Raw genomic sequence first — 72,089 nt, forward strand, 5'->3', positions numbered from 1 at the left:
TGTTATTGAAAAAATTGTTAAAGTTTCACAAAATATGAAACAGACAATGAAACAAATTCCAAATTCGGTCTTCCAGGTGCCCATATTCCGGTGGAGGACAACGTTATTCAAAATTTGACAGCTATAATTACCGTTGTTTTTTCACAATGCGAGAAACATGCATATTCATGAAGATTCTTCATTATTTAATTTCTTCAAATATAATACGGGGCGAGAGCATTTGGTGGCAACAATTTGAAACGTGATGCAACGCGTTTAGTGATTCAACGCAAAATGTCGTTTCGAGACTAATAGCCCTTCTGGGCTAACGCCCCTTTGGGCTAAAAAAAATAAAGAGGAAATATCACAATTTTAAAACATTGCGGTATGTCGTAGAAAATAAAGCAGCTATGAAACTTCTAATTTTGAAACGTTGTCGTAAAACATAAAGCACATAACAAATCACTGGAGACAATTTGATCATTAATTAAAAATTTTTTGTAAGCTCATGTAGTTTCTCATTTCCTTTTTTTTCTAATCTGTTTTATACTATGTTTTTCATGAAAAGCTAGTTATACAACTCAATTAAAGAAGTTAATTAAATAATGACTTTCAATAGCTAAATACGAAAGGTTAAAATTCTATGAACTGCTATACATAATGTTAATTTCCACATATTTTTTTAATTTTTAATGCTTGAGTTTCCTTTTTACCTTTCCAGTAAAAAATTATTAGTTTATTAAAAAATATGAAATATAGAGATAAAAATATTCCACATTTCTTTTTATTCTCACAAAATATTATGAGAACGTGCATTTAAAGCTTTTAAAGTCCAAAAATACATGTCTGTGGTATTATCGTCTTACGATAGATTTATATATGCTTTATTTTTTATCACGATATTTTCTACAACGATGTTTTTTTTACCACGGGGCTATAGAACTGCGATGTTTTCTCCTTGCTTTCTTTTCTCCCACGATGTTTTGTATGGCTATGCTTTTCTCTCGTCTTTTTTTTACTGAGATGTTTTCTCCTGCGCTGTTTGTTTTTGGTGGACATTGTTATGGTGATGATTAACAAAACCCCCTACAGAAAATACAGCTTCATAACTCTAAAATATCTTTTCAAACAAGTTTGCATTATTGTCATGTTATGCGAGTATTATCTTACAGTTCATTCAATATGTCTGCCACAAACATTCGAACAGAGCTGTTGGACGTAACGAGGCTTCCACCATGAACTTTATTATAAAAGTAAATTTTCTTATAACATCCACGGCTTACACTTGAATGTTATGTAGAGAATAGTACGCACAGCATAGCGTATACAACTACTGTCTCCTGCATTGTGTCTTGTTGGTTTTGAACGCTAACACGGCTCTTTTACTATATTCAGCTACAGTTTACTTATTATGGTATATCGTACAAATCCCACCGTATGTCCCGTATCCAGTATATATATATATGTATCGAAAATTTAATTTAAAAAAAAATTAATTTAATACTAGACTTTATCAGATTCTGTGTTTCTCCTTACTTGCTTGGGGAACATTGAGGAACCTGACTCGGAACAGGGAGCTTACTAAAGCTATGTTCAATAAATGTAGGAAGTAGACAAGATACACAGGAAGGGTATACGAAACAGTTTATTTTTCACTCTAAACAATAATTTCCGTACTTCGGAATACAGAGACCAACTACTTGTGGTCTGAACGTAAGAATATAAAAATATTTAACTAAACTCTAACTTAACTTTGGAATAATAAACGTGGAAGATTGGCCGTATATTAACAGGAAGCCGTATGTAGTACAGAGAACTGTTAACACTACAATACGTTTAAAATTATCAAGAGGATTAAACCTCTGGCCTGGAAGGCAACCAGCAACCGAGTAAAACTTCTAAGGCAAGCGGCCTGCTTCCACTAACTCCTTCCTCTCTCTCGCTTGGCAAAAAGCCACAACTCAAGTACTTGGCGTTCGCCAGACAAATTTTGCATAAATAAGTTAAAGCTTTTAATTCTGGCCGGAAGTAGAAAATAAGAAGTGATAGTAAAGATTTAAAATAAAAATAAACGTTAGTAAAACTTAAGATCCTTACAACTTTACTTTGCTTATGTCTCAAAATACTTCATTATTGGTATTTTTCTTTTAGACCTTTAATTTTTAATTGCTAATTTCTCCAGGTACCACTTTATTGGTATTTCTTTTTGGACATTCTTCACTATGTATTTACTTTTATTTTGACTTTTACCCTTGCCTGCATGAATGACGAAACACGAATTGAATGATTGTGTGTGTATTGAGAATACGGCAAAGCACACTAGGACTATCTGCCTAAGGGGAGGGATGCCTTTCGTGGAGGACTTTCTAAGGGAAATTGGCTCGTATACACGTTACACATGGGGAAAACCACGAAAACGCCCATGCAGCCAGCCCGTTCGCGGGATTCGAACCTCGGACCGAACTACCAGTGTTCAGCGACTTTACCGCTCGGCCGCTGGTGGGTTCGAATTGAATGATTGAAGAGTTAGGTTTGGAGGCAACTTTCCCTTGATAAGTCTGTCTCCTGCCTGCTCAACAGTCATTCACTTATGCATTTTTAAAAAAATTTTTAGATTAATTTTAATTTACTAAATTAGTAAATTTATTTTCATGGTTTGGTTTTGCACTTGATTTACTTATGCTATAGGTTCGCGATTAACTCAGTCACTACTATAGCTATCGTCACCAAACTTTCTACAATTCTTTTCAGGCTCCTAGAAAAGGTCGACGTCCACTTTTTATAAAAAAAAAAAAAAAAAAAAAAAAAAAAATCTAAAATCAGATATTAATTAAAAACTTTGAAAACGCTAATTTTCTGCCTCTTTTTTTCCGAGTGGCAACAGTCTCGCGCGTTGGAGATAAAAATGCTTTATTTCGAAAAGTGTTGCTACCGCTCGCTTTCAAATCGTAGAGTTTGTTAATCAAAAATTTGTAAGTTTTACAAATTCTCTATATATAAAGAAGAAAGCCTGTTTGTGTTTTTGTTGGCGTTATTGATTTCTGATCAATTATGTTGAATTTTTTTGCCACATTTAATCGACTAAAGTGGAAGATAGGTGAAATATTGGATGGAACTTGAGCTTTTACGACCATTTGATCAGAAAGACGAAAATGACTAAAAACTGCGTGCCATTGTTGCTGATATAATGGGAGATGATTAGTTTATTTTTCTATGGAATTTACAGAAAGAGATTATACTATATAGTCTCAACACAATTTGAAATTCACAAATTAAATTGAACATATGGTTTGGTGTTACAAAACTAACAGGTGTATTTAATTATTTAATTATGGCAAAGCACATGAGGGCTATCTGCCTAAGGGGAGGGATGCCTTCGTGGAGGACTTTCTAAGGGAAACTGGTTCGTATACACGTTACACATGGGGAAAACCACGAAAACGCCCATGCAGCCAGCCCGTTCGCGGGATTCGAACCTCGGACCGAAATACCAGTGTTCAGCGACTTTATCGCTCGGCCGCTGGTCTGCTTACAAAACTAACAGATAACATAATTAGTATACGGATAAACATAATGAGGTAAGTAACTATATTAAGTATTGGGAACACAAAGTTATAATGAACTTAAATAATAATACTAAAGAGGTTTTGTATCTCATGGGTTTGTATCCAGAACGGCATATTTCCCTGTTGAGATGCCCACCATCATTGCACCTGAAATAGTCTTGTCTTTTGAATGGTTAGGAGGCAATTAGCAGCCTCTGCTGCTTTAACCACCGCTTTTGAAAGAAATGCCCTTAGACGTTGGTATATATAATTGAAAAAATGGGCGTGTAACGCCGCGCCTACTAGGCGAAGCTGAAGCAAATACAAAGGTATGTAGAGTGAAAAAGCATCTGGAAGCTGTTCGAGCTGTGACAAAAGATATAACTAACTGAAAAAGTTTGCTTAATAAAGCATTTGAAAAAATAAACATTAAGTAATTTAAGTTAAGTATGGTTTTGAAATAGGTTCAGAATGAAATGGATCGTAATTATACTGGTGGGAGTGGCTCAAATGAGGAATAAGTCAACAGTAATATATTTCTAGTGAATTTCAAGAGTTCTCGTATGAGAAATGTTAAAGTCATATAAATTAACAGTATTCACAAATAGTTCACACTGTACAAAGTTCTGGAATAAACACACTTTTTAACACTTGTAATTTTAAATGCACCTGAAATACAAACTGCCACCCCTTATATCTGGCTGCAATTCTGGCTCTCTCCCGTAGCCAATAACTTCTTCGAAAAAATGTTACTTAAGTCAGCATTAAGCCACTTAAGCCTTCCCAGTCAGCACTTTAAGAGAAATAGCAAATTATGACCCAACGGTGGAAAGCGTTGTGAAAAGACCGCGGTCGATCCATTACAACGCAAAGTGGTGACAGTATATATTGCACATATTTAATTATCTATTCAAGTATCTCTACGTTTTTAGTGCCACACTTCCTAAGATACGGACTTAGTGCCTGGTGGACAGGAGGGCACTTATTATTATCTAAATTGTGTTTAACGTGTATATTTTCAACCATGAATTATTATATTTAATCAAGATTTATTATACTTTTCGTGCCTCTTGCTAAGATATGGACTTAGTGTCTGGTGGACAGGCTAGGACACTTCAATTATTTTATTTTACTTTAATTTTATTATTCTGTGTTAAAGTAGTGTGTTAATGTGTAAAAAAACTCACCACGCCCACTGCTGTGGTTCGCTCTCTCATTCGGTCGCCATATCACGTGACCAAAATTCTCTAAGTAACCAAATACGCTGTAATTCTAGAAAGTAGAAGATCTAATGAAAAATTCTTCAACAAAGCTGTGCAATGTGACTTTGTTAATTACTCTTAAGTCTTTAATTATGAAATTCTCTTCGAAGATAGAAGCGTCAGGCCACTTGCAGCTCACACCTTCATGGGAGGAGACGACAACTTTTTCACTTAGCTCCTCAATTGGTAGCTGTTTATACTTCCAATGCATCTGATTTTGATTGAAGTTCTTCTGTAGCTTGAATATCATTCTTGGAGATTGATAAAACTAACGCTGAGATTTTTCGCATTGTGATGATATAGTAGTGTTGTAAATAGGTTGCTTAGGTTGTTGTTGAGTTGCTGTAGTGTATTGCGTTGAATAGTTGTATTTAAATTGTGTTGTATAGTTGTTTTGTATTTTGTTGTATTTAGAACTATTGATTGAGGTTGTTTAATTGTATTTGAATTTGTCATTGGAGCTATTGCTGTAGTGTATCTTCTCATATTGTTGTCATTGATTTGCATTGTCTTGGGTCCTCCTTGAAAGCTATGATCGCTCGTCACGTTTTGCGAACTTGTCCGATTGGATTGTCTTGCTCCTTTTGGTACTTCCGCTTTTCTCCGTTTTCTCATCTGAGATTTTCTCCAAGTCCGGATTTCTTTATGTCAAGTGCCCTTGGGCTTTAATTCTGGAACCGGCAAAATTGCTCTTCGCAATAGCTCGGTCAATTATAGAGTCTAAGTCTAGAAAGTATCTCTGAATTTCTTACAAAAATCTTGTCATGAACTGCTAATAGTGACCTTATAGACTTTTCCATCTACCAAGAGTTAATTTAAAGTAGTGATGACTCCCCGGCTTCACTTTGCCACGCAGACAGATTGCACAAATGGGAGCTATAATTGTTGCGCATTCGGGCGAGGTGTTTTTCCACCTCAAAATAATTAACTTCCGCGAATGGCCATAACAGGCAAATTAGATTGGACTGGTTAAAATTCTTAGAAATTGTACACCAGTAGTGACAACGATGTAAAGCCGTATGTGGGGAAAAAATCTATGCAGTGGCTAAAACACTAAACACTTTATTGCAGTATGTACATAATATTACTAGAAGCAAAATAATTTTAAAAAATAAGGAGTAGTTTACCGTCCATCAAGCAGTTGAGAAGATCTGAAAGAAAGAAAGAAACTGTTCCCTTTAAAATTAGCCCTTCCTCAAAAACAATTTCCTTAGTCTTGAGTAGATTTTGAATATCTATTTCTAGGGAGATTAGAAATATGGCCCATTTCTTTCTTCATGATCAAAATTTTTCTCCAAAGATTTTTTTTTTTTTTTTCTTCTGAAGGACAGGAATTGCTTTTGCTTGTACTAAGGCATCGAAGAAAACCTGTTTAATTTAAGGTGCGTGTTTGTTATTATTACCACTTTGAGGATTTAGTACCAGCAAAATCGAAAACTGCCACTTGAGAGATATATCTGTTGCCAACGTCTTACGTAAGCGATCCAGGAAAATAAGTACACATCTACATCTTCAGTAATTAAGTCTTTTGTTTATTAAATAAGTGCATAATTCTTTACGAGACATTCATTTACGACGAAACAATGTCAAAGAATTTTTATTTCTATTATTTGGATTTGTCATTTGAACAGCTTTATTTAAGTATACACTATTTAACAATAAATATTCGGACACCTATGCAAATACGGATATTTGCGGTCCTGATATACGTCATGCCCTCCGCCGTTAAATAGCGCGTAGGAACATTAGCATTAGCCGCATGCAAAATACCACAAAATGCAGAGTTATCTGATTTTAAAAATGTAATTGTTGGGTATCACAGAAATGGCCGATCCATAATGAGCATATACATTGCTTATCTATTTTCATTCATTACAACTTTCTTCGCCGACTGATGGCGGCTAAGTGAAATATCCCATCCTACCATCTCGATTCTTCTTATCATCCATTTGTTGTTCTAGACATTCTTTTATGTGATGCAGAGTAAAAGAGTGCTGTCATTCTCTTTCCATTCGACACAAGTCAAGCGACCTGAATTACTCAAAATCGATAATGCCCTATGTGATTCAGAAGTGGAAAGTGACCGGTGATTGTCGAAATGTGCTCCGAGTCGGCAGACCCAACGAAACTGGTAGATGGAGACCGACGAGTGCTCTCTAGAAAATTCGGAACAATCCCATCCAGCCGAGGGCCCACATGCTCCAAGAGTTTCAACAGACATCCGGTAATGTTTCGGAATTTCGATTAATGTTATCCATAAGTAAGCATATCTGCTTGGTTTTCATGGTCTTGCTGCCGCCCATAACCTTTGATCACAACGGCCAACCGCACTGCTCGGTTAATGTGGTCAAAACACGTCGACAATGGACCATAGGTAAGTGGAAACAGATTCTCTGAAGCAACGAATCAAAGTTCACTCTCTACTGTTTGGATGGCAGAGTCTGGATCTAGTGTCTACCTGGAGAACACTTGCTGCCAAATTGCGCTGTGTCCGCAGTAAAGTTCGGCGTAGGTGGAATTGTGGTACGGAGTCCAAATTCATGGTAAGTTCTTTAGTGCAAATTCATGGTAAACTAAACACTGACGCCTACTGCACTATTATGGGTGTGCTTCCTAATTTGTGGCAGTTTTACGGGGCAGACCCATGATAGTTTCAGGATGATAATGTCAGCTGTCATGTGGCGAGATCCACTATGGAATGGTATCACAACAATGGGGTTAACTGCCCCAGACGCGAACCCTATCGAGAACCTTTGGGACGAGTTGGATCGCCGATTTAAGAAGTGCAATAACCATCCAACATGGGTGAAGAAACTTACATTTCATCTTCAAGTCGAGTGGAAGTTAATAATAATAGCAGTCACGCAAGTCCATTAAACTCTACAGTATGTTAGACTGCAATCGGAAGTATTCAAATTGCAGTTCATTTGTATTAGCTCCATTTTTGCTTCCTTGTACGAAGTAAAGGAAGTACTGTAAATTGTAAAAAAATTCGGCTATGATGTTTCAACGGTAATATTCAAGTTACCCGTTCCCGAACTCATTTTGACCATTTTTTTCCATGGGATCTGTATGTACGGACAGAATAAAGGACTCTTTTTCCAGAACGAATTGTAAAATTAATTTAAAATGTATTTTTTTCTGATGTCTGTATGTATGTAATGAATCTGTCTCAAATAACTCAAAATCGCTTAGCCACAGAGCTTTGAAATTTCGTGTTTTTTTTTTTTTTTTTTTTTTTTTTTTTTAATTTATTTATTTAATTTTTGACAAATAACAAAATGTAACTTGTAATGCGTTGTCCCGGTTCTTATATTTCGGAAATTTTATGCTCCTTATAAAAAAATAAAAATACAAGAAACTTGACTCTTGCAAGGCAAAAATTAACAGGGATATTTAATTTTCAAAGTCTGCGATTTTTGATGTCATTTTCAACTTACCTTGAGGGATCAGTTATTCAAATTATATATAATTCGAGGAAATAAGTTTAAATGAAGTGCAGCAAAAAATGTGTATAATTTAACAGGCCGTAAAAGGAAATCATATGGTGTCCACGTTAGATTTTTCTCACATCGTTTTCACATGAGAAGTAAATCTTATCAAGAACTAACTTTCGCACAAAATGTATACTGAGCAGATGAATGAATGTTGTCACGTTGCCATCCCATTTAGAGAAATTTTCCTGCTTCATTTTAAGTTAAAAAAGGAAATGAACAATCAACTGCTGCCTGAAAAAGTTAGCTATCTGCTTTGAATTTATATAAGATTCTTCTCTTATTAATGTATTATTTTTTTCTGAGGAAGGATGTGAAATAGTGTGTCAGGGGCAACAGTAAATTATTTAAATGTGCCGCACATTATTTCAATTAAATAATAAAAAATATCAAGCTTTTAATTGGCTAAATTAATACAACGCTTTTTCTAGAAGTGATAAAACAAAATTTTGCCAGTTTCCTTTTTTTTTTTTTTTTTTTTTTGTAACATAATGTCGAATTCTTAAATGTGTTATCATTAATCAATTAACAATTAGCCACTTCTTAACAAAAATATCACAATTAATCAGTTTTAAGGTAAACTACTTAATCTTATTGAGATATTTAACATTGTTTCTCAGAATTCACGTTAAATAATATCGTAAGCAATTGTGCACTTGCCGTTTGCTGTAATTGAAAAGTTTCTTGTTTTCGACATTCATAATGAAAAGATGCTTCCAAATCCATGCAATAAAACTAAATTATGTTAGCGAAATACTATTATAATAAAAAGCTTTTTATATATTAAAATACTAATGCTTTTACCATTTTACTCGAAATATGTGATCTAGTAAATGGAATTTGTTCATTTAAACGACAATAGATGGCGCCGTAAGTGCTATTTTGTTCCAAATGATGGAGCGATTTCAAACCGGAGAATTGTCATGGCGTTATTTAATAAAGAGGACTTGAAGTTCTTATCAGAAACGTGTTCAGCATAAAAAGGTTAATTACTTTAAAATTCTTGCTTATTCCTGCTAACAGTTAAAAGTAGAATTATTAGGAAAGTCCTTTTTTTTTGTTAGAAGTAGAATTATTAGGAAAGTCCTTTTTTTTGTTAGAAGTTTTAATGCGACTTCTAAGTTTTGACAATTTCTAACTCAATACTGAAAGGTTTTGCGCAATTGAATCAGTATTGTCTTATTCGTTTTGTATTCTGTTAGATAAACAGAACCTATAGAACATTTACAAACTATTTTTAGGATAAATTAATAAAAAATTTCTGTTGCTCAACATGTGATTGAATTAAATGGAAATAAAGTAAAAGAAATTACTATCTTAGGATAAATTAAGGAATAGAATGGCTCGAAAAAATTACATTTTCATAAGATAAAAATTTTATACTTTATATAAGGCAGTTTTCTTTCCCACTCGCTTTTTACCCCCTCTTTCTTTTTATCAATTTTAATTTCACTCATTAGAATTAGCCCAATTTGTCCTATTTAATGGCTTTAGTTCCGTTCATTTCAAACTGGCAATTAAGTTATAATTTATTTATTAAATAACTTAGTCCTTGTTTTTGAATTTTTGCTTTATTATTATTAGCTTAAACTCTTAGTATTACGTACTACTATGAAAATAAATTACTCCGATTTCCTCTCATTACTCCGAAAACATGATCGCATCCTTTATTTACTTAAATGCTTATTCTATACAGTTATTTCCAATTCTGTAAGAATAGTTTTAGTAATATAGGTGGAAAGATTATAAAAGATGTTCTAAAATTTTTATATTTCCATTATAGAGCGAAAATTCCAGTTATTTAAATACTCATTAAGTTTTAATAAAACATCTGATGTGGCCACCATATGTCTTCCTTGTAAGACCTATTAAATTATTGTATTTTTTGCTGCAACAATAAACTGATATTAAATATTGTTTGATATTTATAACAATAAATTGCTATTAAATATTGTTTGATATTTAGAACAATAAATTGCTATTAAATATTGTTTGATATTTAGAACAATAAATTGCTATTAAGTATTGTTTGATATTTAGAACAATAAATTGCTATTAAATATTGTTTGATATTTAGAACAATAAATTGCTATTAAATATTGTTTGATATTTAGAACAATAAATTGCTATTAAGTATTGTTTGATATTTAGAACAATAAATTGCTATTAAATATTGTTTGATATTTAGAACAATAAATTGCTATTAAGTATTGTTTGATATTTAGAACAATAAATTGCTATTAAATATTGTTTGATATTTAGAACAATAAATTGCTATTAAATATTGTTTGATATTTAGAACAATAAATTGCTATTAAATATTGTTGTTTGATATTTAGAACAATAAATTGCTATTAAATATTGTTTGATATTTAGAACAATAAATTGCTATTAAATATTGTTTGATATTTAGAACAATAAATTGCTATTAAGTATTGTTTGATATTTAGAACAATAAATTGCTATTAAATATTGTTTGATATTTAGAACAATAAATTGCTATTAAATATTGTTTGATATTTAGAACAATAAATTGCTATTAAGCATTGTTTGATATTTAGAACAATAAATTGCTATTAAATATTGTTAGATGTTTATAGTTAAACTAATTACATATCTAAACTTTTATTATGTATGTTGTTAGATTTCGCTATTTGCCGAAAATTAATATTTTTTAATTTCGACGTTGCCAAAACATTAATATTTTCGTCATTTAAAACACATCTGAAGTGGAAGTATATGGCTCCGATCAACAATTGCGAAAACAAAGTTTGGGTAATTAATTATTCTTAAAAATTATTTTACTAATACAATCAAATTAATTGGTTGCGTTTACTATTTTTCACTAACGGATTACTACTTAGCCCTCTAAGTAAGTTTTTATTTATGTTCTCGGTTTATTTTTATTTCAGTTTAAAATTCAGTGAAAAAATCTAATTTTATTCTTTTACTTGATTCGGCATTGAATTTGCCTTGTGCATTGAGGAGCACTTTAAAATTTTTGGATGAACTGTGATTAGTTAAAAAACTTTAGTGTAGTTAGTTCATCAGCTAATTTTGAATACAGAAACGCAAGGGTTTTCACTGAATGCGGATTGTCTGATTATCCTCCTCTTGATAACATTGTATAATAGTTAATTGAGTTCCTCTTCTTTATTTATTTTTCCGGTTTTGGTATATATTTTCAGGTTTTTATAATTTTTAGGTTTTAATTTCACATTTATTTAATTCTTATTTTATATATTTTGAAATTTATGGGTATTGAATTTCACTTTTTGGGCTCTTTGTGTAAAAATAGGTTCTAAATTTCTTACTTTTTGGTCTTTACAGATCAATCAAATTTTCCGCGGCATAATGCGGGAAAATTCTTGAAATGATTTTATATTTTATTTTATAAACATTTTTTTGTGTTTCTCTCTCTGTATATATTTGGTGCTGTCGATTGCAATAAAAAAAGAGGTGCACAACTAGATGTCATAGCAATCCCATATACAAAATTTCAACGTTCTACGGCTACCGTTTTTGAGCTATGCGAGATATATGCATACACACAGACGTCACGAAAAATTCCCTTTAAAATCCATTTTACAGTTCGTTTTGTTAAAAGAAGTCCTTTATTCTGTTCGTACGTACAACAGTCAAGCAAAAATTTAAAAAAAAAAAAAAAAAAAAATCGTCCAGAAGTATTCGGGAACGGCCAAAATGGATATTTCCTTTAAAATATGATGACCCTAGATTTTTCGAAATTACAATACTTCTTCACTTTGTACAAGGAAGTAAAAAGTATCGCGTCATTATGTCGAAAATTCGAAAAGATAATTTAAAGCAAATCTGCTTGTCTAGGCCACTCTTTATCAATTATAGAACAAAATACGATTTCTTTTAATCGAAATAATAGCAGCAACTACAAAACGTAAGTGTTATGGCGGTTAACGTTTTCGTGCTTGTAATAAGTGCTATTAGCTTTTTAATTTATCACAGTGAAACCTTTAGCTACGAATACCACCACGAATTCTACTGGTAGGTACAGAACGTTTTGATTTTGACTTATTAAAGTATAATCACACTTTACTTAACAGACTTTTTGCTCTACGGGCATCATATAAAAAATAAAATTCTGTGTTTACTAAACACTTTTGCCAGCACTGCCGCGATTGTTCTCTGTTATAAAGCTCTCTAACTTATATTAAAAACACTATGTAAACGATAATCTATGTTTATGATCGGCATTTAAGTATATTTGTGTTTTCGGAAAAAAAAAAAAAAAAAAAAAAAAAAAAAAACTATGTGTTTATTCCATAGTAGTTCAAATGAGTGCAAAACCTTTTTTTTGCCCTCCTTTTACCATTGTCCCCTCTCCTTTCCAAAACTCGAAAAATACATATACATTTATTTAAATTTAGATTAACTTTAAAGGTAAATTAAATAAGAAAAAGTACAAAAACTTGTTGTTTACGTTCCGAAGTTGGAATGGCGCCGAAATCGAAAGAGTAGTTTCAATTCGAAATAACTTTAATAAATTCCGCTACTCTCAGTTTAAACCAAACTACAAACACATTATGTGAAATATCCATACGTGTTTCCATCTCATGAGGAGTTGCCAAAAGGCACATGACTTTAAAAATTCTGAAGGGGATTGCCAACGCAGGGCAGCGAAAAGGTGTAAATTAATTCGAAATGCATGGAAACACTGACTTATAAATACCGAAACTTGAATATAATAAAAATAAATATATAAAAATTGTTTTGAAAGCTTTCAGATTTTACATACAGCATATTACAGAATATCTTTCTTAAAACAGTTTAAGTAAGCAAGACGCGGAATTTAATTTTCATAAGTGAATCTTATTATTATGGTTAGGATAATTTCACTCTAAAAATTCGGCGTCAACTCGAATTTGTTAAAAATGTGCTTAAACCGTTCCTTAACGTAAACTTCTGTTTCCCAATAAATTTCGTTAAATTAATTCTTAAATTTTTATTTTATTTTTTCCCAAAAAGTTTAAAAATTAACACAAATACACACATAAAAAAAAAAAAAAAAGTAAGAAAGACCAAATTAGTGTATCAGTGTGGCAATTTGCTTGTTTCTTCGACACTAGATGGCACTGCAAGCGTATAATTTGTTCTTAAATGGGGTGTTTTGAATTGAGGATTGTTTACTACATCACTGACGAATTTCGAAAATTTTAAAGTATGCTTTTTCGCTTTATTATGAATTTATTGCTGCATAATAGTTAATTTGAATTCATATTCAAAATATCCATAATTAACATCAAAGTAATTCTTGATACAGCATTTTAATGCAGTGTTGTGTTATAAATGTTCAAGATTTCATTTCCAAAAAAGCTATAATAATGTAATTTATTTAAATGATTAATTGTTTTACATCAAAGCTTACGTAAAAGCACAATTAAAGCAACCTCATTAAAACGTGAAACAAATTAATAAATCAGATTACTCTGAAATTAATTTAACCAGCTGTGTCAAAAGCATAAAGCAAGATTACTTAAGTATTCTCAAAATCATCCGTAAAAAAATATAATAAAAACGATCTTAAGTTTTTCAGATTTTATATTACGCACAGAGGGGCCTTTTTTTTAATGTTTTGTGTGTTATCTTTATTAATTATATATCATGCTCTTCGCACTTAAACCATAAGATTCAGTTCAATAGCAATATCACAAAATAATTTAAAAAGAGCATACCTTTAGAATTTCGATACACAGTCTCGCGCCCAGGAGATAATTTTTTTTTTGGGGGGGGTGTACAGTGGTGCCGCTGCTCGCTTTGAAATCGTTGAGTTTCTTAATCAGAAACATATAAATACTTTATAAACTATGACATGATAATAAAACAAATTCCAAATTTGGGCTACCAGATGTCAGTATTCGGGTGGAGACGTACGTTATTGAAAACTGGATGACTCTAGGTACCGTTGTTTTATTACAATGGGAGAAAGATACATACATTTATGCAGATTCTTCATTATTTAATTTCTTCAAATATAATACAGGGCGATAATATTTGGTGGCAAGAATTTGAAGAGGGAATTAAAAGTTTTCAACGCAAAATGCCAAAACGAAATCAATAGCCCTTCTGGGCTAATAAAAACTGATAATCAAATTCGAAATTAAATCCTAAATAGCAATAATTTCTAAAAAGAAATATTGTCTGTTATGACAAGTAACTTGCTGTTTTTATGCTAATAGCCGAAAATCGTCAGTCTGCGAATAGTTGTGCTATCTGCAGTTTATTTTAAGCAAAAGTAATAAATATTAGTTTTATTTTTACGAAAGTTTGTAAAAAAATTTTCTTTTTCATTTTACAAAGAACTTCGCGAGTACTACTAAACTTCTCTTTTCTAAACAGTAACAAATAACAAATTTATGGATTATGAGAAATAATAGTAATTTTAGTTGTCTAATTTAATTAGGCTAATTACATTCCATTAAATAATTACTGCACAAATAGCGAAAAACTAAATATGCAGGACACGTTGAGGATGTAAAACGAACGCCCCTATAAAAACTCACTCCATATCTTAAATGCCATAACAATCACGCAACATGTAAAAACAAATATTTCGACTCCTATTATTTAATAAAATCTACGGTAACGGTTTGCCAAGCAATTCATCAGAAAAATATCAGATAACAGCGCCTGAGTTATAGGAGATGTCACGTGTGGGAATTACGCAATACACACGTGATGGGAAGCTTCAACGCTGGAAAACGAACACGTGACTGAAGCGGATACTCTTCTCGCCAAGTTCGAGAAAATAATTGATTCTAATGCCAAGCTGTAAGGGTTGCAGCTACTTTCCGAAACGAAGTCTGCGTACCGTAGAAGCAGGAGATTCTTTGGTAGAAGTTACCTTCGTGTTCATCTGACTTTCGTAGTTTGCCGAATATCAGATTCATTATTAAAGTTATATGTTAATATTTAATTTAATGGCATTTGATTATTAAAAGAATGTTTTAACTGTAAAATAGTATACACAATTGTTAATGCTTTATTAGAAATGTTGATATCGACGAAAGAAAAGAGTTTGAGACTATAGAATTATTTTTTAGTTTTTAGAATTTAAGCTGCGAAATAAATAAAAGGAGTTGCGCATAATAAATTCCGTTGCATAAATGAAATTTTCTTTGCACTCTTTTTATTTCCAATGTTGTCATTTTTTAGGCTTAATTTTTATATTATCATATATATATATACATATAAGCATGCGTCATATTGCAGAACTGATACAAAGACTATAGGATTATACCAGTTGCTAAAAATCAGACTAGTTATCGTATTTGTAAAAATCGTTTTTAGTGTTTTATAAAAAAGCACTTGCTTCCAAAATTCTAATACTATCGTAAATAAATATTAAAATTACAGCCACACAAAACTAAATTGCTCCCGCAACTATAAAAAAAGATACCAAAATAAAATTAAAAAAAATATATTATTTTAAAATATATTTTGCTGCTGCTATAAAAAAATTATTATACATATCATTATCAGACCCTTTTTTATTTTATATTATACGGTACTCTTCAATTTTGTTTTAAATTCGTTTGTACTTATTTAAAATTCGTTAAATAAATAAACTACAATGAAAATCAAAATCTTGATAGATTACGCTTACATATTCTAATTATGCTGTTCCACAGCCAGTTTATTTGATTCTTTTAAATATATTAGATACAGAAATTTTCTGTACCGTTTTCAAGATTAAGCTCATTGTCTCTTCTCTCTCGACGAAAGCAAGCTGTGCAATGACGAAGCAAAATCTCAGAGCAAGAGTGTTACGTCATCGGAGGTAAATCCCTCATTGTCCAATCAAAAGCTTAGGAAATGACGTCTTGACCTATATTTAGCTTCAGAGATACGTAGAAAACCGAATCACTTTCACTCAAAGAGTGCACAACTCCTGCTATTTTAAATAAGAGTTAGCATTTAATTAAATTTTTTAAACAATTATTAATATAAAGAAAATTATATGAAAAAAAAGTTATCACTAATATTTCGAGATAAAACTAATGCGCTTGAAAATTTCGGAGCCAACGAGCGCGTAGTTTAGTAGAACCTGTTGATTCTTCTCGTAGCGGAAGCAGATGGCGTTGTGCACATGCGCCAGAGAAGGAGAAAGTGAGGTGGATTGATAGCTGACGTTTATTGTGGAGCCGCTTTCTTCTCGCCTCATACGTAAGCTAGTCCTTGAAGTATAAGGTACTATTTCGTCGCTGTTAGTGCGTGCACGGGAGTTGGATCTCGGTGGTACCACTATTTCTCCTCGAGCGGCCGGTTTGCTGCCGCTTCGTGTGCGCGTTTCTTATCGCAGTGTGCAATCAGTGAAAATTAAACAGCGCTGTATCAGAGAAGCGTAGTTTCTACTGGAGTGAAAATTTTGTGATTTACCTGCACAAGAGTGTGTACGTTCCCGTACTAAAGGGACGTGCAATTTAAGTGCTACACGACGGCTACTCCACAAAGCTGGTTTGACTTAGATAGGCGTAATTTGTCACCATGCTACGCGCAGAGCATGAGTTCTCCGCATATGTATGATCCGGCCTTTCCTACGGTGGACGATTTGAAAGCCAAATTAAATCTTGGTGTTAAAAACAACTCGCTGACCACGAAGGGGCTTCTGGATTTGGGAGAAGGTTCCGTGGCGGACTTATCGGACCTCAATTCGCCGGAGCTCTCGTTTGATCTCCAGAACATAATAGGGCCTGACAGCGGCCATCCGGGCGCTACTCTTGACGAGTCGTCCAACTTCTTCTCCGACATTTTGGGAGAACATCACCAACAACAACAGCAGCAGCAAGGACAAAAGAGAATCCATTTTAACGGTTCTAATCAAAATATTTTACAGCAGCACGGTCAGCTGACCGGTGGTGGTCATCCTTTTGCGCGGTATCCCATGCCCCAGCAAGCTACGCTTGGTACAGATCAATACGGTGCCGAAGCAGGCCTCTCCATAAAACGTGAGCCGATAGATCATATCGACTTAAGTAGCTGTAGTCAAAGATCGTACACTAACGGCTCCAGCATTTATTCCTATCCTCCCATTACGGATCGCCAGGGTGCAGGGGCGGCCCTCAATGCCCAAGTACTGGGCACGTACCTCCCCAACCTTGGACGGCCCAGCGGTCACCTGTCTACTGCTACCACTCCATCACCTGTGCACAATGGATCTTTGAAGTCCCTGTCATCCTCATCCTCATCCTCATCTTCTTCTAAGCACAAAAACAAGAAGAACGTGGATAAGTCATCGGACGAATATCGTCGACGAAGAGAAAGAAACAATATTGCTGTGCGGAAGTCGCGGGAAAAAGCGAAGTTACGTTCAAGAGAAACTGAGCGCAAAGTTTCGGAATTGGTAAGAGAAAACGATTTTTTGCGCAAGCGCGTCGAACTGCTGACCAAAGAATTAAATGTTCTGAAATCTCTTCTAGCCAATGTGGGAGGGGTGTCTCCCAACAGCGTGGACAACGAACTGGCAAAAACTTTGCATATGGATACTTCTTTCCATGGTATGCAGGACTTGTAACTCGGCAGTAAACGTCGGATTGCCGCCACGCACTTTATCCTCGGCCCTGCAAATCGGCGAAATTTCCGGATACCGATGTAGGCCTAGCTGGAGCGTCGTCTGCTGTTTTGTTGTCATCCTTTTTTCCGCCAGCGGGAGCAGTAACAGTAACTTTTTCTTTCTCCAAGCGTACCACGATAATCGTTCTGTTCAAGGATATTTGATTCTAGTGTATTTGTTTGATATATGCGTTTTGCAATGGTTTCTGCCTGTTGCCAGTGTACTGTACAGCGTAACGGACAAAGTGGTTCGCTATTTATTTTTTTTCAAATCTGACGTGCGGTTAAAATTCAATTTGAAAAAACGCTCAAGAAATAATTTAAGACATTTGTGTGTTCCAGTTCCATACATTTACTCTATCCCATCCTTTTAGATTGCCCGATATGAAAGAATATTTCATGGCAGTGGTTAATGTAATATTTTGTTTCAATGATATCGTGATGTGGTGCCTCCCGTGTTTCTTCATGTTATGGGCAATGGATTTTATAGTAAATATGTGATAAAATGTTTCAGAAGCCCTGAATTGTAATATAAGTAGATTAGAACTCTATGTTGTTTTTGTGAAAAGTTTAACTTTTTGATGAGAGAATTTGCTGGTGCAATTTTTAAAACGAAAAAAAAGTTTTTAAATCCAGAAGTAAATATATTTCTTAAAATATATTGTCATGTTTATCTAAATCAAAATGCCTAAACATGGTGCTTGTTTTTACACGATTTTTAAATTGAGAGAATTAAAAAAAGCTGCATTGTTAAGCGAAAACAAAACATTCATAGAACTTGGGTAGACTCGTTTTTTTGAAGTAAATAGTTAAACTTATGTGAATTGTCTTTGCCATTTGTATGTATCATTGTCCTGTAATTTATATTAAAGCTGTGCAATGGGAAAATATCATAACATCTGTGAATGCATGTGTTTAGAGCTGTATTTTCTGTAGTTATTGAACACCATTATCTATGTTTTTAATCATTTTTTTCTACATCTGTTTGGGTACAAGTGCTTTAATATAGTGCATGTATTCGTATTTTTATTTATGGAATTTTTATGCATCATGTAATTTATACCTAACCTGCATTTAATAAGTCAGCTCTCTAAACTTTACAATATTTAAATCCTTTTTTTTAATATGCTGAAAATTGTTTTTGAATATTTTGCCTTCAGAAAGTATATTTAAATAATGACTTTATAAAAAAAAGTAAGTAGTAACTGCGAGCTAATGCATTAAATTTTTCAAAGTATTTTCACTCTTTGTATTAGAGGAGTTTTTTTAAGAGTATTTGAAGTGGGAAATAATAAATTATTATTTGAATTTACATTATTGAATATTTTAAGGATTTAGGGATACAATTTAAAAATTATTCAATATTTGTTAAAAGAAAAATTAGTGGTAGTGTGTGATGTTAAAAAAAGTATTATTTTTAAAAAATTACTCTTGTTTGTGCCAATATTTCAAGTGTAATATATATAAAATATATTTAATTTTATGCCTAAGTTACCTGATTACTAAAAGAAAAACATTCTCAATAAATGATTTGCCAAGTTTAATAATTATGCATAATATTCATTTCAGTACAGAATTTAAATCATAATGATTAAATTTGTCTGTGCTTTTAGAAGTGATGTAGTCATAAGTGTGGCATTAAGGAAATATGGTTGATAGTTCCATATTACAGAGGTGTTCATCTGTAAACAACTCATGAACATTCCCCCTTTTCCCTTATATGTAATATATAAGTAATTAGATGTGTATGTATATATGATATATATTTTGATGGATATCGTATTCAGCTCAAAGTTTTTGATAAAAGTCTAGTTTATTTTTTGAAATGTTAATTACAGTTATAAGAAGCTATATATGTTAAGAGATTTTATTAATTTTTTATTTGGCATGTGGGGGCATGCAATTGCATTAGTTAATTTATGAAATTGTAATTTGTTAAGCAGTTATTTGTTATTTAATAAGTTAGTAATTTACAAGAATTTTTTATGTAAAATTAACAGCAGTTTTATTTCTCATCTAACACTGTAATTAATTTTTTTTTTAAATCTGTTTGTATATATGTATATGACTATTACTGATTGTTGTTATTTAAGTTGCATAATTCATTAAGCGAAAGCATGCCCCGTATGTCAACCGTCTTAATTGAACAAGCCACTTTTGAGAGAATTTAAACACTCCTGATTGAGAGAATATTCTAATGTTTGATATTTATAACTTAAATATATATATACACCATTCATTTACAAGCATGAAATCTATAAAAAAAGTATTTTGTCTTCAAATTTGTGAATTAAATATAGGTCAAGGCCGTGTTGCCTTTCGATCATCATTGTTGTTTATTGTTAACATTCGTGAAGTGCAAATATAAGAAAAACTATAAAAAGAAAAAAAAAAGTATGTCATGTTATGGATAAAAATCAGTGTTTTAACATTTTCCTGTGTGCATGTGTTTTGTTTGAAATAAAAAGTTAATTTCATTTTAAAGAAAATTGTCTTTTTTCTCCCCCTTTCAAAGAAAAATTTTATCAAGATGTCAAAAAAAGTTTTACATGAACTAAAATATTTGCTTTCTTTGTAGTTAACCAAATCTTATATATATTGTATTTACAGAATTAGAATTTTAATCATGATTTGTGCATTATTATTCTACCTTTGTAGTAATCTTAGCTAATCGAAGAACTTTGTTATTGAATTTGAGGTAAGGTACATATTTTTTTTATTTTATTTTTTTCTGTTATTTTGAATTTTATTTAGAGCAAAGATGCACACGTTTCCAGAAAATATTTTAAAATTGTGGTTATCTGATAATTATTGAAAAGTGTCATTTATTTTTCAAATTATATATTTTGAGGCAGACAGAACTTTTTTAAGTTGTGATATATAGAACTCCAGATAAGTAGTATATTTTGAGATGCAAAGAATGTGTTAGACTTTTGAACTCCAATTATATAGGAAACAGATTTGACAATCAAATAATTTTTGATAATTCATTGCAGGTATTACTGTAATAAATTTACTAAATTCAATAACTCAATTCAAATAATTACTTACTGTAATAAATTTAGAAAAAAGGTTGAAGAAATAGAAAAAGTAGAATATATATTTGAGGACTTTTTATCGTGGAAGTTTCTTACAATCGTCATGCATGTTGATGTGAATATTTATTTTTAAACTGTATTTAATATGACATACATTCATTTTTATTACTTGGATATTTTAGGAACTTACTGAGATTTAAAATGCTGACTACTTTTCTTACTTATATATATTCAATAACTACATCTCAAGGTACACAAACTTTGATTATTATTTCGAGTATCAAAACAGATTCCTCAACTTGTTACGCATTTAACTTTTCTGAGAAAGTAATTTTTGCAAAAAATAATTAAATACAAATTTTATATTGAAGTTTTTATCAGCTAAAAGACATCTTCTGATGAAAAAGTATTTATGTTTTTTTTTTTTTTTTTTTTTTTATGATACAAAGCAGTAATTTCTAGTGGTTTGTTAATAATAAAACTAAAGTACTTAAATTCTGAAGTAATATAAAATTAGTTTGAAATATACTTGCTGTCTTGAAGGACATGATCGGTTATAGCAGAGCACATGATGGCTATCAGCCTAAGGGAGAAATGGCTTTGTGGAATATATTCTAAGGAAACTAAGTCATGATCATGTAATTGGAAATTACAAAAACACTTGGATATATTGATTATATTTTAAGTCTCATATAAACACTGTATGATTCCTGTTAAACTTATTTTCTTTTATCTGGAAATTGATAATATTAAATTAATTAATAATCAGTATGAAAAAATCCATAATACAAATTCAAAGTCAAGAGAATTTCAATAAATGTAGAATGTAACTAGTGATAAGAATATTACAGATTCAGAATATATGCATTAAGATATTAAAATACCATATAAATACAAGAATCAAAACGTCTCTAATTATGACTGAAATTTATTTCTAAGAAAAACACAAAGATAATAATGTTCAGATAATAATTCTGTTTTCTGAGCAATACTTTAAAAGTAGTGCAACTCTTTATATAATGTAAAACAGATTTAACAGCATTTAAACTATGTGTATGCTATGCTCTTTACATATTCTGTTTATACTGAATACCCTAGAAAGATATAAAAATGAAAATTTTTTCCTGTGAATGTAATGTAAACCTCTGTCACTCAATCATAAATACCTATTTAAAAAAAAAAAAAAAAAGAGATATATTTAGATAGATAGGGAATTTTTCTTGGCCCAGAAGACTTAATTAATTTCATTTTATCATTTTGCCTTGTTCACTATAAATGGCGTTTCACTTTTCAAATTGTTGCCACCAAATATTTGAGCCCTGCATTATATTTAAACAAATTAAATAATGAAGATTCTGCATGAATTTATGTTTCTCTCACTTTGAAAAAAACAATGGTACCTACAGACATTAAATTTTGAGAAAAGTAGACCAAAACTAGAAAATGGGCATCTGGAAGGCTAAGTTTGGAATTTGTTTTATTATTGATTTCATATTTTGCAAAAATTCTAAACAAATACAAAAATGTATTCTAAACAAATGCACACCTTATAGGAGAATTCTTGGCTTGCTCATGATCGTGTGGTCCAATAAGGCAGTCAAAGATCTAAAACTGAATAGTAACTAAAAAGAAAAAAAAATCTGAAAGCTTTCAGATTTTACATTACGTCCAAAAGGGCGTTTTTCTTAACGTTTTGTGTGTTACCTTTATTTATTAAATATTATGTTATTTGCGCTTAAACCATAAAATTTAGTTCAACAGCAATATCGCAAAATAATTTTGAAATGAGCATGTCTATAGAATTTCCGATACACAGTCTTGCGCGATGGAGATAAAAAAAAAATTTTTTCGTACAGTTTTGCCATTCTTCGCTTGTAAATCGTTGTGTTTTTTAATCAAAAATTCGTTAAAAGTTTTACGAAATATGAAACAGATAATAAAACAAATTCCAAATTTGGTCTTCCAGATGCCCTTTCAATGATTTGGTCTTCCAGTTGGGTGGAAACGTACGTCATTCAAAATTGGATGGCTCTAAGTACCGCTGTTGGATCACAATGCAAGAAACATACATGCATGTATACGAATTCTTAATTATTTAATTTCTTTAAATATAATACAGGGCTCTAATATTTGGTGGTAACCATTTGAAAAGTGAACCGACATTTATAGTGAATCAACGCAAAATTCCAAAATGAAACTAATAGTCCTTCTGGGCAAATTGCCCCTTTGGAAGTAAAAAATTCTAAAACGAAATTAATAGGGCAAATTGCTCCTTTGGACTAATAAGTACAAAAATCCAGGCAGTTCAGAAGGGGAAATCATGTATAGACAGGTAAATGAAGGAATAAAATTTTCTAGTGCATGTGGGAATAGAATGGAATAGACTGCATATACGTTATAAAGCCAGTCAATTACGTCTTCGCCAACCAGCGGCCGAGCGGTAAAGTCGCTGAACACTGGTAGTTTGGTCCGAGGTTCGAATCCCGCGAACGGGCTGGCTGCATGGGCGTTTTCGTGGTTTTTCCCATGTGTAACGTGTATACGAGCCAGTTTCCCTTAGAAAGTCTTCCACGAAGGCATCCCTCCCCTTAGGCAGATAGCCCTCGAGGCTTTGTCATAATCACACACACACAATTACGTCTTCCCCACCTGAACTTGTTTCATTGTATAGCCTTATGTGGATTCGTTAAGTTCTTCAGTACATTCGTACTGAATAATGTGTGCTGTTATAGCCAGCTGTGAGTTATGACGTGTCAACAGGATGCATGAGCAAATAGTCATAGGTGAAAGTTCTTTCTTGTATGTAACTCCTTAGGAGCTCCTAAAAGCCATTATATACCAAGGAGGTTAGAATAGACTTCTTTGTTATACACCTCAACAAATCTTGAAGTTTCGTCCGTAGCCGCCATGGTTATGGTTAACGGAAGCTGATAGCTAGTGGATGTAAGTTCGACTACTACTTTCGAGAAAGCCCTTCAAGAATTTTCAAATCTTGCATTGGAATGGCTTAGTGATCCAAAAGTCAGACTGCTTCAGTTAAAAAAATCACAAAATTTGCAGTAATGTCACATTTTAAATACACATACAGTAAAATATTAAATATGCATGAAATTTAACACGGATTAATAGTATTTATATCTCCCCATTCCATGTCAATTTAGTTGGCAACGTTGAGAGAAATAACAACGACAGGATATTTCATTCTAGACAGTTGTTCATTTACTAGGTACGCTGAGGAGTGTATATGCGTATTTGTAGTTTGTTTATTTTTTTTCATTCGTGTTATTTATTAACATCTTTTACAAATAAATATTGCTCCATTTTATTCAAATTTAAAAATTGAGTCGAAAACTTAAAATACTGAATAGAACAACTGTGTAGTTTTCCTATATTTTGATATACGTTATGAATCCAGCTAATTGTTGTCTTTATTAATACGTTGTTAAATTTGATATTGTAATTTACTCAATAAGTTTTAAAAGGGCTCGGTGAATCTTCGGATTATGGTAACTTGGCGAAATTTGGCGACCAACCCTGCTACAGCAACCTGCTAGGTTTTTTTTTTTTATTATTTTTTGGACGCCATTTTGTTTTCACAAACTAAAGGTGCTTTTTTTTTTTTTTTTTTTTTCTTTCTCAACAATCTGCTAGCCGAATTACGCTTATGCTAGAACTTTTATGGAACAAAAGTGCTTAATCATGACGAAGATTAGGTGCGAAATTGGGAGAAAGTGCAGAATCGCCCACTGCTTCGCGCGTTTTTAAGAATTGCACATACGCGGTATCCATGTACACGTCGACCTATTTTCACTTAAAAAAATCATCCCAGAATTGCACAAAAATAGCATTGCGCACACGCTTGACTTTATCCATGTACACATCGACCTGTTTTCACTTAAAAAGGCAAAGAAAATTGACAAAAATACAATTCTTCTTACTCTTGTAAAATGCGCCAAACAAATAAGTGGTCGATTCTGCACTTTAACAGCGAAATTGTTTCTAAGTGCTTATTAGCTAAAATCACGATCGGAATTTTCCGGAAAATGTCACATGACATATCTCATGATCTCTCATTTCTCTGAGACAAAATAATCTGTGATTCGAACTGTGTACTTCTCAGATTATTGCTAAAGTCCTACCTAGTAACCTTTATCGCCTTACCAAAATGTCGCGAAACTACCTGTTACCATATTCCAAAGATTAGCCAAGGGCTCTTTCTGATGTCACTGTTACACTTACATCGGTAATTATTTCGGCTAACATAAATATTCATCGTCGCAGCTTATTTTCGAGATAGTTTAACATATCTAGAAGTTTAATAAATAAATAAAAGGAAGTCGTATTGGAAAATAAAAGCTACTATGCTAGAATCAGAAATTTGCTCCGAAAATTCATCGAGGTTTTAGACTGCAGTCTTAAGTTTTCCTTATTTGTAATGCGAATACAAGAAGATAGCTTTGTTTCCATTAGAAAGTACTTTACGAAAACATCCCTCCCATAGACACATACCCCTCATGCTTTGCCATATTCAAATAACTTAACCTAATCTAAGTTTTTTACTTACTTATTTGCGCTCCAATTACTTTAGTTGAGCCAATAAAACATCGATAGAAATGTTAAATAATTGAAATATTTGAAATCATATTAATGTTTTAAGCACAAAAACTAATCAATCAACTTTTTCCTTTGCGACTAAATGGCCCACCAGCGGCCGAGCGGTAAAGTCGCTGAACACTGGTAGTTCGGTCCGAGGTTCGAATCCCGCGAACGGGCGGGCTGCATGGGTGTTTTTGTGGTTTTCCCCATGTGTAACGTGTATACGAACCAGTTTCCCTTAGAAAGTCCTCCACGAAGGCATCCCTCCCCTTAGGCAGATAGCCCTAGTGTGCTTTGCCATAATTAAATACACCACCTTTGCGACTAATACCGGATTCTCATTAGGGGGCTGACATTTTGATGTTTATGCTGTTGACTGGGTTTTATTTTCCCAATAGAAAAAAGTTGAACTTGTATTTTTTTTTTTTTTTTTTTTTCAAATAAATGCTATTAGTGGAGAATTTTTCATTCAATTTGTCTGCAAATTACAATAAATCTTATTACGTTAATTCAGAAAGTGAAAATGGTAACAAATCTAAAGTATGTGAGAATGTTTGGCCAAGAGTGATAAAGAAGGTAGGGGTACAGGTAAAAGAGTAAAGAGGTACAGGTAGAATCTAGGCCAACACATTTGTAGTACCATAGGTAATCAGGTATTGCTGTAACCCAACTAACTGTTAAATTTCCGCACCGATTTGGAATTCCGGGGATAACAACCCCGTGGGGTGGTCCAAGGGTTTCTCATCCCTCTTCCTCTGCTACCAACCTCTCGAGAGGATTTCGGCTCGCTTTTTATTTTGAGTGTCTCCCTTCCTGCATAGACATGATATGCTTACAAACACCCATGCCTTCACCGGGATTCGAACCGGTGTCAGATTCACAAACCACTATACTGTCTGGATGGCAACAGAATTTTCTGCTGAAGGGAGGGATGTGTTTGAAAAGAACTTTCTAAGGGAAACTAAATTGTATTCATTTTATATATGGCGATAAACACAAAAACACCTAAGTAAATGGCTAATTTGCCGGAGTCATTTTAATAAGCTGATATGTATAACTTCAGGCTTACCAGCGGCCAAGCAGACTTGTCATATTTGCATGTCATAGGTTAGGTTAGGTTAGGTTATTTAATTATGACAAAGGCTCGAGGGCTATTTGTCTAAGGGGAGGGATGCCTTCGTGGAGGACTTTCTAAGGGAAACTGGCTCGTATACACGTTACACATGGGGAAAACGACGAAAACACCCATGCAGCCAGCCCATTCGCGGGATTCGAACCTCGGACCGAACTACCAGTGTTCAGCGACTTTACCGCTCGGCCGCTGGTGGGCTTGCATGTCATAGGAAAACCTGTGGTATCGCAAACCAACTTTCTGTGCACTCCTTGGAAATTACTCTGGACTGTCTTTCAACAAAAAGGCCCACCAGCGGCCGAGCGGTAAAGTCGCTGAACACTGGTTGTTCGGTCCGAGATTCGAAACCCGCGAACGGGCTGGCTGCATGGGCGTTTTCGTGTTTTTCCCCATGTGTAACGTGTATACGAGCCAGTTTCCCTTAGAAAGTCTTCCACGAAGGCATCCCTCCCCTTAGGCAGACAGCCCTCGAGGCTTTGCCATAATCACACACACACACCCTAGTTAGCTACTGTTGCCGAAGTTTGCGTGAAACCGAGGCTCCGCAGTTCTCTGATGTTTTTTTAAACGAAAACAAATCGCAGTGTGTTTCGGGAGAAGATACAGAAAAAAAAAAAATAGAGAGAGATTTGAATAAAAATATAAGTGCTTTATTTTTTAATGTATCATGTAATCCTTATTTATTAATTAAAATTAGTATTTAATTTTTTTTTTTTTTTTTTTTTTTTTTTTTTCCTCATATGTTGATAATGTTTACCGACTTACTATACCGATAGCTTGAGAATCTTTCTAAAAAAAAGGCGCAAAAACCGCCAACTTGCTCCCGATAAGTAAATTCTACATTTTCGCCGTAAAAAGTCGCCAAATTGCACCAAAGAAGTTGCGTGAATACGTAGGTCCCCGTTTACTTGCATGTGTAACGCGAATACCATGCCTCCTCAGAGGGAACACACGAGTAGTACCGGCACCCGGTGCGAATTCTCCAACTTTTAAATGGCCCACCAACGGCTGAGTGGTAAAAGTCGCTGAACACTGGTAGTTTGGCCCGAAGTTCGAATCCCGCGAACGGGCTGACTGCATGGGTGTTTTAGTGATTTTCTCCATATGAAACGTGTATACGAGCCAGTTTCCCTTACAAAGGTCCTGCACAAAAACATCCCTCCCCTTAAGCAAACACCCTCGAGGCTTGGCTATAATGACATAAACCAAACTAGCTTTTATATTCTGCCGCGCGATGCGACTGCACCCGCTCTGGTCTCTGCAACCGAATCCAGTTTTAAAAGCATTAGAATCAGAAGTTACATCGGAGAATCCAAAATCGAAGAAAAATAGGGGACAAAAGAAAAAATAAAAGAAATTGGTAAAACTCAGTAATATTAAGTGGAAAATCTGTGAATTACATCATCCACGTATTCTCAGAATTGGAAAGAAAGGAAGTATATAATATCGGAAATATATCTGAACTACAATATTCAGTATTTAAGGGGGGGGGAGAGAAAAATTTTTCATTAAAGATCAAATTATTTTCGTTGGTGGAAGTAACGTTATTAATCAAATTAAGACGTTGGTGGAAATAACAATTAAAAAATGGAGATACAAAGCATATCTCTGAACCAAAAGAACTATTTAATTTCTTGTTTTTCTTTTCTTTTCTCTTTTTAGTCCAAAGGGATTTGAATCCCGAAGGACTATTAGTTTCGTTTTGGCATTTTGCGTCGGACTCATAAATGTCGGTTCACTTTTCAAACTGTTGCCACAAAATGTTAGAGTCCTGCATTATATTTGAAGAAATTAAATAATGAAAAATCTGCATAAATGTATGTATATTTCTCGTATTGTGATAAAACAACGGTACATAGAGTCATCGAATTTTGAATAACGTAATCCTCCAACGAATATGAGCATGTGGAAGACCAAATTTGAAATTTGAAATTTGTTTTATGATCGATTTCCTATTTTTTAAAACTTTGACGAATTTTTGATTAACAAACTCAAGGATTTCAAACCGAGCAATGGCAACGTTGTGCAGAAAAAACATTTTTATCTCCAGCGCGTGAGTCTCTGTATCGGAAATTCTAAAGATATGCTCGTTTTAAAACTATTTTGCGATATTGCTGTTGCACTGGATCTTATGGTTTAAGTGCGAGGAACATGATATTTAATAAAGAAAGGTAACACACAAAATGTTAAAAAACGCCCCTTTGGACGTAATTTAAAATCTGAAACATTTCAGACTTTTTTTTTTTTTTTTTTTTTTTTTTTAAATAGTTCAAGGCATTATAAAAGTACTTTGTGAGCAAATCGAGGTTAATAAGTGATCTATCATATCAGCTATTGTTTTCTTTTTAAGCAGCACGTTGCCATACAAGCATGATTAATAGTGGGTAGAAATCATCACCAACCAAAGTCTGGTCGAAATTATCCGTGAAAAGAGAACTCTAACGCTGGCAAAAAACGCAGAAATTAGCGTCATTTACATCCAGTAGAGGATCTTTTCACGTGTTTTCGTCTCTTTTCTCATCTTGTCGCGATAATGATTTCACTTGTATTTAGGAACTGCAGGTGCACAAATTTCTTCTTTCACGATGTTTGGAATTAGCGTTCGAAACATCGGGTGGCTGTCTCTTTGAATGGATGGTATGCCTTTTTTTTTTTTTTTTTTTTTTTTTTTCACTGACTTCATTAATGAGCTTCATTAGGTATGTAGTTCCGTCTGTATTCGACCTTTCATGCAATCTTGTTTGGTCGTCTTAATTCTTGCTCCTCGTGTTGTTAAGCTATGGATATCTGAACCATAGTAGTATAGATTACTCTAGAAAGAGAGATTATAACATAGTACAGTAGTTATCAAACTCATATTGAAATACTATCCAAATGCACAATCTGAAAGCACTTCTTTTCCTTAACAAAATGAAAATTTTGTCAACGAAGCAAATTTTTTGATTAAATTTTAACTATTCCTAACTGAATATTCACCAAAATATGCGTAAACAACAATAATAATGGCGCAAAGGAAAAAAAACTTAAATTTATATTTATTTTGTGTCGACAATTTAAATGTTGACTGCTGCTAGAATGTTCTTTTGATTTTATACTGAGATTTAAAGGTATTGGCAACCAAACATTAAATTTTCGTGCTGATATTTATTTTAATATGTTGAATTAACCATTAAATAACTTACTTAATTAAAAGAAAAGAAAGAAAATCTGAAAGGTTTCAGATTTTAATGGTCGCCCGAAAAGGGTTTGTTAAGGATTTTTCCGCTCTCGTCTAGCTCACAGTCGACCAGCTGCTTTTACACTCATTTCTACAATTCTCCTTTGTTTTGTCATTGCCTTTTTAGCTTTATTATTAAGCATAATTTTCTTTGAATTTACGTCATATGCAATTCTAAAGCAAAATTACAAAAATTTTAAAATGAGTATAGCAGGATACAGTTAGAATTCCCGATGCAGCGTTAAGTGTAAGCATACATTTTTTTTTTTTTTTTTTTTTTTTTTCTCCTTCAGCCTTTGCTCAGTTCATCATATCAACGTTCAGTTTTCTGACTGTAATATGGCTTCACAAATTTCCATTTTTTGGTCTTTTTATTATTAACGTTTTGTGTATTTACTTTCTTTATTAAATATCACGTTCTTAGCGCTTACGTCACATAAAATTCGATTCAAAAATAGCAAAAATCACAAAATATTTAAAAACAGCATATCTTTAGAATTCCCGATAGACCGTCTCGAGTGCTGGAGATAAAAAAAAAAAAAAAAAAAAATGTTTCGCTCCTTACAGTGTTGCCACTGCTTGCTTTGAAATCGTTGAGTTTGTTAATCGAAAATTCATTAAAGATTTACAAAATATGAAATGGATAATAAAACAAATTCGAAATTAAAAATTCGAGCTACCAGGTGCCCGTGTTCGGGTGGAGAACTACGTTATTCAAAATTCGATGGCTCTAGATACCGTTGATTTTTCACAATGCCAGAAACATGCATGCATTCATGCACATTCTTCATTATTTAATTTCTTTAATATAATAAAGAACGATAATATTTGCTGGCAACAATGTAAAAATTGATACACTGTTTCGAGACTAAATATCCCATTCGGGACGTCCCTTTTGGGTTACAAATTATGAAACCTTTTCAAGTGGAACAAAATTTGACAATAAGTAATGATAACCTATTTCAGTTCTTTTTTATTAAACTTTGTTTTTGTGTGTTGTGTGTGTGTACTTAAAAAAAAAAAAAAAAAAAAAAAAAGCATATAAATATTTACAAATGCTTTTATTTCTTAGTAAAACTTTCTGCTACAACACTTGATGCCATTTCGAGTTTGATAAATTCTGTAAGCTTGAAGGAAAATAATAGGAATTAAGCGAACTGTTTTTTAAAAAGCGTTTACAGTTAATCGAGCAACATTACACTTTTTTATTGATTAAAATTTATTTTTATTGTGTAAGATTACTTTTCTTACAGCGCTGGGCTCATGGTTTGTAAGCTTTAATCCTAAATCCTCTTGTTCTTGAGATCAGAATCTTTCGTTGTATAAATTATTGGAATGGTTAAATCCATTTTCAACCATACGAAAGTTAAAGTGAAAAGTATTACTTTTGCTTAAATTTTAATATATGTAATAATTTAATTTACCTTAATTTAATTTAACACTGCCTTTACTTCGTAACACATTTTTAAACAACATTTCATTCTGAACGGAATTAAATGCTATACTTTTCACAAGACAGTTTTCTCAGAATGTTTTAATTTGAATGAAATATTTTCACAAGTTTTTGTTAATTACATTAGAAAAAAAATTAAGGTAATTCGATTTTATTCGGTTAAGGTACAAAAATTAAGATCAAAGTTTATTGTATTATTAATATTAAAATTATGCATTATTTCTTTTCTATTTATAGAGCTTCTTCATAAATTACTTTCTTAAATATGACATGATTTTTTGGCTTCTGAGGCATCTTTTAAATCGAAAAATATAAGCCAATTTATAATTAATGCTCTATTCGGTTCATTTTAAATTAGAGAATTATTAGGAATTAGCGAAATACTTTAAATAGTACTTGGCTTTCTCTGAAAATTTCTGAAAGGAAATTAAATAAGTTTTTTTTTTTTTTAAGTATTATTTAAAACTTGTAACTGAGTTATTATAAAATGTAAGGGGAATAATTCTTTTAATTATACTTATCAGATTTTTTTTTACCCTTCATTTCAACAATACATATTCCAAAACTCTTTATTACATTCTTAAGTGCGCATCTCATAACATTTGCTTTACAATACCTTTTAACAGATTGCTTTCCAATACGAACAATTCTTGCTTAAACAGTTTCATAACGTATTTGTGAATAGGATTTCAATTTATGTTTACAATTCAATATTAAGGTTATTATATATTTAGATAACATTTATAATCATTATAAATTAGATACATTTAATAATTAGATTTCTTCACAGTACTTTCACAGTTGTTTATAAGTGAATAAATTCTTCATTTCAAATACATTTATAAATAATTTAATGAATATTTATGTATTTTGTCAAAGGCAGATACATGCTTTTTGCAATAATATGCAACAATAATATATGGATGTGAAAAAAATTTGTTTTATTTAAAACATTTTGGCGTTCGGGAAATAAAATAAAAGTAGCGAATACTCTATCAAGGGTATCGAAAGATAATTTTAAGTATAAGTCAAAGGCAGATACATGCTTTTTGCAATAATATGCAACAATAATATATGGATGTGAAAAAAATTTGTTTTATTTAAAACATTTTGGCGTTTGGGAAATAAAATAAAAGTAGCGAATACTCTATCAAGGGTATCGAAAGACGTATACAATTTTAAATGTACCGTAAGGTATTTTTCATTCTTTAAGCATAACATTTTTCTTAAAATCTATATTTCTGTAGTTCAACAGCTTAGAATTTTATAAAACAAATTCATAATCAAAATCGCGCTGTTGTTAGTTATCGAAAAATAACCGAGATGTGATTTTTGCGTAAATGTCACTAAACTATTCAAATTGCTATTATCCATCACACTATGAATATTTCTTTCATGCGAAAGTGTCCCTTTTTCGATTTGTATGGAACTGTCATGTGTCGAAATACTATCAGAACCGTGTCAAGCGAGCTTCTGAATGTAAACAAAGAACACCCCATCTGGTGACCCAAGCTTCAAAGTAGTGCTTACTTCTAGTGCCGACTGGCCCCTCCTTCCTTTCCTACCTCCATGAAAAAAACCATTGGAGGCATCCCCTATCCGCCACCTTAAGACGCACTCTCAAGGGGTTACATGTTCCCCATAGAGACTTCAAATGTCTTGTCAAATTCAAAATATATTTTCCTAAAAGCTCCTTAAAATTTTATAAAATGAATGTGAATTTGTGACAACAATATTTTGAATAATAACTGCAAATGTTATTACCACATTTACTTGCGTAATAGGCGCCCTCACGTAATAGACGCCCCCCCCCCATTTTGAAGCAGATAAATAGTCAAAATTGTACAATATTATACAGTAGATTTCCTCGCATGGTAGTCGCACCTAGTCTTTCACAATGACAAATTTGCAAAAAAAGTGCGACTATTAGGCAAGTAAATACGGTAGTCAAAATACCCTTGTCACAAATTCTTGTTCTTTTTATAAAATTTTAGGGAATTCCAGGGATTTCTCTTTGGTCACAAGCTTATCAATAATAAGATTCGTGTTACTGACATGTAACAGTGGATACAGGTGACAGGTGACAGCAGGACAAGGCACCCGGACGGCTTTCTATGACTACTCGGGTATTACCCTGGCCCTGCAACCATCTAGAGACTTCACAGTTGTAAGACGCTTTTATGCCAATTGTGTTTATTGCATGTGCCCTATTCCGGCCTGCAGAAGTCTATGCCCATTGCAGTCCAACAGTGGATAGAGCACGACAGAGAGATAAGACCTCTCGAGCTGACCCGTGATCTTCGAGAGGTCACGGCTGACCCCGGCGAACGGGATGGCTGCATGGCAGTGGTCATGGTTTCCCATTCGTAATGCGAATGTGAGCCAGTTTTCCATAAAAAAATCCTTCACGAAAGCATTCCTCTTTTTAGGCGAGGTACGTCTTATGAACCTTACTGTAAAACAGATAATCGAAGAAATATATTGGAGGAGAATTTTTAAGATTTTTGTGAGGTATCTCTGGACGCATCTGCGATTTGCGCTTACAGCCTCGTAAACTACTGTGTATGCGCGTACGTAGTTTCGATAAATACAATTATTTTTCTTCGAAAAGGACGAAAATTTTGATGTTTTTCTTTGAGCGAATATAATTCTAAACCACGCCGTTAAGTTTTGCTCACAGAGTTTACTTCTCCCCAAGCTGAATAATCTTCTTTGCCGATGTGGAGCTTTGACCACATCGGCGTTCAGTGAATTAACAAATATACCCGATTTACAGTTTTATTACCAGAACGGATTGTGGAATAGTGGTTGAATGCGTTTATTTTAAAACCAATGGTCTCAAACTGAAATTGCATGCGAGACACATGCACGAACTGAAAACAGCTCGCAGCTTGCAGAAATTTTTTTCAACAGGATAAAAAAATATTTAAATGAAAAAATATGAAAGGTTTCAAATTTTACGTCCAAAAGGGTATTTTTAAAAAAAATATTTTGTGTGTTACCTTTATTTATTAAATATCATGTTCCTCGCACTTAAACCATAGAATTCACTTCAAGAGCAAACTCTCAAAATAATTTTTAAATGAGCATATCTTTAGAATTTGAGATACACAGTCTGGCGCGCTGGAGATAAAAAGTTTTTTTTTTTTTTTTCTGTACAACGTTGCCATTGCTCGCTTTGAAATGGTTGAATTTGTTAATCAAAAATTCGTTAGAATTCGTTTTCTATATCTGATAAAAATTAAGTACTTCGAATCATAAAAATACATAAAAACTCTAAAATTCTAAAATTCAAAACATCTTCATTAAAAATTGAAAACTTTGGAAAAACATAAAATCTTAAATACAAATAAAACAGTTAAAAATTTTGTTTACAATAAAATGTAGAGTTTCTGGACAAAAACAAGCAATTCGGCCAGCCGGCTAGAAGGCAGATTTTTCGGTGCACAAAACTGAAGGTTTTATTTTAGTCTCCTTCGCCAAAACGACATTGGAGGTGCAGAACTTGACTTAATTCACTATTCTACTGAGTTTCAAATATAAACAAATGGTCGTTCGTTAGGCTTAACTCGTCACTTAAACTTTTAAATTGTTGATAATTCTACAACTATTGCATGCAGATTAACTAGGCATGCAGATGCTGAAGCATGAAATAGTTGCAGATGTGACAGAATTAAAATATTCCTTTTTATTCATGTTTGACACATATTTCATTAAGCAAATCTAAGGCGAAATAAGCGAACTTGTTGCATTTTTACAATATAATTTAAAAGACGGAGAAAATCGCAAGCCAGCTAGCAAGAGAAGCAGAAGCGAAAAGCGACGTATTTCAAAGTGGAGCCTAGTTTAAAAGTAGAAAAGATGTTGAAAATTTCGATATTACTTGTTTGAATTTCTGTTTGCGAACTGGTAGCGCCACCAGCGTTACTCAAAAGAAGTAAAGGTAAAATATCCAAATTAAATTAAGTGACTATTACACATCATTCTTTTTCATTGTAGTTGACACTTGCAGCCACAAATAACTTGGCGTGACAAATGCGCACCTTCTAGAACTTTTAATATCATTATATTAAGAAGACAGCAGGGCGGCAGTGTCTAACTCGCTAAATGAGCAGAAAGCAAATGCGATGTACAAGGCGAAATCTTAGTTCAGAGAAAGTCAGTTTAGATTTCGGTGTTATTTGATTGGCTAATGAATAGCGCTTTAAGATTATCATTAGCTAGCTGAGTTTCAATTGAAAAAAAAAAAAAAAAAAAAAAAAAAAAAAACACCTGCGTCACCAGCGTTATATAAAAGTCATAAGACGGCAATTTATTTTGAAATGATGCCCACCAGCGGCCGAGCGGTAAAGTCGCTGAACACTGGTAGTTCGGTCCGAGGTTCGAATCCCGCGAACGGGCTGGCTGCATGGGCGTTTTCGTGGTTTTCCCCATGTGTAACGTGTATACAGGCCAGTTTGCCTTAGAAAGTCCTCCACGAAGGCATCCCTCATCTTAGGCAGATAGCCCTCGAGGCTTTGCCATAATCACACACACTATTTTGAAATGATGCAGTTAAAGAGGTTTATTATAAGCAATTACTAATTTTAGAACAGAAAGGTGGAAATGGCCAAATTAAAATGAAGAATTAAGAGACTATTGCAAATTAAAATTGCAGCTTTGTTTTACGTAATTTTTAGCTTTCGTTTTTTACACGTTAAAGCAGTATGATTTACTTTAAATGCTATTATTTTCTGTGTTACTAATTCTAATTCCGCATTTCTGGTTACGACTTTTCCTAAAAGGTCAGGGCCCACCAGCGGCCGAGCGGTAAAGTCGCTGAACACTGGTAGTTCGGTCCGAGGTTCGAATCCCGCGAACGGGCTGGCTGCATGGGCGTTTTCGTAGTTTTCCCCATGTGCAACGTGTATACGAGCCAGTTTCCCTTAGAAAGTCCTCGACGAAGGCATCCCCCCCTTAGGCAGATAGCCCTCGTGTGCTTTGCCATAATTAAATACACATCAAAAATACACACACGCCTAAAAGGTCAGATTTTATCTTTTTCTTCTTGATCAGCTGGCTTTTTATCTTGCTTTCGTACATGGTGGGATGGATTTTATCCATGGATGTAAGAAAGGAAGGAGTGGCCAATCCCGCATTAGAAGTGAATCATTGCTCCGAAGCTTCGGTCACCAGATGGGGTGTTTTTTGTTTACATTCAGAAGCTCGCTTGACAACGCTCTGATAGTGTTTCGACACACGACAGTTCCATACAAATCTAAAAAGGGGACACTTCTGCATAAAAGAAAAATTCCTAGTGCGATGGATAACAGTAATTTGTATTTTAGTGACATTTACGCAAAAATCACATCTTGGTTATTTTTCAATAACTAATAACAGCGATTTTGATTATGAATTAGTTTTATAAAATTCTAAGCTGTTGAAATACAAAAATATAGATTTTAGCAAAAACGTTATGCTTAAAGAATGAAAAATACCTCACCGTACCTTTAAAATTGTATATATCTTTCAATAACCTTGATAGAGTATTCGCTACTTTTATTTTATGTTTCAGATGCCAAAATGTTTTAAATAAAATAAATTTTTTCACATCCACATATTATTGTAACATGTACTTTTTTAAAATTAGTGTAAATTACTTTATTCGAAAAATATAGTGAATGCACAGAAATTAAAGATTTCCTATTGCCGGAACTGAAAAATTGTATGTATGCATGTGCTTGCAAAAAGCATGTATCTGCCTTTAACAAAATACGTAAATATTTATTAAATTATTTATAAATGTATTTGAAATGAAGGATTTATTCATTCATAAACAACTGTGAAAGTTACTTTGAAAAATCTAATTATTAAATGTATCTAAATTTATAATGATTATAAATATTATCTAAATATATAATAACCTTAACATTGAATTGTAAACATAAATTGACATCCTGTTGAAAAATACGTTATAAAACTAGTTAAGCAAGAATTGTTTGTACTGAAAAGCATTAAAAGGTACTGAAAAGCAGTTAAAAGGTACTGTAAAGCAATTTCTAAGAGATGCGTACTTAAGAAAGTAATAAAGAAGAGTTTTGGAATATGTATTGTTGAAATTAAGGGTAAAAAAAATCTGACAAGTATAATTAAAAGAATTATTCCCCTTACATTTTATAATAACTCAGTTACAAATTTTAAATAATATTTAAAAAAAATAATCCTTATTTTATTCTCTTTCAGAAATATTCAGAGAAAGTTAAGTACTATTTAAAGTATTTCGCTATTAAATGAAAAGGTGCTCTAATTTGAAATGGACCGAATAGAGCATTAATTATAAATTGACTTATATTTTTCGATTTAAAAGATGCCTCAGAAGATAAAAAATTCATGTCATATATGAGAAAGCATTTTAGGAAGAAGCTCTATAAGTAGAAAAGAAATAATGCATAATTTTAATAATACAATAAACTTTGATCTAATTTTTGTAATCCTTAACAGAATCAAATCGAATTACCTTAAATTTTGTTTCTAATGTAATTAACGAAAACTTGTGAAAATATTTCAAATTAAAGCAATCTGAGCAAATTGTTCTGTGAAAAGTATAGCATGTAATTCCAATAGAATGAAATGCTGTTTAAAACTGTTTTCTTTTCATATACTTAGAACTCTGAAGTATTGTAGAAAAAGAAAATATTTACATTTATATGCGTATTTAACACGTAATTACAAAATATTTACATCCGATCGTGTCAAAACCCATTGAATTCAATGGTAAATGACCCAATGTTTTGGTTACCAAAGAAGGGATCGCCAGTGCTTCAAAGCAGGGTATGGGGAAACTGGTTTAGGGCCACTCCATCTAACTTCCTACCTCCATGATTTTATTGGAACAAGTCTTTATTTTTCTTAGCTAGTTATATACTAAGTGAATGAGTATTCACTTTATTGTATTGGATAGAAAGCCCTTTTCGGCCCTTAAATTGTTCATCTGTACTTGCCTCTGTTTGAACAAGCAACTCTGTGGTATTTCCTCCCATTCTGAGTGCAGGATATTTAACTCAAAACTTCTCCCTTCCCTAAGGGACATTGTTCCCAAATGTCTTCCGGATATTTTTAGTCTCCATTTCTTTCAAACTTTTTCTTGATAGTTAACTGATAAGATTCAACACTGTCACTTAAAAGATTGCATCTAGAGGACTGAAAGAGGACGTTCCAGTGGCACTTCCGGTGGCACCCTATCCCAATATCACAAGTTTTTGACACATCGCCGGTAAGCGGTCAAGCCGGTAAGCGTGTTTTGACACGTCGCCGGGAAGCGTTTAACAAGGACAGCTTAAGCTTCAAGCAGGCGGAATAAATGGACATTTTTTCAGCATGGTTCAGATTCATCGCTTGCGACGTTGGCGACCGAATGCACACTTCAACCACGCATAGTCAAATGCTGCCGAATGTGTGCTCTGTGATCACGACGAGAAATTTAAGACAAATTTCTCTCTATATACAAAATATAAATCTTTGAAAGTATTCTTAAGCCCAAAGATAAATATTTAGTATAGTTTGCATTAAGAATTACTGATCTGGGTACTTACGGAAAATGCCGTCGACCACAAGAGACGGCGCCAAACCAAAAAACCCATTTACTAAATACAAGATAAAACATTCTATTCTTATTTTTCTTTCAAATTTATTTAATTTTTAATTAACAATTCCCATTATTTTTTTTTATTATTATTGCTTCTTTGTTTTTAAATAAAGCGCCACTTCGTGGCCGTTAACACATTTTTGGAGGCCGATAAGATTCCATAACTTTGAAATATTCAACAGCATGCCCTTCTGTAGTAGGCAGATCACAAATTTTAATTTTTTTTTTTTTTTTTCCCTTCTTTCGAAAATGCGTGATAGAGGGGGGGCGGGAATCAAGGTCATACAAAAACCCAGCGTGTTTGAAGGAGACGATTCCGTTTTTGGCGAAAAATTGCGTAGTTTGGCGTCTTTTCTTTAATAGGCAAAAAAGGTCGACGGGGTTTTCCGTAAGTACCCTGATTTGTTACTCAGATATGCCCAGATATGAGGGAATTTACTCGGAACTTAAAAAGCATACGCGGAAATAGATTTATTCTTTTTATTTCCTTGTTGAAAGTTAGAAGTATTGTAATCGCGAAAATTTTCGGGTACTACATTTCAATGAATATCCATTTTGGCCGCTCTGAAATCTATTTGAGCAATGTTTTTGCGTCACATCTGTACGTACGGACAGAATAAAGGACTCTTTTTCCTAAAACGAATTGCAAAACGGATTCAGAAGAGATTTTTTTCATGACGTCTGTAACCACGTATGTATGTATCTCGAGTACTCAAAAAAGAGTAGCCTTATAACACTGAAATTTTGTAGAAGGGACTGCTATAACATGTAACTGTGCGCTTCCTTTTTGATTGCAATCGTTCATTCTTGGTCACCCTGCTCGGTCAGCTCAGTTTTTTATTCTTATATTTTGGCAAATTGTGCATTTTTTGCTTTAAAAGTGTTTGAATTATGCTGTGCGTACGTTCTGGTTAACGTTTTTATGTCTTTAGTAATCTGCATGCAATAGTTGTAGGATTATCAACAATTTCAAAGTTGTTTAATGGTATTAAGTCTAACGAATCCGCCATTTGTTTACGTTTGAAACTCTTAATAGAATAGTGTCAGTTAAGAAGTAGTAATAGTAGAATTAAGTCACTTTCTGCACCAACTTTAATGTATTTTTGCCCGTGAGATCAAAAGTAAAACTTTTAGTTTTACGTCCCGAAAAATATGTCTTCCTGTCCGCTGGCTAAACTGCTTGTTTTTGCATAAAAACTCTAATTTTAATTGTAAAAAAAAAATTTTTTTTTTCTTAATTTTTTTTACTGTTTTTAACTGTACTTGGTGTTTTATGTTTTTCTGTATTTTAGAGTTTTTATTGAAGATGTTTTCAGTTTTACGTACTTTTGCTTTGTCGCGAAGTGTGAACTGAATTATTTGAATGATAAATCTATCTCTAATGAAATTCGAGGAAATAAGTTTAAATGAAATGCAGCAAAAAATTCGTATAATGTAATAGTCCGTGCAAGGAAGTCCACATCAGAGATTTTCACTGGTGTTTATGCTTTTCAATTCCTTTAAGTTAATGTTGTAGGTTTCTGTAACGCGCAATAATCAATTAACTTAACCTTATTTCACTTTAATTTCCTAATACAATTTCGTTTGATATTTCATCCTATATTTACTGTTATCATAGTACATCGTTTTTAATTTACTTGAGTCTTTCTACGAAAGTATATCTTATCTCATTCTAGGTAAATAATTACTGAGTGTTTAATTAGCCTTGCCGTTCTCATCCTGCCGAAATAAGATCAAAAATGTAAATCCTCTTAAATAGCCACGATTAGAACGCCAAGTGAATTGTGGCCGCAAATGTCATCTATCTGTCTATCTGTGTATATAATTAAAGAAGAATGTCTGTGTGTTTGCTCCCGATTAACTCAGTCACTACTATAAATATCGTCACCAAACTTTCTACAATTCTTTTCTGGGGGGGGGAAAGCTAAAATCAGAGATATTAATTAAAAACTCTAATTTTGGCCCTCATTTTTCCGTGTGGGAACAGTCTCGCAAGCTGGAGATGAAAATCTGCTTTTTTTGAGAAGTGTTGCCACTGCTTGCTTTCGAATCCTAGATTTTGTTCATAAAATTTTTCTAAGCTTTGCGATGAAATAAAAAATTGAAAATTTTCACATTATATGTGACGCTCACACGGGTGTTTTTTCATTTACACACACGTTTGAAACCATTTGGGCTAACGCCAATTGGAGATAAAATATTTAAAAACAGCATATCTTTAGAATTTCTCATAGACAGTCTCGCGCCTTGCAGATAAAAATGTCTCATTCCCTACAGTGTTGGCACAGTTCGCTTTGAAACTGCTGAGTTTTTTTTTAATCAAAAATGCATTAAAGTTTTACAAAATCTGAAACAGATAAAAAATATTTCCAAATTCAAAATTCGGGCTTCCAGATGCCCATGTCCGGGTGGAGGATTACGTTATTCAAAACTTCATGGCTGTAGGTACCGCCGTTTTTTGATCGTGCGAGAAACATAATCATGCTGATTCTTCATTATTTCATTCCTTTAAATATAATACAGGGCGATATTGGTGGCAACTATTAAAAAAATGATACGCCATTTACAGTGAAGAGACAGAAAATACCGTTTTGAGTCTAATAGCCCATCTGGGATAATGCTCCTGTTCCGTACTTGTAACTTTATCCACTTTTCCGTCGCATTTTTGTTATTGTGCATTTACTATGTTAATCTGTTACATCTGGCAACGAGAAATAATGTAAAGTTTAGTCTCTGATAATTGGCAACTGATATATATTATTCTTCTACCAGTAGAACGCTCACGCAACATGTATTCGCTGAATTAACGCTGTCTCTGTTCTCGCTAAGAATAAATGATTAAATTATATTGTTAAGACTCATCTCATTTCTTACGACGCTAAACAACGCTCACTACATCGCACAACTCCTTTGGACTAATAATAATAATAACAATAACAAAAAAAATTAATAATCTTGTATTTTTAAACAAATAATATTCTCAGTTTAATTTTTTAAATCGGTCACAGGCATTACAGTGGAAGCTATCCAAACTCACCCCTCTGTTCCTAACATTCCTGTTTTCTTTGAAAGCATACTTATGTTGTCACCATAAAAAATATGAGTATGGGTGATATTTAGTACCAATGGTTATTTATGCACTCAGAAATACTATCCACTTCTAGAGATGGTCGCCACGACAGATGTTTTAGAGATGGCCACTATATTTATTATCAAAAGACACGCAATTTTGTTTCGATTCTTCCCAGCAACAGTAATTCAGTTCTTAATATTACAAATTTGAAAGAAGTTTTATTGTACTCATTATAGAGAAAATCTTCTTCGGTTTCTTTTATATTTCACTTTTATACGCAGGCAATTGTTAAATTTTTTGAGTATATCAAATTTTTAGAAGTAGTGTGTTTCAATGAATAATTCGTTATCAGATAATAATTCTTTGTCAATTTATTTTCGTTCGGAAACTAATGTGTTTCCATTCTCCTCTGGTTTGCATTCTATCATATTTTCATTAGGCGATCTATTTAAAATTCTTTGAGAAATTTAATTTCGCCGTCCATTTTCCAAACACGAAAGCAGCTGAAATATAAATAAAAAAAAATTTTTTTTAATCTGAAATTTTTTCAGATTTTATATTACGCCCAAAGGGGCGTTTCTTTAACGTTTCTCATTTAAACCATAAAATTTAATTCAACAGCAATATCGCCAAATAATTTTAAAATGAGCATATCTTTAGAAATTCCGATACACAGTCTCGCGTGCTGGAGATAAAAATCCTTTTCTTTTCCCGTACTAATGTTGCCATTGCTGGTTTTGAAATCGTTGAGTTTGTTAATCAAAAAATTTGTTCAAGTGTTACAAAATATGAAATCGATAATAAAACAAATTTCAAATTATAAATTAGGGCTTCCACATGCCCATATTCGGTGGAAGATTACGTTATCCAGAATTGGATGGCTCTAGGTACCGTTGTTTTATCCCAATGCGAGAAGCATACATATATTTATGCAGATTCTTCATTATTTAATGTCTTTAAATATAACACAAGGCTCTAATATTTGGGTGGCAACAATTTGAAGAGTGAACCGATGGAAAATGCCGAAACGAAATTAATAGCCCTTCTGGGCTAACACTCTTCGGGCTAAAAAATTCAGATATTCTTTGACGAAATGATTTTAATGTAGACCTCGGGAGTTACCTACATCTGAAAACTAAAATTACTTTATCATTGGAAATATTAGCCCCACCAGCGGCCGAGCGGTAAAGTCGCTGAATACTGGTAGTTCGGTCCGAGGTTCGAATCCCGCGAACGGGCTGGCTGCATGGGTGTTTTCGTGGTTTTCCCATGTGTAACGTGTATACGAGCCAGTTTCCCTTAGAAAGTCCTCCACGAAGGCATCCCTCCACTTAGGCAGATAGCCCCCGAGGCTTTGCCATGATTAAATAACCTAACCTAACATTGGAAATATTACTGATTCCGCAAAGCATTCCGTGGCTATAAGGGGTAACATTAACAAAATTTATAGCAACTATACCTACAATTTTCATGAATATTTACAAAATTTAGGGCATTTTTCGGAACATATCCTGAAGCAGGATACAGCACTGAAATGAGGACTGTTTCTCTCAATCCAAGTCGGATGCTTAATCGACGACCAACTGTTTAAGAAACTGTATAATTCTTTCTAAACATTTTGTATACATGTTTGTGTGAATTTTGAATAATACATTTCGCGAATTTTAAGCAATTTTCTTTCGATTTCAGAAATTAAAAAATTTTCATTGATGTTTAATAAATCTTTGAAATTCATTTTTGTACTCTAATTAATTTATGGTATACTACTTGTTCATATTTAGATAGTTTTAGTCTTACTTTTAGTTAGAATTTATGTGAAAAATACATTGCAAAGTAATCCATTACCGAATCAAAATTTTGAACCTCTAATTATTCCTCAATTTTTATTATATTTTAGAAATACTTGAAAATGCTGTTTTCGAAAGCGGCATTAAAGTCGGATTTTGTTGTCTATGGTACAACTTGCACGATCTTTCTCCGAAATTTTTAAACGTTCGACTTAATGAAGATATTTGTATGTGCAATATAATGCAACAAAGTTACGATCTTTTAAATGTAAAGATTGATTTATACAACGACATAAAACTTTAAAATTTACGATAAACAGTCACGCTCGCTGGAGATAATTTTTTTTTTTTTTTTTCTCTGTACAGTGTTGCCATTGCTCGCTTTGAAATCGTTGAATTTGTTATCCAAAAATTCGTTAACGTTTTACAAAATTTGAAATAGACAATAAAATTAATTTAAATTTCGAAATTCGGGCTTCGAGGTGCCCATGTTCGGGTGGAGGATTACGTCATTCAAATTTGGATGGCTCTAGGTACCGTCGTTTTTTTCACAATGCGAGCAACATAACACATTCATGCACATTCTTCTTTGTTTAATTTCTTTTAAAGTAACACAGGGCGATAATATTTGGTGGCAACTATTCGAAAAGTGATTCAGCCTTTAACAGCGATTCAACACAAAATCCCATGCGGAGTCTAAAATCCCTTCTGAACGAATGCCCCTTTGGGCTAAAAAGAATTAAAATTCAGTAAAATGTAAAGAGAGGTATAAAAATTTAATAAATTGAGTTATTTAATGATAAATAGTTAAATAATAAAACTAGATATCGGAAATCGTCTTATTTGGGATTCAGACTGAATTTAAGGCTTGAGTATACAGTTTATTATGACAAGGGAGACAGTAAGAAAGATCATTCTATTTTGCATCACACCAATGAAAAAAGACAAAGTGTCAGGAATAGAGAGAGGATAGAGGGAACTAAAAAATCACTAATGAAAACAGAGAGATTGGTAAAAATAGTAAGAGAATATGGAACAAAATTTTAACGGATAAGTGTAGTTGGGAAAATAAAGAGAGAAAAATATAACACTTATAGAGTTTATAATCTTCTTAGGGGTCATTAAACTGGCAGCAAATTATTGGCAAGTCTAAAATGAAAACTGAGCCTTGACAAGGTTGTAAAAGACTCTTTATTTTAAATTAAGGAAGAACAGAAACCACAGCTGGTGCTTACAAACTCAGCCAGCACTTATGGCGTGATAACTTAAAGTAACACTCAGTTCAAATGTAAAATTTATATTAAATAAGCTATTAGTGAATGTCTACACAGATCAGTTTAAGGCGAAGTTGGTTTACAATCTAACCAGCGTATAGACTGAATATCGACGATTAAAATGCACCGAAGATTACGAATCTTATCTGAGCTAGCAACCTAGTAACGTTTCCTCTAGAAGCAGATCATGCTTACAATCTAAGAAATTCAAGTAACTCAGGTACTGATAGACCATTTTTCAAGCTTCTATAACGAAAAAAATAAAATAAAATTATAAAAAACTGAAAGGTTTCAGCTTTTAAATTACGTTTGAGGCGTTTTTTTAACATTCTGTCTGTTACCTTCATTTATTAAATATCACGTTCTTCGCACTTAAACCATAAAATTCAGTTCAACAGCAATATCGCAAAATAGTTTTAAAATGAGCACATCTTTAGAATTTCCGACACGAGACTCGTGCGCTGGAGATAAAAATGTTTTTTCTGCACAACGTTGCCATTGCTCGCTTTGAAATCCTTGAGTTTGTTAATCAAAAATTCGTAAAAGATTTACAAAATATGAAATTGATCATAAAACAAATTCCAAATTTCAAATTTGAACTTCCACATGCCCATATTCACAATAGGATTACGTCATTCAAAATTCGATGGCTCTAGATACCGTTGTTTTATCACAATGCGAAAAATATAAAGATATTTATACAGATTTTTCATTATTTAATTTCTTCAAATATAATGCAGGCTTTTAACATTTGGTGGCAGCAGTTTGAAAAGTGAAACGGACATTTAGAGTGAACCAACGCAAAATCATAAAACGAAAACAATAGTCCTTCAGGGAGAAAACCCCTTTGGACTAATAAATAAAATGGGATTTTTGGGAAAAAAAATTTAAAAAAATTTTGGGACATTTTAAATTTTTTAATTTAAAATTTAATCTAAAATTTAGAGGCGCAGGCCTTGTAGGCCAAATCAAAAATCAGGCTGTGCTTCTGTGCCGCATGACTATCGGCGATGTTCAAAGTTAACTTCTCAGAATTACTAATCACTTTTTGAAGTGATCGTCATAAAAGGTTTCACTTATTTTGCTGAAGTGCTAATAAAATAAGAACAGAGGTCTTCACATTAACGAAACCTGAAATATCAAAGCTTTATACAGATAGATTTCCATATGCTCAGTGCGTAAATTTCACAAAACGTAGTTAAAAATTGCGTATATTTTGATTATGTTTATATAAACTACCATATGTTTGCTTTAATTCTCTAACTTCAACGTGAACAACGGCTCTGAGAGCTGCTGAGTATACGAAATTCAGTGTTGAATTTACGCAGATCTACGCAGTTCACGTTGAATTTAAAAACTTCAGTAAATAGACTTCATGATTATTATCGGCATTTAGATTATCGTTAACAGGAGCGTTTTTGACGAAGTATTTTGGGTTTGGGATAATCCAGAAAGCCTTATTTTTGGAAATTCCGAATACGTTGTCTGTGTTCTACGCCGAGCATGCTGGAGACATAGCAACGTGTTTGCCAAACGTTTTAGTCTCATGACCTATTTTGCGAGTTATGGCCACCCACCTGCAGATAGTTGCGATTTATCGCGACCCACATGTGTATAGCTTCTTTGGAAGAAGAGCTAGAAAAAGCAGATTTCGACAAGAAAATCATGTAATAATAAAATAATGGTGAATAAATCTATATTTACTATTAATAAGTAATCGATAATTATAAATTATCAATTAATTATTACAAGTATATATATATATATCCTTTCAGGATCGGTGTATAAAAGAATTTAAATTGTGGTAAAATTTTTTCATGAATTGTAACTTCCACCCTAAGAACACATAATTGAGGTTTAAAAAAAAAAATGTAGTGTGAAATCCCGAATTTTGATATATACCGTATTTATGCGAATCTAATGCGCATGGTTTTTGGCCAAATGTAGTATTCAAAATTGGGGTGCGCATTAGATTCAATGGCGCATTAGATTCGAGTGCAAAGTTCGCCGATGACGTCAACCAAATTTCTCGACTATATTTACCGTTACATTTATCGTTGACACATTATTGCATAGAGGATACAAACTGCAGAGTACAGTATAGTCACGAAATGGAGGGCAAACAGAGAAGAATGTCATATGACGCTACTTTCAAACGTAAAGTAATTCTTTATGCTGAAAAAAATGGCAATAGAAAGGCAGGGAGAGAGTTCAACGTAGCTGAGAGCAATGTTCGCTTGTGGCGGCAACAGAAATTGGCACTTTTTGCAACTAAAGCTAGTAGAAAGAAATTCACTGGCCCTCGCAAAGGAAGACACCCTAAAATTGAAGAAAAAGTTTTGGAATTTGTACGTGAAAGGAGGAAGAATGGACAACCTGTGACTAGTGACACCATAAGAAATAAAGCAAAAGAGGAGGCTGAAATTCTTGGAATACCGAAACAAGAGTTTAAGGCTAGCCGTGGATGGATGGATCGGTTTATGAAGCGGATGGGTTTATCTCTAAGATGCCGTACAACAATATGCCAAAAGCTTCCTGCAGATTTTGAGGGAAAACTACTAACATTTCAGCGGTATGTCATCACACTTCGGAAGGAAAAGAATTTTTCAATGGGGCGAATTGGCAACGCTGACGAGATGGCAATTTGGTTTGATATGCCTCGTAACTACACCATTACGGAGAAAGGGACTAAGGAAGTTATCATCAAAACTTCGGGATGTGAAAAACAACACGTAACAGTGATGCTGGCAATAACAGCAGACGGGTGCAAACTTCTCCCTTTCTTAATCTTCAAACGGAAAACATGCCCTAAAACCCCTAAGAATGAAAAGCTGTTCCCAGATGATGTCCTGATTCGAAACCAAGAGAAGGGGTGGATGACGGAATCATTAATGCTTGATTGGCTCCGAAATGTATGGAAACGCCGTCCCGGTGGACTCTCTAATCCACCATCAATGCTTTGTCTGGACGCATTTCGTGGTCATCCGTGGCCTTCGAGATAACATGGCCTGGTTAGCTACGAGTGACGTCACGAAAGGCGTCCGATTCTTCTGTGACTTTCTTTGCTTCAGATTTGAATGCGAACGTTTCGTTCGATGTTTAGAGTGTTTTGTTTTTAATAATGCATAAGAATTAAATTTCCAGAGACTTGAAAATGTATATAAAAGATCGTATATTCATTTGCAGTTAAGATTAATAACTTAATAAATATTATTTTTTAAGAAATATTCACGAAATTTTCTATGCCATGTTTTAGGTTATCTTGTGCATTTTTATTTTTACAATGTATTGTAATAATTTGTTAGAATACACTCAAAAAAGAAAGTATTGAAATAAGTAAAAAGGATGTTATTTATTAACATAAAAATGTCTTTACAGTTTGAGAAGGAGAGGAATGAAAGGAATGAAAAGATTTAGAAATATAAATAATTCAGTAACAAAAGTAAATATAATTTAGCAAATTAAAAGACATAAAAAATAATTTTTCCTTAAAACTTACTTCCTTAAAACTATAAATATTTCAGAGCTTCCAAACATTATGCAAATGTATTTTTAATTCATTTAAATTACTATCTAATAAAATGAACAGAAAAGCCACAGAAAAAATTTAAATCTCAAAACTTTGTAAATTAAATAAATTAAAATTTTGCTGCAACATTACAGAAAACGAATAATTTTCACATATTTATATGTTATCTATAGCAGTAATTATAAGGATATTTACATCATTTAATAATATTTACATTATTAGTTATATGTAGATGCATAATAAATAATATATTTACAAATAAAAGCCATCCATATAATGTTTCACAAAAGCGTAAAATCAATAAATTTGCCAACGAAAACCTCAACTATACATAGAACAAACCATGATTTCTGTTTAATTAGGAAATACTGTGCAAGTTGTACTAGTATACTGAAGCAATAATTAATCGCAATTGATAATTTATTTTGAAAAATTATGAAGTATTATCAAATAATAAGGAAATAGCAAAAGGATTAATAAATTTAAATGTAAAAGATACATTATTGAAAATATATTTGAACTGCATCATATTTAGTACACTATTTTTAAAAAATAAAACAATGTCATTTACATACTCATATCTTTTCATCACGTATTCTTGATTTTTTTAAGTTTCCTTTCATCGATTTTTGTATGCATATTATTTTGAAGAACTTTAGTATAATTGTTTAAACAAATATTTGAAACGGTGCTCATTATTTTTTTTAATCTGCTAGAAAAGGGAATTCCACACATTAAACAAGTTTCATGAACATCAAACATGTTAATGTTTTGTACATATATCTCGGTAAGTTTGACCAGTAAAGAATGCTGTTCAACTTCTTTACTGGTTCTTTACTTTCAACTGGAACAACTTTATCTCCTAGATAAACTGCTATATCTATATGAAGCGATACAAAGATACTTTTTCAATTTTAGGATATGGATGAAAACTGAGCAATAAAATATAAATACCAGCAACAGATTTGTGTAAAATAATATTTGAAGTATCTGAAATATTTAATTTATTTGGTAACATAGAAGAAAAATCCTCAAATGATGCTATTTTGTCCTTTCTCAAAAATTCATTAAAAATATGCTTCTCCATCTTAGCTCTTTTTTCCTCCCTGCTCATCCTCTGAGGGGTTGGACTTTCAGATAAGTATTTTGGACAACCAGAAAAAATGCATGGGTAAGCATCGTTATTTAATTTAGGATGCCCTCTACACATCTGAATAAAAGTACCTTCGTTTGTTGGTAAATAATCATAGCGAATAATACAGTAAGACCCCGCTTAACGCTGTTTCGTTTAGCGCTGTTTTGGTTTAGCGCTCTTTTATTTCAACCTCGGGATTCCCCGAAATTGCTCGCAGCATGAACTACGGGGATTCCTCGAAATTGTGCGCAGCGGTAGGTTTCCAAATAACCTATCCGAAACTTTATAGTTATGTTTCTTGTTTGGTGCGGTGAGGTGCTGTACGGAAGCATTTTTATCATTTGAAACATCTGTTAACATTATTGTAAGTATAAATTTATATAATACTATAACGATTAATACAGTGACAAATATTATGATCTTTAGTTTTTATCATGGGTGATAATAAAAAACAAGAAAAGAAAGCAACCAGAAAAAGCATTTCACTGGAAACTTAAATGCAAGTGATTAGAAGATTAGATTCTGGTGAGAGTCAATCTCAAATTAGTGCTGCATTAAATTTGGCAACTTCAACAATAAGGACAATTCTTAAGAAAAAAGAAAAAATACTGTCATCGGCAACTGCAAATACGTCAAGCTCTGCAACTAGGATTACCCGTTCTAGAAATAATATTATAGAGGAAGTGGAAAAACGACTGTCTATATGGACTGACAACGAAATTGAGCGCAGTATGCCATTAAGCCAATCTATCATAAAGCCTTCTTGACAAAAAGGCAGAAAATTGGAAACAGAATAGACTGAATGATCTGACTGGCTTAGAATTTTATTTATTTTTATAAGTATTTTCGTTTATATTGTTTTTATTTTGGTAAGAAATAAATGTTTGGTTTTATTTTTATTAAAAAAAAACATTAAATTTAATACCTAACCAATTTTCTATCCATCTTCCCCTAACTCCATTATTTACATGTTAAGATAGCCTCGTTTAGCGCTGTTTCGCATTACGCTCTACTTTGATGGAACGGATCCCCCGCGTTAAGCGGGGTCTTACTGTATCATCTTTTCGAAATATTTTTCACATTGAATAATGTTTTTTACGTTGAATTCATCTGCGATCACTTGAAATAAAATTTTTCCTTGGAATTTTTTTTTATCCATAAATCCCGTTTTACTGTATCTTTTGGAAATTTGAATACTGATACATATTCATTAGTGCCATCGTAATTGGATTTGCATGCTGGAACGCAACATCGTGCAGGCATGATGAAGACAGCTCTACGTAGAACGTCGATCGTTATTCTTGTTAACAAATAAGATAACTAGTAATCTCAATTTAAAAACGAAAATATCCTTAACAACATTACTTAAATTTAGCAATAAAAAAGACACGAATAATAAAAATATACAGCAGGCAATCAACGTAATAAGAAGTCTTCGCTTGCAGTGCGAAAGGTGAAAGTTCAGACGCCTTACGTGACGTCAAATCACGTGATTCTGCAGCTGACCAGGCCATCTAATCTCGAAGGCCACGGGTCATCTCACCGACGACATAAAAAAGAAGATGCACAGCCTAGGCAGTGATCTTGTTATCATTCCTGGAGGGATGACGTCTGTGTTACAACCCCTGGACGTTAGTATAAATAAACCTTTTAAGGGGTACATTCAGGCGGAGTACGAAAAATGGTTTTGTGAGCCAAACCGTGTATTGACCCCGACAGGAAAAATTAAGCGTGCTGCACCGCACATTGTTGCACACTGGAAAAGCATCCTGGAAAAGCATCGAAGCACCAATGATTGTGAAATCTTTCAAGAAATGCTGCATTTCAAATTCATCGAATGGCAGTGAAGATGACGTGCTCTGGAACGCCGAGGATGACGATGACGATGATGAGGAAAGAAGAAATGAATCTGCTTCTGACGAAGAGAGCTGCGAGGATTCCAGTGATGAAAACATTAGTGAATAAAGACGTTTACTATTAATCACTGATTGTAGAAACTGTTAGCTAGATAGAAATGTTACGATTTATTTCATGTTCATATTTTACGATAGGTACCGTATATACGGTAGTGCTAATTAACAATGATTGTTTCACATGACAATAGCCCACTAATAGGTTAATTCTATGTTCTGCTACTTCATGTATAAATCCATTGTTGTATAACATATGGTATCTACATTTAAATAAAATTATACCATTAATTGATAGTTTATATACAAATCCATTGTTGTATAAAATTAGATTCAATAAATTCCTCATATCATTGGTGCGCATTACATTCGCCGACAAACAATTTTTTTATTATTTAAAGTTTTAAAATGGGGATGCGCATTAGATTCGATGGCGCATTAGATTCGCATAAATACGGTATTTTATACCGAAGACTTCTCCCCTCCCCCGACTTTTTTTTTTTTTTTTTTTTTTTTTTTTTTTTTCTGATTGCCAGGCCCTGGCAGAGGAGGTACTGGCCCTGGGCCCTGTGGAAACAATGGATATTTTCCTTCCAAAGATAAACGTTTTGTGTCTAAAACTGGCCTTAGAAATATTCCCCCCTTTCACCAACTCTCAACTACCATGTTTTTATTTTATAAAAGTGCATGTCTATTTCCACTTGTTTGTAAGTGAACTTCGCTTTTGTGTGATCCCATTACAACATTCCTGTGGACAGAGCATGTCCAAATTAGCTGTCAATCATCTCTTTTCATTTCGGTTGCATTCTAAGGTTTTGGAAAATATGTCTTTCAGGCCTCGCATGCCCCATTTAGCCCCTATAATTGGTGACGTTTTTAATGCCGAGTCTTTTTCGGGGAAAAGATTGAAGTGATATTAACATTTTAGCTAAACATAGACAAATGAAAACTATACTTGGGTAAGCAAAGTAAAGAAATTAAAATACTTTTATTTACTCCTTGCACAGAGTCAGTATTCTCTCCATACCCCAACAAACATAATATTTAATCCTAAACAACTTGTAAATTAATCGTAAACAACTGCATCATATATATTTAGAAAAATGAACTCTTTTAATAAATCAAAATATATACATAGCATTAGGATAACATAAATCTCAGCGATGAATATAGTGGACTACCTCCTCACCACAACCCTATCGTGTAAATCATGATACGATATTCTTAGATATGGGCGACTGTAGTCATAGTATCAATATAAATCTCAGTGTGAATCACAGGACGCAACGTATCGTGGTTTACATTGATAATCTCAGAGTAAATTACGGTACAATGGGGTAATTTTCACTGATAATCTCTGTGTGAATCGTGGTATAGAGTGAAACATGGGATGCAACATATCTCGACTTATATTGATAATTTCAATATAAATTATCATGCACTGAGTACGTTCCTTGATGATCCGCATATTAAAATTATCCTCTAGCTCAAAATTAGAATGTTCTGCGGTCTATTCTTGCCCCATTCGAAAACAGTTATTTTAGCATATATTACTACCAGCGTACTTATATTTTTTAATACACAATAAATTAAAATGGACATAATTTTATATCGTTACTAGCGGAAGTATCCGATGCCAATTAAGTTAGATTGAGAGTGATGCAGTGTTTCCCTTAGAAAGTCCTCCACGAAGGCATCCCTCCCCTTAGGCAGATAGCCCTAGTGTGCTTTGCCATAATTAAATACACCAAAACCTACATTTTTCAGTCTGTTGCATTATGGAACTGACATAAAAAATTTCGATACAAAAATAAGCGAATTCTCTCTCATTATATCAGCAACAATGGCATGCAGTTTCTAATGATTTTCGTCTTTCTAAGCAAATGATCGTAAAGGCTCCAGTTCCATTCAATATTTCAACTATATTCAATTTTAGTCGATTAAATGTGGCAAAAAATTGATCAGAAATCAATAACGCAAACAAACACGCAAACAGACATTCTTCTTTATATGTATAGATTTTGTAACATTTATAAATTTTTGATTAACAAACTATGAAACTATAGAAATGGGTGCTTGAATATAGTTATGTAAGTCTGAAATCAAAAAGTTTTAAAAAATTTCTCTAGAAATTTAAACTTTTAGAAATAAAATTTATATTTTTTTATCACTCTGATGATGCCATCCGCTTAAACATGCTTATATAAAATATTTGTAAAAGGTTTTTGAAAGTGATTTAAATTCAATATTATTATTTTATCAAAAATTTGAAAGAAATTTGGAAAATATCAAAAATTTGGAAGATTTGAAAGCGAGCAGTAGCAACACTTTTCGAAATAAAACATTTTTATCTCCAACGCACGAGACTGTTGCCACTCGAGAAAAATGAGTGCGAAAATTAGCGCTTTCAATGTTTTTAATTAATATTTCGGCTGATTAAAGTCGCACGAAGATGGGAATCGCCGAAATGGCTTCCCATGAATTTTTGGAATCGGGAATAATGTATTTAATGTTTGGCAATGCTATTTTTATTTCATCGCAAAGCTTAGAAAATTTTTATGAACAAACTCCAGGATTTGAAAGCGAGGAGTGGCAACAACTTTCGAAATAAAACAGATTTTCATCTCTAGCTTGCGAGACTGTTGCCACTCGGAAAAATGAGGGCGAAAATGATCGTTTTTCCGAGTTTTTAATTAATATCTTTGATTTTAGCTATTCTTTTTTGGAAAAAAAGTGGACGTCTACGTTCCCCAGAACCCAGAAAGGAACTGTAGAAAGTTTGGCGACGGTAGCTATAGTAGTGACTGAGTTATTAGAGGACAAACACACAAATTTTCTTCTTTATACATATAAATTAAGTAATTAAGTTAACAGAAGAAAATTTACATTTGTTTTTAATAGTTTAAGGTTATTAAAGTTTGGATAATTATCTTACTAATTAAAAGTGAAATAAATGGTGTTGGTATGATTGAATATGCGATTTTTGCACAGCCGTTCTTTTTTTGGATGCATACTGGAAGCTAAGGTCCACAATCGGCACATACATCAAGTTCATTTCACTACCATGTTTTTATTTTAGTTGTAGGGACTTCTAGTGTGTTTTGGGATGCTAAACTGTAGACCCTACTGAAGGACGCAGTAGCGAATTTTCGCTATGTCTTGAAAGAACAGATGACTGCAGAAGAAGTTTATAACAATCTTTTTATTTTAACTAAACGGATCAGAAAATGCTCTCACTCAATGCTCACAATGTAGCCACCACTTTTGGCTGAGTAATTTGAACAGAAAACACTATGTACGAAAAAAAAAAAAAAAAAAAAAAAAAGGGAAAAAAAAAAAAAAAAAAATCTGTTCTATATCTTCCGTTCTACTGGGACGATTGACGAAATTCAAATTGCATTTTTCATGTCTCGAAAGCGCGACTTCGGATATATAGTAGATTTATATACAGCACTGTTCTAATATAGGTATTTTGACACAAAATCGGAATTTTTTCTGAAATAACAAGCCAATTTTTTTCCATATTTCAATTCTACGACTCAAATTATACCTAAATATTAAATTTTGTAAAATTTCATGCGAAATTTATGGAGAAATTTAAAAATTTATCTTGGCGCATTTTTTTCAGTTGCGCCAAGAATAATTCATTCCGTGAACTTCGGAAATCAAGTCATCGAAGAAAGAAGAAAAGAAGCGGAAAAGAGTCATCACTCATTATTTCAAAAAACTTTAACAAAAGTGCCTAAACCACATTTGATGTTATGATCGCTTTCAACAACTATGCCAAATTTTAAAAGACGCCAATATATAAATTCACGTATATCACGGAAATTTTGAATAAAAGACTGTAGTTTTTTGCAGATATGCTTAGAAATACATCTACTTTAAGGTGATGGTAAAAATGTTATAGATTTTAATTCAATATTTTTTCTGAAAAATTTATAAAAATTATTTAAAAATACAAATTTAAAATATAAATCATAAAAATTGGGCGAATCTTATTTGGAATGAACCTAAATTTCGAAATATGAAAGGAAGAATCAAATAAGTTTAAAGGGTATTGGCCATTTTCGATGTACCTTTTCTCAAAATCTGCTGTAGATACACGCTTGAATTTTTTTGTGTAATTAAAGTGTACCTATCTGATTATACTGAAATGAGCTTTTGAATTTTATAGTAATTTACAGAATATTTTTTAGGCCTAGTAAAATTCAACACTTTTGTCACAAAAAAAAAAAGAAAAAAAAAAAAAATTTAAAAAAAAAAAATTTAAAAAAAATTTAAAAAAAACGTTTCCTAGTTTATCACAAAAAGCTCATTTCAGTAAATAATAGTAAATTTAATAAATAAGCCATAATATTTTAGATATCTGTGTTCCTGAGAAAAGGTACATCGAGTATAAAAAAATCCCGTTTGGAGAAAAACGCGTTTTTATGTAAAAATCCTCATTTATCGAAGCATTCGATGACAAATTAAAACTAGGTTTTTTTTTTTTTTTTACAGTTCTAATTTTCATAGCGATTAAAGAATGGTATTTTAAGAAAGATAAAAATGCAGAGAATTTGAAAATGCAAAAATCCGAAATCACCCTTTTGTGAAGAAATTTGTGTTCAAACACCCCTTAATAATAATAATAATAATAATAATAATAATAATAATAAAAAGAGAGAGAGATTAATAAATATATATACCAAATTCAATTAACATTAAGCAGGTAAAATTTTGAGAGCTAATATTTTTAAAAACTGCTAGTGCGATTTTAGAAAACTTGGCAGTTTGGCATCATTTGAGTCGTAGAATCGAAATATGGAAAAAAATTGGCATGTCATTTCAGAAAAAAAAGCCCCATTTTGTGTCAAAATGCCTATATTAGAACAACGCTATATATAAATCTAATACATATCTAATACGCTTTCCAGACATGAAACACGCTAGTTGAATTTCGTCAATCGGCCCAGTAGAACGGGAGATACAGAACTGTCCCCCCTTTTTTTTTCCTTAGAAAGTCCTCCACGATGGCATCCCTCTCCTTAGGCAGATAGCCCTAGTGTGCTTTGCCATAATTAATTAAATAAACCAAAACCCTTTGCACACAGCCAAAGCCAAGTCTAGAATACCAATAAATTCTAAAGTAAGTGGCTAACCCAAACTATTCAACTACAGAGTTACTTTCAGGCACCCGACATAAACTCAGAACTAACTCTCTTAAAGGAACTCTTAAAATCTGTTCTTTAAATACTGTTTCTGGACTCACTTCAATATGCATATACGTCCTTAAATTTGCATTCTGGTAGGAAACTGAAATCAGAAGGGAAAGGAAAGTTTCTTGAACTAAAAATAATTGGTTAGAGAAAATAAGGCCTTTACATAGTTAGCGATGAAAACCTTTTCGCTTACAGATACGAAGAAGTAAACTGAAATATAATTTCTAAAGTTTAGTTGTACAGTTCACTATGTTCCATTTTCCTTGAATGAACACAGCGGCGCCGGATATGCCGCGAACCGATTGCAAGAAGCACCGCTATCACAGTGCTTTAAATCTCTCTTTTATTGCTAAGACTAGAATGACAAGTCCATAAGTAGGATAAGCGGTAATCAATTTAAGAAAATGGTCAGTCTCTGAAAAAAAAGTGACAGACCTTTTCTGGCCGTGTAACTTCCGAACTCTGAGATTTTCAGCTATAAGCGTGATATACAATTTTATTAGTTATTTTTACTTCCTTGTACAAAGTAAAGGAAGTATTGTAATCAAGAAAAATTCTGGGTGCGATATTTCAACGAAAATATCCATTTTGACCGCTATCGAATGCAATTTAATAATGTTTTTGCGTGACATCTGTACGTAAGGGCAAAATAAAGGACCCCTTTTACGAAAACGAGTTATAAAACTGATTTAAAGAGAGGGTTTTTTTTTTTTTTTTTTTTTTTTTTTTTTTTTTTTTTTTTTTGTGCGTGTGTGTCTGTACGTACGTACGTATGTATGTATGTATGTATCTCGCACCTCAGAACGTTCAAATTTTGTATGTGGGACTGCTACAACATGTAGATGTGCACCTCCCTTTTTGTTTGCAATAGGCCAAACCAAAAGTATATAAATATATGTATATATATATATATATCCACTCTGTTACTCGGCTCAGTAATCTCAGTTTCTTTATTCTTATATGCTCGTAAACTGTGCATTTTTTTGCTTTAAAAATGATTGAATTATGTTGTTCTTATCTTCCGGTTAAGGTTTTTATGCCTTTAGTTAATCTGCATGCAATAACTGTAGAATTATCAACAATTTAAAAGTTGTTTTAGTGCGGCTAAGCCTAATTTTTGTTCACCATGGCAGCCATATTTGTTTACATTTGAAACTTAGCAGAATAGTGGATTTTTTGCTAATGTAGAGAAACTAAGCTTCGCAAGAACAAAGTAACATTTTCTTTTATTATTGGGAATTAAATTATGCTTAATCCTTTCTGGAATTATCATTTAAGTTATTAAATTATCTCATATATTGACTCAGCTTAGCGTCCACAACAAATTAAGTCAGTTTCTATGCCTTCAGTGTCTTTTTGCCGAGTGAGACCAAAAGTCAACTTTCAGTTTCGTGCACCGAAAAAATCTGCCTTCTTGCCCGCTGGCCGAATTGCTTGTTTTTGTGTAGAAACTGTGATTTTAATTGTAAAAATTGCTTTTTTAATTGTTTTAACTGTATTTGATGTTTTATGTTTTTCTATATCTTTCAATTTTTCGTATAGATATTTGGAGTTTTTATGTATTTTTGCTTTGCCGCGAAGTGAGAACTGAATTAATTGAACGAGAAATGTATCTGTAACGAAATTCGAGGAAGCAATTTTAAATGCAATGGAGGGGGGGGAAATACGTATAATTTAATATTCCGTTCAAGAAAGTCATGTGGTGTTAACATCAGATTCTTTTAATGTAGGAGGACCACAAGGGCAGTCTTCGAGAACCACAGATTTAAGAAACGCTGCTCTAGTTCATGAAACTAACGAAACAAGAGCACTGTATATCACGAAACTACAGCGGCCGAGCGGTAAAGTCGCTGAACACTGGTAGTTCGGTCCGAGTTTCGAATTCCGCGAACGGGCTGGCTGCATGGGCGTTTTCGTGGTTTTCCCCATGTGTAACGTGTATACGAGCCAGTTTCCCTTAGAAAGTCCTCCACGAAGACATCCCTCCCCTTAGGCAGATAGCTCTAGTGTGCTTTGCCATAATTAAATGCACCTACACCTACATCACGAAACTACGAAGAAAGACGACAGTAGTGACTTGCAAAATACAAATGATTTTCTTAATTGCTTCTTTAGTGTAATTTTACATATTTCTTTTGAAGTGACAAATACTATATAAGTTACAGTTAATATAGGAGAATAGCTATAATTGAGACCATCCGTAACAGTGGCTGGTCAAGCCAACCAGATTGGTGCGATACCTTTCGAGTTGAGTTGCGTGCATACGTTTTAGAAGCTAAATTCCTTTTTCTTTGACATAAATAGTTTTACGATATACTGGTTGACACTAGAAATAATAATAATAACGATGGATAACGAGTTTGAAACGGAAACATGCTTATAGCTCCGTTCGCTTTGTTTTCATTTACTTCGCTTAATCTGGGAGTTTTGAGGTCACAAAAGAAAGATTATATGTCCATAAAAAATGGAAAAACTAATCATTATGTATGTCACTGTAAACCTTAAAGCCTTTTCAATAGACTCTAAAATATATTTATTCGTACGCATTTACAGAGTTTTTTTATAACAAAGAGTGTAATAAGAAATACTGGCGAAAATTCCCAACGTATTAGGCATTCCCTATTGCGTCGTTTCTCCAAGCATGTTATACGCGTAGACATATACAATAACTCACATACAGTAACTAAGTATTGGGGTATATATATATATATATGTATGTAATAATAAAATTCCATAATCAAGAATACACTTAAAATTCTAACTTCTTTTCATTTTTAATGGCGACATTCTCTTATTTGAAAGTACGTGGAATTAAATCCACAGCCCCGTAGTCAAGTTGTTTTTCCCGCCTTTTCTACACGAACAGTTATAGAATGTTCTGGAAATATCTAAAGCGAACTGGATTGGCTGACGAGGCTGACGTCATTTCTTGGAAGCTCCGCCTTTCCAGAGGCTATAAAATGACTCGCAAAGGAATATCGGTGGCTTTTCTTAAATGTCACGATGCAGTAAACTTCATACAAAAAGTTATTAGTAATTCTTTTTATTTACTCAGGATATCTGATTTTGTAACTGCTATTTCTCCCGAATAATAATAAATGGATCCTGTTTTTTAAACTTATCGTCTGATAATTTAAGCTACGACTACATTTATGATTCTTCACCAATCTTTTATTATGGACAAAAGCTGGTACATCACACACATATATATATATATATTTACATTTTCTTTTTCAATTATATATAAGTATAATATGTATGTATATTATAACACTTTTAAACATTTAGACATAAAAATTCACCTATTTTTTCCACAGCTAAATATTTTCAGTGCTTTCTGTGTCTAAATACCATATTACATTTATCAAAAGGAGTAATATAAAATTACATTAACGAATGAATGAGATATTTTTACCTTACCTTCTTTAAATACGAAATTTAAAAAAAAAAAAAAAAAAAAAAAAAAAAAAAAAAGGTTTCAGGTTTTAAATTACTTCCAAGGGGGGCGTTTTTCTTAACATTTTGTGTCTTACCTTTGTTTATTAAATATCACGTTCTTCGCCCTTAAACCATAAAATTCAATTCAACAGCAATATCACAAAATAATTTGGAAATGAGCATAGCTTTGGAATTTCCGATACAGAGTCCCGCGCGCTGGAGATTAAAAAGTTTTTTTTTTTTTTTTTTTTTTTCCCTTCGTACAGGTGCTGCCATTGCTCTCTTTGAAATCGTTTAATTTGTTAATCAAAAATTCGTTTAAGTGTTACAAAATATGAAATCGAGAAAAAAATTAATTCAAATTAGGGCTTCCACATGCCCATATTCTGTGGAAGATTACGTTACTCAAATTTTGATGGCTCTAGGTACCGTTGTTTTATCACAATGCGAGAAGTATACATACATTCATGCAAATTGTTCATTATTTAATTTCTTTAAATATAATACAGGGCGATAATATTCGGTGGCTACAATTAATGAAAGTGAAAGAACGCTTGCAGTGAATCAACGTAAAATGCCAAAACGAAATTAATAGTCCTTCTGGAAAATTGCCCCTTTGGACTACAAAAATATATATTGGAGAATTGCTGTGAAAATAGAATGAACAGCCAGTTCCACGGCGGTTTCTTTGGAAAAACATAGTAAAATTATTTTAACAGTTCAAGGTTTATTATCTACTTAGCTAACTTGGGTCGGAGAAATTATGATTTATTTTGATGCCTATAGACTTATGTATAATTTTTCATTTGAATCGTGAAAAATCTAATAACAAAATAATTGAAATATAGAATTTAAAATCAAATCTACAGTTCAGTTTGATTTTTAAATACTATACAGCAAATTTGCCAGGAGAAAACCACGTACAAGGCATTAAAAGGAGACTGACTGAATCCGAAGGAAAGTGGATCGTTAGAAATGTTATTTATAATTCTAAAACCAGTGAAATTAGATTGATTTTAAGAGACCAATGAATATTTAACAAATCTAGTAATGCAGAAACCGTTAGAAATAGTTTAGGAAAATATGAATAACTTTTATGGCCGAATAGCTGGAAGGAAATCTTTTTTTCAGTAAAGCGAATCTAAAGGCGTGATTAATGTTCACTGAAACCAGTATTAAAAAGCCGCAAAACTTTTGGAATTCCCTATACTTGTAAATGATAGTAAATTTAATCATAAATCACTATCTATTGTCATGTTTATTGATATGCTAACTACTTTCTGATCTCTGAAATGATTGATTAGTTTGGTTTATTTTAATTACAGCAAAGCACACTAGGACTAGCTGCTTAAGGGGAGGAATGTCTTCGTGGAGGACATTCGAAGAGAAACTGGTTCGTATTCACGTTACACATGGGAAAATCCACGAAAATGCTTATGTAGCCAGCCTGTTCGCCTGAAATCGAACCCAGGCCAGAACTACCAGTGTTCGGCGACTTAACCGCTTGGCCGCTGATGGACCTCTCTGAAATGAAGTTTCACTTAAAGAAGACCACTCTGAGAACATTTCAGACATACGAAAATACTGCAAAAGTTAGATTAAGTTAGGTTATTTTGAATAATGGCATAGCACACGAGGACTATAGTTCGGGTTCATGTTACTAACGAAGAAAACACAGAAACCAACCATGCAGCCAGCCCGTTCGCCTAGGATCGAACTCGGGTTGAACTCCCAGTATTCAGCGGTTTTAACCGCACGGGCAGTGGTGAGTCTTTAAACGACTGTCAAAATGAAGTAAAGAGCATCTCAACATCAAAGGCAACTAGAAGTTCCGAAGACATACTCTGAAAAGGTTATCGCATTAGAAGGAATATATGTAGAAGAAAGAGAAGTGCTACAAATGTTTCCTTTAAATTTCTCCAACCATAAGAATGAGTGGAATAAAGTCATTGAATACCAGATAATCTTCGATTCACTTTTTTGCGAATGGATGCACTGACTGCATGTGGTTTCTGTACTTTCCCTGTTGTTTAACATCAGTACAGACCATAAACCTTTAGGAAGTCCTCCACGAAAGTGCCTCTCTAACGCTTTTGAGTGATTTACTGCAGTATTCCACCTCAATTCGGAATCTCAGCTTTTTTATGCATTCAGTCTTAACTTGAAGAGCTGTGATTTTCAGTGTTTTTACACCAATAAATCTATCAAAACCACAAGCACAGAACAGAAATTGATGCTCATATATGAAAGTTAAAAGCCACATGACTTAATCGATGTGAAAACTGCTACCATTTAGCACCATCTACCAGCATTTAAAAATTCAAAAATATCGTTCCAATTTCATACGCGACGCTGGGCTGAAGAGATTGATCGGATTGGATTGGATTATTCAATTATGGCAAAGCACATGACGGCTATCTACCAAAAGGGAGGAATGCCTTCGTGGATGACTTTCTAAGGGAAGCTGGCTCGTATACACGTTACACATAAGGAAAAACACGAAAACTCCCATGCAGCCAGCCCGTTCGCGGGATTCGAACCTCGGACCGAACTACCAGTGTTCAGCGTCTTTACCGCTCGGCCGCTAGTGGGCAGAGATTGATCGGAGCTCTTCGCGTATACGCGACGCTGGGCTGGTAAGAGTGGAATCACTGCGTCGAGCCTACGCGACGTTGGTCCTGAACGAGTTAAAACATTGTACCATACTATGCGAGTTATTTCTAAATTAAGTATTTTCTGGCATAACGATTATTTGAAACGAGTTAATGCGCTATAATATTTCACATCAAAACTCGCAATGACGTGTTTCCACGTAATCAAAGCTGCTCAGCATTGTAATAAACAAAGAGCTAGATCTACGAAAACGTTCGTTACATTTTTTTTAAGAGCGAGAATTTCTGGGGAGCGCTTATCTTGTCTACTTTATATTATACGGCAGATAAAAGGAGGGCTTCATAAGATATTGCCTATGTCTTATTACTAGGCCAGAAACTTTATTCCGGGTAAACAGTGAAAATTAGTAAAACTTAGAAATAGGTCTAGAATTTTTTTTTACTTATTTATTACATGCTCCAGTATTAGGCTGTGGATAGAAAGGGAGGGATGTCCCGTGGAGGACTTTTTAAGGGAAACTGGTTCGTATCCTCGTTACTCACGAGAAAACTATGTATGCAGCCAACCCTTCCGCCAAGACATGAACTCCTGATCGAAGAACCAGTGTTCAATGGATATTACCGCTTCGCGCTGGTGGGTCTCTGCTTAGAATTTACATTGAGAATTTTACAATCGAAGATTTATATTCCATTTTTGGTGAAGCGAGAAAGTGTCTACTAGAAAAAAGTAGCAATACAAGTAATTAGAACGTAACTTAAATAAACATTATATAAATGTTTTTATGCAGACACTTTATAACTGAATTTACATTTCTAAATCAATAAAATTCTAAAAATGTATTCAAGAATGTTATCTTAGATGAAGACTGCCGCTTAATTGAATGATATTTTTGTACATTATATGTACATTATACATTTTGTACATTATATTACAGATTTTTGTTCCCCTTTAAGCGGCGGCAGAGCGCGAAAATGAATACTAGTAATTCGACCCGACATCAAATCTCGGTGAGCGGGTTGTCTGCATTCCCTTAGATTTCCCATGTGTAACGGGCCCACCAGCGGCCGAGCGGTAAAGTCGCTGAACACTGGTAGCTCGGTCCGAGGTTCGAATCCCGCGAACGGGCTGGCTGCATGGGCGTTTTCATGGTTTTCCCCATGTGTAACGTGTATACGAGCCAGTTGCCCTTAGAAAGTCCTCCACGAAAGGCATCCCTCCTCTTAGGCAGATAGCCCTAGTGTGCTTTGCCATAATTAAATACACCAACACCATCAAGTAAATTGGTGATTCTGCAGATTTTAAATGATGATGAAGATAGGCCAAATGTTGATCAATTAGCCGTATACTGATTTGACATACATGTAATATGGGAAAATGTCTTCACGTTTAAAGATATATTGGAAATGTTTTGGTAATACGTCATTCTTTCCCAATGAAATGCTGCCTTTTCTTTGGATACATCAAGAGGACTCAATAACTTTCTCCACCAAGCAAAACCCTGCAGTCTATGCTATATGGAGAACGCTAACAGATCCCTCAGCTCATTTTCACCAACGCTTGGAAGCAGGTGCTTTCATTCTTCAAATTTCTTCTGCATGATATGTTTATACACATTGCAGGTATACACAGTACACAGCGCACCAGTTTGTACACAGCGCACCAGAGCGCGCAGATGCAGGGACTTTAGTTCACCTGGGTTTTCTTAATCCTTTTGTAGCAAATGCTATTTTCCTGATATCTGTTCCTGCAAACTTCCATGATTTGAAAGAAAAAAAAAAAAAAAAACTATTATTTAATGTAAAGATACAAAGGATATGCTTGATCAAGTTCGACAAGAATTTGATAACAGTCTCAAATATTGTTTCTGTAATTAACGAAAGTCGTACAGAGGACCTTTGGGCAAAACTGGAACAGTTTTTTTTTTTTTTTTTTTTTTTTTTGTCATGTCATGCATTATTCGTCATTCCGTGTTTGTAAATTTGAAAAATAAAGTCATCTGATCTAAAGCAGGTCATTCGTTTTGAATAACGCTGCTTTTAACGAACAGGAAACACCAAAAAGTACGCTTAACTCTTCAAACAAAACCTCATAATTACACGTACATGTCTGCACCGCGTAGCTGTACGTCTAGTACGTCGCAGATAAAAGATAAACGAGAAATCGCTGATAATCTAAACTCGAAAATCTTCGGACGAACTTCGTTAATTTATCAGCCACCACTTTCGGTTATATAAATTCTCCAGGCAAATTAGAAAACGTCAATTGACTTCCCCCTCCTACCGAATGAAACTTCATCAAGATTTAAACTAAACGATGTAATCTGTCGGCCCATCATCGAAACTTGAGGTAACGACAGACACGAGCAGCGTAAGCGTACGCAAACCAGCAGAGAGAGTTGTTTATAAATTAGGCATTCGTTATTGGAACCTCGACCCACATATGGTCACAGTTCATCTCAAAGTAAGTACGCGTATGTGGAATGGCTTGGAAAGTGGAAGGTGGAAGTGGGTCATTCCTGCAGGTAGTCTTGTCCTCATGATGATGTTTTTTCCTTACTTTCTTTATGTTTTTCACCCGCGCCTTCCCCCCCTCTTACTTTCTTCTTCCTTTTTTCAAGGGATAAACTTAACGTACGAGTTTCATTTCGTTAGGCTGTAAATACATGCGTCCGCCTCCCCGGGAAATGCGATTGAAATGGGATTATGATATGGGAATTCTGCATTGATTTTTATTCGAGAAATGTGCATATTAAAACCTGATTATTTTCATTTTATTTTATTCTAATTGTCTAGCTACTGTCTATCTAGTGATTATTTTCCTTTTCTTCTATTCTAATTGTCTAGCTACTGTCTATCTAGTGATTATTTTCATTTTCTTCTATTCTAATTGTCTAGCTACTGTCTATCTAGTGATTATTTTCCTTTTCTTCTATTCTAATTGTCTAGCTACTGTCTATCTAGTGATTATTTTCCTTTTCTTCTATTCTAATTGTCTAGCTACTGTCTATCTAGTGATTATTTTCATTTTCTTTTATTCTAATTGTCTAGCTACTGTCTATCTAGTGATTATTTTCCTTTTCTTCTATTCTAATTGTCTAGCTACTGTCTATCTAGTGATTATTTTCCTTTTCTTCTATTCTAATTGTCTAGCTACTGTCTATCTAGTGATTATTTTCATTTTCTTTTATTCTAATTGTCTAGCTACTGTCTATCTAGTGATTATTTTCCTTTTCTTCTATTCTAATTGTCTAGCTACTGTCTATCTAGTGATTATTTTCCTTTTCTTCTATTCTAATTGTCTAGCTACTGTCTATCTAGTGATTATTTTCATTTTCTTTTATTCTAATTGTCTAGCTACTGTCTATCTAGTGATTATTTTCCTTTTCTTCTATTCTAATTGTCTAGCTACTGTCTATCTAGTGATTATTTTCCTTTTCTTCTATTCTAATTGTCTAGCTACTGTCTATCTAGTGATTATTTTCATTTTCTTTTATTCTAATTGTCTAGCTACTGTCTATCTAGTGATTATTTTCCTTTTCTTCTATTCTAATTGTCTAGCTACTGTCTATCTAGTGATTATTTTCCTTTTCTTCTATTCTAATTGTCTAGCTACTGTCTATCTAGTGATTATTTTCATTTTCTTCTATTCTAATTGTCTAGCTACTGTCTATCTAGTGATTATTTTCCTTTTCTTCTATTCTAATTGTCTAGCTACTGTCTATCTAGTGATTATTTTCCTTTTCTTCTATTCTAATTGTCTAGCTACTGTCTATCTAGTGATTATTTTCCTTTTCTTCTATTCTAATTGTCTAGCTACTGTCTATCTAGTGATTATTTTCCTTTTCTTCTATTCTAATTGTCTAGCTACTGTCTATCTAGTGATTATTTTCATTTTCTTTTATTCTAATTGTCTAGCTACTGTCTATCTAGTGATTATTTTCCTTTTCTTCTATTCTAATTGTCTAGCTACTGTCTATCTAGTGATTATTTTCCTTTTCTTCTATTCTAATTGTCTAGCTACTGTCTATCTAGTGATTATTTTCATTTTCTTCTATTCTAATTGTCTAGCTACTGTCTATCTAGTGATTATTTTCCTTTTCTTCTATTCTAATTGTCTAGCTACTGTCTATCTAGTGATTATTTTCCTTTTCTTCTATTCTAATTGTCTAGCTACTGTCTATCTAGTGATTATTTTCATTTTCTTTTATTCTAATTGTCTAGCTACTGTCTATCTAGTGATTATTTTCCTTTTCTTCTATTCTAATTGTCTAGCTACTGTCTATCTAGTGATTATTTTCCTTTTCTTCTATTCTAATTGTCTAGCTACTGTCTATCTAGTGATTATTTTCATTTTCTTTTATTCTAATTGTCTAGCTACTGTCTATCTAGTGATTATTTTCCTTTTCTTCTATTCTAATTGTCTAGCTACTGTCTATCTAGTGATTATTTTCCTTTTCTTCTATTCTAATTGTCTAGCTACTGTCTATCTAGTGATTATTTTCATTTTCTTTTATTCTAATTGTCTAGCTACTGTCTATCTAGTGATTATTTTCATTTTCTTCTATTCTAATTGTCTAGCTACTGTCTATCTAGTGATTATTTTCCTTTTCTTCTATTCTAATTGTCTAGCTACTGTCTATCTAGTGATTATTTTCATTTTCTTCTATTCTAATTGTCTAGCTACTGTCTATCTAGTGATTATTTTCCTTTTCTTCTATTCTAATTGTCTAGCTACTGTCTATCTAGTGATTATTTTCCTTTTCTTCTATTCTAATTGTCTAGCTACTGTCTATCTAGTGATTATTTTCATTTTCTTCTATTCTAATTGTCTAGCTACTGTCTATCTAGTGATTATTTTCCTTTTCTTCTATTCTAATTGTCTAGCTACTGTCTATCTAGTGATTATTTTCATTTTCTTTTATTCTAATTGTCTAGCTACTGTCTATCTAGTGATTATTTTCCTTTTCTTCTATTCTAATTGTCTAGCTAGTTTCTCCATTCCCAAATTTTTCTCGGAGCTTTAGCGTGTTCGGGGTGCTCCCTCGCCCCAGGGTCTAAATCCCCGAAGCGTTCGCCTACTACCATACTTCTCAGTGTGGACCCTAGGGTGCTGACAAGGACACCTGGATCAAGTACCTAACTGGATAAGATTATAGTCTACCAGCATACCTAAAGGAGTCGCGGCAGATATAAAACATCAGTTTTCCCTAATGGATAAACTTAGTTATTGACTCACTATATTCTAAAATTTGCATGTTGAATTTGTAGAATGATTATGTTTTGAATTTTGCATATTATGTAAATATTGTAATTTCATAAAGAATTTGGCGAGGCCAACAAATCCGTTCAGTCAGAGTTATTCCAAATTTTCCGGTCAACATAAACGTTTCAAATTTTTAAGTCGCTTCTCTTCTTAGCCATTTGGCTTTTCCATGACACCTCAGTTGAGAATAGAAAACGGTTCCTTCCATTTGTTCTTGTAAATACGCGTGGTAACTGTAATGCAGAGGCATCGATATGGCACTGATGTTGCCATCGCAAAAGTAGAAAAAATGTGTATCTTATTTCTTAGTCTTTTTACTTCGTTGTCTTTTTACTTTGTTGTACGAAGTAAAAAGGAAGTATTGTAATCACGAACAGTTTCAGGCAGCATATTTCAACAAAAATATCCACTTTGACCGCTATTGAATGCAATTTAACGATGTTTTTGCGTGATATCTGTACGTAAGGACAGAATAAAAAACTCTTGTTCTCCAAAAAAATTATAAAACTGCTTTAAGATGAATTCTGAGGAGAATTTTTCGTGTCGTCTGTACGAACGTATGTACGTACGTATCTCGCATAACTCAAAAACGAGTAGCCTCAGAACGTTGAAATTTTGTAGATAGGACTGCAATGACATGTAGGTGTGCACCTCGTATTTTGGTTGCAATCGGCCGCACCAAACGTATATAAATATATTTATATACATATCCACTCTGTTACCCGGCTCAGTGATCTCAGTTTCGTTACACTTATATGTTTGTAAACTGTACATTTTTTGCTTTAAAAATGATTGAATTATCTTATTCTTATCTTCCGGTTAAGAATGGAGTGAATTTAAAATCTGTATGCAATATTTTTAGAATTATCGACAATTTTAAAGTTGTTTAAGTGCTGCTAAGCCTAAGAATTTTTTTGATGGCGGCCGTTGCTTGTTTACATTTGAAACAGCAGGATAGTGGATTTGTTGCCAATCTAAAATAACTTAGCTTCGCAACAACAAAGATAACGCCTTCATTTATGATTGCGAATTAAATCATGCTTAATCCTTTCTGGAATTTTTTCGAGGAAATAAGTGTTTAAGATTTACTTCGTAATTTTTAATACAGATATTTTGAGTTTTTATGTATTTTTGCCTTGTCGCGAAGTGAGAACTGAATTAATTGAATGAGAAATACGCAATCGTCTGTGAAAAACTGTTTCTTTTTTGTTTTGTTTGCTTAATTTCTTTTATACATCGTTCTAGCTTTATTATAGTATTTGAATAGAACATGTGGCAACGATTAGGTAATTCTTTAAATGATATAAATTTTGTGCATTCTGAGTTATAATATGAATGAAATATAATACTGTTAAGTGAACTTAGCACCAGAGTGTCGCTATGTTAAACAAATAGAGTGAATTTTAAAGAATGCATTTATTCTATTGTGGTTTATGCGCTGTCGGCGAAGTAGATTTAATTCAATCCAATAAGTTTAAATGAAATGCAAGAAAATATGCGTATAATTTAATATTACGTACAAGGAAGTCATGTGGTGCACACATCAGATTTTTTTAATTTTGTAGAGATGTAGCATTAATCGCTTTTTTTTTCAATGCATTAGTCTAATATTTTTATGAATGCGAGGTAGACTTAAAAGTTTTTTTAAGAATTCAAGGTTAAAATTATCCAGTTCAGTAAAGTTTTTAATCTGTAGGTTTGTGGCAAAAATTCTGCTTTATTATACTTTATAATTATACTGGGTCAGGTAGGATGTTCAAGCATCTGTCGGGACAGTTTGCTATAGTGGCCTTTGAAGAAAGTGTGACATGGTTGACGTCAATTTTGTTAAAATTAGGCAAAAAAGTAATCTTAAATTGGTGTAGATTTTGAATTAAACTTAAGTCAATATCGAGTTCGATAAAGTCCGTCTTCTTCAGGGGCAATTTTCCCTTCTCCTGAAGAACAGCCACCAGATTTTGAACATACATAGCACTCCACCCGCATCTTGAAGCCCGAATTCGATTTATTTCATATTTTGTACGAATTTAATGAAGTCTTTCTTAAAGAACCGGATGATTAAAAAGCAATGTGTTGCTAATCTGCAAAATGTAAGATATTTATAATTTCAAATTTTATCAGAAAACTCGGCGATTTAACAGAAACTTGTTGCTACTCTGCAAAGCATAATACATTTATTTTTCAAATTTAATAAAAGAACAACTCAGGTGTTTAAAATAAATTAATGAAAGAACTCAATTATTGTTGCCACTGATATATATAAGATATTTTTATCTTCCACGAGCCAGTTTGTTGCCATTTCCCGAAGCTTAAGATATTTAATTTTTCTTTTAAGTTTAATGAAGCAATTTAAGAGCAATAAATGCAGTTCTTTATTACAGCTAGTATATTAATTACTAGCTGGACACGTGAAATAATAGTAGCTCTTTAAAAAGCATTACATATTTTTTTCTAGGTACTTCATTAAGCTGGTATATAAAAAATATAATATAAAAATGAAATTTAACAAAAAACTGAAAGTTTTCAGATTTTAACGGTCGCCCAAAAGGGGCGAATAATTACTCTACAATTTAACAATACTTTTAATTAATTTTTGAGATTTTTCGATTTCGTTTAGCCCCAAGGCATGGCACGTCAGAAAAGTACTTTATTTAAATTGGATATTTAATTAATATTTCAAGAAATATTTTAGAGTATACTGCTCATCGTTTTTGATTCTCCCCGTTTTTGTCTCGCTATACGTCACCAAACACTCGCTATGCGTTATACTCACTCTATTTCGCCAAAGGAGTTTCTTTTATTGCGTCGTACATTGACACAGGGAAAAGCAGCAAAAAGTTAACTATCTTCTTAGAAATTTACGCTAACTAAAAACGTTCTGAAACCAGTTAAGAGAAAATAAAAACGTTATTATTTTTAGGAAGCCTTATTTCTGAAGTCTTAAAAAGTCACTTTTGTTAATAAAAATGAAAGAGGTTATTAAAGAGAAGCCTTAAAATTTCTTGTCATGCGATATTTTCTCTGTGTAAAGTCAATTATTTTTTTAGTATGTCCATTATCTACTTTGATGAATGCTGCTTTTAAAAGAAGAAGACTGCAAGGGACCTACAGTACTTTCTGGTTAATCAGCACATACTTTTGGTACTGTGACATCAGAAATGTACCGGCATGTTAAGATTTTATTTATTATTATGACACTTCCCGTAAATTTTTTAGAAAGATATGGATCACAAATAATGTTCTCAGCTTTTCTTTTTTGAAGCATTTTAAATGGCGCAGTGTATTTCGCACATATACAGCAACAATAAATGAATATTTAAAAACCTAAAATCACAGTCTGACATCTCGAAGAGTTTCACCTTAGTTTCAAGATTTTAAAAAATATAAATATTATAAGATTAATATTCCATACCTTTTGAACCTGTTTTTTTTTAACTTAAGAACTTTCATTCATTTTTTTTATAAATATTTATGAATTTTTTATTTTATGAATATTATACACTTTTTATGAATGGTTTTGTAAAAAAAAATTGTTTTAAGCTGAAAAACAAATTTTTGATGCTATTTTTTAATTTAAATATTTTGAAGAAAAATTTAGCAATTAAAATTCTTTCTTCTAATACAATTTTAAATGTTTTTACACAAAATGTTTTTATTCTATTTATTAGAATGTTTTGTAGAGTCATTAGGCTATTTTGAAGCAAGAGACGGGAAAAATTAAGCAATATCCTCGCCGGGACTCGAACCTGAATATCTGGAATACGCGCCGAGGACGCTACCGTTTACACCACGAAAATATGTTGTAAAGAGGGAGAAAATACCTTGGCGTGACTTGTTATGATCATAAGACCAACTTGTTTGGTTAGATGGGTCGGGCTACGCCCACTTCTGGTACCTTATAGTTCCTAATAACTTTAAGAATCGATTTTGCAATTAATG

At 33.0% G+C, this 72,089-nt stretch overlaps 1 protein-coding gene across 1 annotated transcript; it reads left to right on the plus strand.

Moving 5' to 3' along the window:
- The first annotated feature begins 16,429 nt into the window (after window positions 1-16,429).
- Window positions 16,430-20,354, plus strand: LOC118192256 (uncharacterized). The gene has a single exon (XM_035363179.2). The coding sequence runs from the start codon at window positions 16,817-16,819 to the stop codon at window positions 17,825-17,827; it is 1,011 nt and encodes a 336-aa protein (XP_035219070.1). The 5' UTR covers window positions 16,430-16,816; the 3' UTR covers window positions 17,828-20,354.
- Window positions 20,355-72,089: the final 51,735 nt, after the last annotated feature.

Source organism: Stegodyphus dumicola, chromosome 2, assembly GCF_044657685.1.
Source record: "Stegodyphus dumicola isolate Sdum_Otavi_A_Nest chromosome 2, ASM4465768v1".
In the NCBI taxonomy this organism is placed as follows: Eukaryota; Metazoa; Arthropoda; class Arachnida; order Araneae; family Eresidae; genus Stegodyphus; species Stegodyphus dumicola.

What these genes read in the sequence shown, in the direction of transcription:
- LOC118192256 (XM_035363179.2), top strand. Translation starts at nt 16,817, where the DNA reads ATGAGTTCTCCGCATATGTATGATCCGGCCTTTCCTACGGTGGACGAT.